Here is a 72,089-nt window from a genome sequence, read left to right on the forward strand (position 1 = left end):
GTGGGGATGCAGGGTTTATATCGGGATATTTGGGGGCACGGAGTCAGGGGAGGAGCCAGTCCTTAAAGCATCACACTAGTAGTGAATTCCCAGTTCACCTCAAGCCTCTATCCTCAAAGACCCCCACCAGCCAGGCCATGTCCTCTTCACTCTGTACCATCCAAAAAAATATACAGGAGGCTAAGGACAAGCACTCAACAGCACAAGGACAGCTTCTTCCCCGCTGCCATCAGATTCCCAGAATAATCAATGAACCAAAGACACGGCCTTACTTTTTGTGCTCTATTATTTTAATTTTTTTAAATGTTGTAAGATGGTTAGAATATGAATGTTTGCTCTATGACGCTGCCACAAAACTGATTTTCATGACTTGTTCATGACAATAAATTCTGATTCTGATTCTGTCTATCTGTTCAAGAACAGTTTCTTTCCAACAGCTTTCAGGTTCTTAAACCTCCTCTTGTTTCACTTACGGACTACTCATAGAAAAGGATTGTCTGGATTGTTGTGACACCTTTTTTTCTTGTATTATGGTATCGATTAATAGTTATTATCTATCTTCTATATTTATTATTTCCTTTCAATTTAACGTAAGGTATTCTATTATAATTGTTTTTTTTTCTATGAAGCACCTGTTTGGCTGCAAGAATTTTGGTGCATATGTACACTGTACAACATATATGATAATGAAATTGTTATTATGTTGAGCAATTCATAAATCCAAAGACTTGTAATGGCCATGTTTCACCACTAGATGCCACATGCAATACATATAAATTCAACTGAAATTTAGTGATGAGTTCAGATTTTTTTGCTTTCCAGTGACAAGCCATATCATTTTGTCTAAGCAGGGGCAGTTGACAATTAAGTTATCTGGACCATTGAATGGGGGCCTATGAACAAATTGTGTTGGAGCTATAAAACATGGAACAGGCCTTTCGTCACAATTTATCCATGCTGACCAAGTTGGTTTTCTGGACTAGTCTCATTTGTCATTTAGAGTTAGGGATAATCAGTTTTACACTGATTATGTAAATTGCAGACTTGAAAGCGAGACAATTGTCATCAACCTGATTGCATTATGAGTGATTGACAACCAGTTCCTCTGTAACCTCCAGCAGATGCTGAGAGGTTTGTGCATGGTCAGTTTCACAGATGCTGATGGACCATGTCCACCAGGTCAAGTAGAAAACAACAACCCACCACTAATTGCTGGTTCTGGATAATAAATATTGTTTAGGTGCTAAGGCTCCTAAAGTCCAAATATGTCCAGGAAACGTATGACCTATAATCTCGACCCATCTCACCACAGCGTAAGAGCTGAAAAGCAGCCTATTGCTGTTGATGTTTCTGTTGCCTCTCCTCTGGGTTCTGAAGTGGGCAACATCAAGCACATACTGTCTCTGGACAGAGGTTGCCACTTGTTGAAAATAAACAGAGATATTTACTGAGCTAGCAAAAATGCTACCAAAGAAAAACTTTACAGAAGGAACTATCACAATTCCTTTGAAAAAATCTTTTCAACAGAATCCAGCTGGGAGAACCTCATATTTATTGCCACATTTAGATTCTACAGATAGAGAGATCCGGGCCCTTGGCACACTGAGTCTGTCCCAACCTTCAACCTCCAGCTTCTAAAGGATTGGCAGGATCTTGAGTTTGATACCTGGAGTAGCTGGGTCACCATGGCTTAAGGTTTCTTATAAAAGTTATTCCCTGGTCCATAGTGGAATAAAAGGCTCTAGGAGGTTAGTCAAATTAATCTTTTTTGAAAAGTTGATCGTCACTACTGTGCCAAAACCTCAAGAGTGATTACTTGAGTTTGCAGACTGGTCTTTTTCATTGCAGCTTGCTGTGATAGTACAGATTCTATCACCAATGTGTCTATGTACAGATTGTAGTGTAGGGTGACTGTGATTGGCTGAGAGCATAGCCACACCTACTGGCAGGTCTTAAAGGATTGCTCCTAGCCAGACCAGGTCATTCTGGTCTGGTCGACCTACTTGTGATATGCTCCAGTCTTTTAGTTAATAAAAGCCTTGGTTTGGATCAACAAGTCTTTGGTTCTTTCGACGCACTCTACACTTGTCATGATCTTATCTCCACCTTTGGCAATGTAACCAAAACATTTCTAGAAATAGTGGATACATAATCAACCAGATCCTTTTGCTGAAATCTCTCCAGTGTAACGTTAGAAATCAGTGGGATCCAAAGGAATGTTGGACCCATTTGCTGCATTTTATTGTGCATAGTAAAAACACAAAGTTAGAGAATCTTGGCAGGTCAAACAGCATACTTTATATTGCAAAATTAAAGATACATATGCAGCAAAACCTCCAATATCCAACACCTATAGGGATCGGCACATGCTGGATTGCTTGAGATTGCATATTGCATGATTGGCGAATTAACTGCTAGAGAACACTAATTTTAAACTTTTGTATTTTTTTTCCTTTTATTCAAATAACATATTCCTCAAATATGTTATTTGTCACTTTTTTTTGCCGGTTGCTTGAGGCTGCCGGTTGCTTGTATTCCAGATAACAGGGATTTTACTGTACACTGTATGTGTATACATATATTATCACCAGGCACACAGATATGTTCTGAGCTGAAACTCCCTACTGGTGAAATTCCTCCTCATTTCTCCGCCATTCAACCTTCAACCTCTTCCTCCAACCTCCTTCTTCTCAGCCGACAAAACTATCTTTCACCCCTAGAAAGCCAGTGTCTATCTGTGTTCGGTGCCAACTTGCTGAGTGTGGATTACCTAAGGAATAAAGCTCCCTTAAAAGTGATATGTTAGGGTGACAGTTTTGTTTTCCCAGTCTCACAGCAGACCTTAGCCATGTGGTATTAATTTATGGTCAATTAGTTATACAGTGTTGACTCTCTCCTTTATTCACTCATACAACAATGCTACATTTAACCTATACAGGGTGTCTCCAGGTTACAAGCATTTGACTTGTGGGCCCCCTTACATCGGAACAAACTCCCATAATAATATTAACTACAAAAGTCCAATGTACAAACGTACATTCATTCCTACAAGTGGCAGAAATAGCTTTCTCTCTCTTTCCACTTTTACTAACTGTTGTTCCTTATCAATCTCATATGCTTTTGATGCTATTCATTCCATTACTGTGGAGGTATGGTAGCCATAACTGGCAAGCTCTATCATTGCATCTTGGTATATGTGGTAATAAACTTGAACCTGAATTTTCTAACTTATAGACAAAACTGATGGTGTTTGTAAAACTCTAACCCATTTGGGTTAAAAGCAATAGCACATTGTATAAAAGAATCAAATCAAAAATTGTGCCTTTATTAAAAGGCAAAAAAACTGATGTGTTCTATTCCGAAACAAAATCAAGTATTTAAATACTTTTCTTAGTAATACGCTGGATAAAAGCTTCCATATTTAAAATGTATAAACAAAAAAACTCTTGAGGATAGTACAGAAGCTAATAGGAAATAACATTCCATTCATTATGCTATGCAGTGTTCTATATTTATTGTCCAAATAGATTAACACCATGAGAAACTTGGCCAGATTTCAGTTCCCCTTCAAACAATTGTGGGCCAAGTCTTGAGTGCAGTGAAGGCTGCTACTGCATGGACAGGTTGCCACAGATGGCACAAGCCACACAAACTTCCATGAAAATTCCAGAACTGTTCAAAGTTCAGATTTATTGTCAGACTACATACATGACATCACATACAACTCTGGGTTTCTTTTTCCTGCTGGACAGACAGAATTTCTACTTAATGGTAGTGCAAATAACTATTAAAGAAAAGAAACATATTCAAACGAGAGAAATGTAAACAAACTTTGCAATACGAGAAAAAATATATTCAGTAATAAATAATGTGCTATGTAAGAGTCCTTAAATGAGTCTCTGAGTCTCTTGTTTAGGAGTCTGATGGTGGAAGATTATCAGCTATTCCTGAACCTGATGCTTTGAGTCTTGTGGCACAATACCTCTTTCCTGATGGCAGAAAAAAGCGAGAACAGAGCATGTCCTGGGCAATGGGGTCTTTGATAATTACTGATGCTCTAAGATGGCAGTGTTCCATCCAGATTTTCTTGATGGTGGTGAGAGTTTTGCTACTGATTTAATGGGCTGTATCAACTACCTTTTATAGGGATTTCCACTCAGAGCTGTTTCCATACCAGGTTCTGATGCAGCAGTCAGCACACTTTCTACTATACGTCTGTAGAAGTTTGCCAAGGTTTCCAATGTCAAACCGAACTTCTGCAAACTCTAGAGGAAGTGGAGACGCTGATGTGCTTTCTTCACAATGACATTAGTATGTTGAGTCCATGAAAGACCCTCTGAGATAGTGACACAGGAATTTAAATTTGGTTACCCTTGCCATCTCTGGTCCCCAATGCTTTTTGCTTCCTAAAGTCTACAATCAGATCCTTGATTTTGGTGGTTTAAAGGTTGTTGTTAGTGCACCATACAACCAAGTTTTTTTTAATCTCCCTCTCTACAGCCCACTGTGGTATCATCAGTAATTTAGTAAATGGTGTTGTTTTACTGAGCCACATAGTCAAAGGTGTAAAGCAAGAAGAGCCGAGAGCTCTTCTGTGGTGCTCCGGTACTGATGGAGATTGTGGAGGAGATGTTCTTGTCAATCCACATTGATTAGAGTCTGAAGGTGAGACTATCCAGAATCCAATTATACAGTGGAGTATTCAGAGCCAGGTCTTGGAGTTTTCTGTGCCATTGTACATGTGCGGTCTCTTCCTTGTCCTAGCACATCAGCCAGAGGGAGGACCCAGCAGAAATATTTTAGACTTTCTGCAACTCATAGTAAGTCCTTATGTTCCATTTTGTTTAAAAATGTAATGTTCAATTTCACATTTATTTGTCATCCTATCGTACCAGGACAACCCAACAAAACAGCGCTCTCCAATCCACAGTGCAGAGTGCAGAATAGTGCAAAACACATATATAGACATAACACACATACAGACAAATGATCTTCTTCTATCTTTGGCTTGGCTTCGTGGATGAAGATTTATGGAGGGGTAAATGTCCACGTCATCTGCAGGCTCGTTTGTGACTGACAAGTCCGATGCGGGACAGGCAGACACGGTTGCAGCGGTTGCAAAATGATACACACTGGACATATACAGGTATACCCACTTTACAATAGTGGAGTGTTCCTTTGAAACCTTCCATAAGGTGAAAGCAAAGAAAAGCATTCTCTACTATTGAAGGCAATTTTCATAAAAGCAAAAACCCATTCAAATTTCTTTTAGATAGCAAACACAGATTTCTTCATAAAAGTGAATTTGCATAAAGCAAGTATTCGTAAAGAGGGGTATACCTGTATTAAAATAAATATTCTTAATAAATATTAAAGTCACGGAGAGTTGTTGCTTGGTAGTTATTCAGCAGTCTCACTGCCCATGGAAGAAGCTGTTCCTCAGCCTGATGGTTCTATGTCCAATATTTCTGTATATTTTTCCCATTGGTAATAGGTGGAAGATGCTGAATGTGAGGGAAGAGGATCTCCCTGATTTTGTGAGGCCTCTTTAAACAACGATGTCAGTAAATCTATTAGTGAGATGGATGGGGGGGGGGGGAGGAGGTGGCAAGAGCATGGTGACACTAGTAATCCTCTCTGCCGCTTTTATGGTCTTGTGGATTGACCTACAATTTAATGCTCTACTGCTCCACGCAGTGGTGCAGCCAGCCAGGGCACTCTCAACAGAGCTCTTGTAGAAAGTTAACAGAATGGTGGCAGGAAGTCTTGCCCGCCTTAGCCTTCTAAGGAAGTGCAGTCACTGTTGCTTCTTCCTGACCAGTGATGGGATGTAATGTGTGTAGGATAGGTCACTTATTAAGTGGAGTCTGAGGAACTTGGTGCTCTCCACTCTCTCCACTATTGAGCTATGAATATGTAGTGGAGGGTGGTCATCCCTCGTCCTCCTGAAGTACAGAATCTTCTTTTAAATTTAAATTTAGCCATGTAGCACAGTAACAGGCCATTTCTTCCCATGATTCCAGCCACCCAATTAACCTAGATCCCTGGTACATCTTTTGAATGGTGGGAGGAAACCAGAGCTCCCAGGAAAAACTCACATAGACATGGGGAAATGTACAAACTCCTTGCAGACTGCATGGGATTTGAACACTGGTGCTGTAAAGGCATTGCACAAACCGCTATGCCAAACATGCCATCTCCCTTGTCTTGATCCACATTGAGACTCAAGTTGTTAATCTCACACAATTTCATGAGATTTTCCACCTCTTCTCTGTAGGGCAACTCATCGTTGTTGCTGATGAGTCCAACTACTGTTGTGTCATCTGCAAACCCGATGATACTGTTGGAGCTGGATCTGAATGCAGTCATGGGTCAATAATATGAACTGGAGTGGGCTGAGATCACAGCTTGAAGTGTGCCAGTGCTCTGTATGATAGCGCTCAATGTTCTGCTGCCAAACCTGACTGACTGCGGTCTTTCTGTTCAGAAGTCCAGAATCCAGTTAAAGGGAGGGGTGTTGAGTCCCAGTGAGGACAGCTTCTCCACCAGCCTCCGTGGAATGATCGTATGAAATGCCAAACTGAAGTCTATGAAAAGCAGCTGGGTGTATGAGCCACCATTCTCCAGGTGGAAGGGCAGGGCAATAGTAATGAGAAATTCCTTTTCTCAGAAGCAGAGTTCTGAGATCCAATTTCTCTGCTAGACTTTCTGCAGTGGTCCTTCGAAAGAATACTAGGTCAAGTGTTTTCTTGAATATGGCCAGCCTGGTACCTGCTGTGTTCAAGGCAAGCCAAGCTTGAAAAGAAGCCTTTAACAATCATTTACTGGTTAAGGGGTAATGTTAATTTCTGAAACAATCTAATTATTAATTTACAATTCTGTTGAAGAGTACTGTGTGTGTGTGTGTGTGTGTGCATTTGATTCAACAGTGAGACAGGGGTTCACGTCCAGTCAGGACAGCAGTGAGGATTGGGTTCATGTCCAATTCCCAGCACCACTCTCAATATCATGTATCTATATAACATTACATTGATCAGCTTTAGAGATGATTCCTCTCCCACTAATCCCTGAAAATGCAGCTAACTCACTATGATGAACCAGTATATTAGAATAATGGGAAAATCAATGGTGATTCTAGTGAATTCCTGATGAAGGATTTCAGACCAAAATATTGCCTTCTATGGTTGATATCTGACCCATAGAGTTCTTCCAGCGTTGCTCAAGTTACCCAGCATCTGAAATCTCTCCAGTTTACCAGTGATTCTAACCTTCCACCCATTGTGTAGGTTTCAAACATAATTCTTTATTTACTGTACAATTGGATCAATGCCATGGAAAACCAAAATACAGTACTTAGTTCAGATGTTACAGCTATTCTTCACAAATAGAATACAAAAACATTTTCTTGGATTTATTAATACATTTAATATGACAAAATTTTCATGGCTGAAAATATGAAATATGTAGAGGCACCTACAATAATTATTTACTATTTATTCATAATCATGCAGTGTAAGTTTTACTTTCAAACATGCTTTGCTGTAAGTGAATGCAGATAGCAGACCAAATCACTTGGTTATAAGTTTCAGCTCAGATGCAGGCCTTGTCAATTCACAGGTCATTGCAAACATTGTACCACTGTTGTACCATCTCAAATGATGAAAGAAAACCCCCTTCAATGTTCTATCACCAAAATGTTCAACCTTTGCTTGGATAACATGCACTATAATGTTATGATAGTTAGATTATAGGGATGTTTCTTTTGGTCAATTACATGGTGTAAGAAAATAGAGGGTTATAGGTGTGATATAGTGAAAAAATTAGATTGTTGTGGAGTCAGTTTACATGGGTCAGCACAACATTATGGGCTGAAGTACCTGTACTGTGCTTTAATGTTCTATGTAAGTGCCTTCCCACTAGATTAAAATACTAGTTTTTCATTCATCCCATTTTACTCATGCAAATTCTCTGTGAATTCACAATGAACTCATAAGCTGCTTTTAATAATTTGTCTGAATTGTCAAGCTCAATCACATTACATCTAAATGTGGGCAATTCACGTCACTGCAGTCGACTGCTTTGTTCGAATGCAGCTGCAGTCAACGATGCTGTAGGATCTGTTCCTGACTTCTTTTCTCTCACAGATTCTTCCCACACTCAGGGCAAAGGATGTCATCTTGCTCTGTGAGGAATCCACAGCCCACCAGTGACACGGCACATTTTTTACAGTTGAAACAATCATTGTGCCACTGACGTTCCTCAAATGAGATGTATTTGGTTCCTCCAAGACCTGAAAAAAAAATCAATTGCAAAGAGGAGGTAATCAGATGTTGAAGTACCTAGAGTGTCCCGCCGAACAATGGACAGAAATGTTGTTGGGAAACTCCCTAAATATCTGGAACAAATGAGAATTAGGTCTATTTTGTTTGGCTTTTATCAGAATCCTGATATGCATAGTCCTATATCCATGATCCTTCTTTCTTACAGTTCAGATAAAATGAACATTGCAACATTGACCAACATTGTTGGTCTGTTCTGAACATCAATCCAAACTCAGTTTGTTAACATGATCATTTATTTTCACTGCCACCATATTTCCTGCCTCAGTCCTGTCATTCTGTCCACATCTTTTTCAAAGCTAGGCTCAATGGTTCCATAAAGAAACATTGCAGATGATGGAATTTTGAGCAAGCAATGAGAAATTGGAGGAACTCAATGGGTCAGGCAGCATCCATGATCTGTCAACATTTTGGATTGGGACCCTTTATTGAGACTAAAGTAGGAAAGAGATAGCAAGCATAAAGATAGCATGCTTCCCACTTTAGTCTCAATATAGAATCCCAATGAAAAACTGACTGACCACTTCTCTCCATGGATGGCTGCCTGACCTGTTGAGTTCCTGTAGCCTCTAATTGCTTGCTCAATGGTTCCATTATTCCTCTGGTCAGCATTCAACTCAGTGAATTCTGTTGTGAACATCCCACTCTAGTCTAAATCCTATGCATTCATTGCCCTGATATACTTGTTCATCGTTCACTGTCCATGGCTGGTTGACAGATAATGAGTGTTTATTATCATACACATAAGTACAACATACAAATACACTGAAATTCTTCTTACTCGTTGCAGCTATACAGATATGTAAATTACACTAAAAGCAATGTATAAAGATAAATATATATAAAAGGATGGATAAATATTCACATTTGCAATTAGTGCAAAGCAAAATGTCATGCAGACAGATTTATGATCCTGGAGTAGGGTTATGGTTAGGGGTAGTACAGGAAGGTTCAAGAGCCTGAGAGCTGACAGTTAAAAAAAAATTCTTGAACCTAGAACAGCCAGATGTCAGGCTTCTGTACCTTCTGCCTGAAGGTAGCAACAAGAAGAGAGCATGACCAAGGTGATGGGATCCTTTATGATCCTTCTTGGTTGCTTTATTGAGGCAACACCTTGTGCAGGTGTCTTCAATGGATAGGATGTTGTTGTCTGTGGTGGAATTGGCCATCGTGGTAGTTGAGCCCCTCATGGAGTTTGTAATTTGCTTCTTGCCCCTCCTGGCCTCGTTAATTCTATAGTTTTCTTTTACATTACAGGTTAGATAATGAGATGTAATGGCTGCAGTTTATATGGCTTTCAATGACAATTCAACAACTTAAGAGATTTATTGTAAGCTTTCAGCTCAATTATTTTTTTCTTTGGGACTGATAAATAACTAAGAAATAACCAATCATTTCTGCCACTGACATTCCTGAAATGAGACGTACTTGGTTTCTCCAAGACCTGAAAAAAATTGCAAAGGGAAGGTACACAGATGCTGAAGTATGTAAAGAGTGCTCTGCCAAGCAACGGAGAGAAATGTTGCTGGGAAACACCCTAAATATCTGATACAAGTGAGAATTTGGGCTACTCTGAAGGAAATAGAAAACTTATGGAAGGAACATGGATAGAGACAAGGCAGGTACAATACAATAATGGTAAGATGTCAAGAAGTGCATTAGGTGCATCAGAATAATGTCTACATTAAATGGTATAATTTCATGTCTAATTCCCTTCTCAATCAATGCTCTAACAATGCTCTCATTCCTTAAGGACTTTAAAATAAAAATTAACCAGGCTTCAATATCTACTTTAAAAAAACTACTTTATTAACACATGGAAGGATTACCATATCATAGAGAAAATACTATATCAATGTGGCGATACGGCCACCAGCCTACTGCAGGGGGCGATCTCTGTACCTTCAGGAAGACCTAGCTGGCTGTCAATCAGCTGACCTGAATAGACCTCCTAGGGGGCTGTCTCCACTTGGCCGGCTATCAATCAGCTGACCTGAGTAGACCCCCTAGGGGGCTGACTCCACCTGGCCAGCTGTCAATGAGCCAGGCCCTCCTGAGCCAGTCACACAGGGAACCACCAAGGCATGAACTGGTGTTCAGACTTTTACTGGAATAAAGCCTATTGTACAGTCTTTCAAATTTTGTGCTTGCTTGCTGCTACCTCCGCGCACCACACAATGAGAGTATATGTACCCTTAAGCCTTGGGTTTGGGTCAATTGGATGGTCAAATGAAGCCACCTTGCCTGGAACAGAGATGGACAGGCAATCAATCCATTGGCAGCAGCTGTGCCACATTTAAATATTTACTTGAGGGTGGATAAGTGTAGGCCTTGTGAAACCTGGCCGCCTGTGCAGTGGACAAGTGTTTTTCCAGTACTGTCAATGGCCATGAGGAATAAAAAGGCTTCCTCCACCTCCTGCTCTGAACCTTCCTCCAGATCCCTGATCATTGAACCTCCTACAATGGACAATGTTCATCATTATTGAACCCCCACTTCCTACCTCCTTTTGCAATCAATCCACAACAGCTCCCACCTATTCTGTACAGGGACCTCCCCAAACCTTATCATGTTCCTTGTAAGCAACAGAGCCTACCTGGGCCTACAGTATCTTCTTAGGGAGCTCTCTCACTTACCAGGTAGCCAAGCCTGTCAGTCTGATTGACCTCTGGGCAGGAAATCTAAAGTAAATCAACATCAGCACTCTTGAATGGAGCAACCCTTACTTTAGTTGAAAAAGCACGTGTGAATGTCATGTATCCGGATGTGATGCTTTCAGAGCCAAACAGCCTATTGTCGTACTTAATCCGTGCTCAAATCACTTAGAGTACTTATGCAATACACAAATGTGCGGGAGATCATGTAGCATCTATAGGAAGTAAAGGGTAACCAATGTTTCGGGCCTGGACTCATATACCTAACGGAGGGCCCAGACCCAAAAAGTTCATTCCCCTTTACTTCCTATGGATGCTGTGTTTCTCTAGTATGTTTGAGTATTGCACTCTTGTTAGATACTCTTGTTTAACTTATGACACTTGGTTTTCTGCTTGAGTATCAACTTCAATATCGCTGGCAAGGAATCTCACGCCATCTGAGAAAGAGCATAAACATAAAGTAGGTCAAAGTGCAGAATGGAAACTGAAGAATGAGGGTAATTAATGCTTTCAACAATCGGACAGTAACCTAGAAAGCAGATCGCCAATGAACAGATTTCAATGGAAAGGAAACTGAATGACCGGCAACCAACCTATTATGTTGAATTACTACCTCAGCAAGAAGGTGACATTTTCATCCCATACACTACAAGATTCTAATTTGGTTTAAACATTTTCCAGCACCAGCAGGGACTCAATGGGCTGAAAGGCCTTCTTCAGCATTGTTTGACTCAATGACCTGATGTAAAATGGATCTGCTCTGTTGCGTGGCCATTACAAAAGATCCGCTGGTAATAGTTTGATCCTTTCACAACCCCATCTTACTGAAGAACTTACCGATGATTGGGTTGGTACAGCCAGCACATTTTTTAGCATAGAGATGACTGAAGCAATCCAGGCAGTAGGCAAATTCATCTCGGGAGGTGAATTGTTGTCCCGTCAATGGCTTTTTACACCCTGCACACAGAAAACACTCTTTGTGCCAGGGCTGATCATGGTAAGTGATCCCTCCTGTGGTAATTGCCTGGTTATCAAGATAAAATGTAGATGACTAGTTATTTCATCTTCCACAGGGAAAAGGACAATGAAATAGTTGAGTATCTTCACTTAAAGTATTGAATCTACAGAAGGGAAAGATAAAATCAGATCATTTCTTAAATTTACGTAAGAATTTATTTGTGGAGGGCAAGAAAACAAATTAATGAATCTAAATATTTATTTTCAATTATGGAAACTGAGCATTACTTTAAGAATGCTATTGTATTGTTGGTAAAATTATATGACATGCTGTTTAATTGGATAAGGCAATGAAAATGACTTAAAATTAGGAATATTCTCACAACATTAAAAGAAGTGTCATCAAAATTCTTGCAGCCAATTAGGTACTGACAGTAATCATCCGTCTCCTTTGCTAATCATTACCTGGCTTTGAGGACAAAGCATCTAAAGTCTAAAGTGAATTGTGAGCTTTGGCTGTAAATGGCTACACCAGGTCAAATTTGTTTTTCAAAAGTATACTTTATTTATAAAGTATAAAATATAAATTTGTATATTTCCATTCACAGGACAAGAATTATGACAATTAATAACTTAAGGTTAATATGTCATCCAGGCAGTCAACCTTGCTTAGGGCTGAGATATCAAACTTCAATAAGGTGACAGAGAAAATAAGGTGATGCTCAGGTGGCCATATTTTCTGCTGATTACGTTCCAGTGGACTTACATTTAAATAATTGCCCTCCACAAGAACTCTCTTTGATCATGTTGAGAGCCAATCAGGCTTGGACTCATTTGATGCTATTCTGTGTCTTTTTGTTAACTTAATCTGGCTGGTACCTAACTCCACCTACCCAATCTTCTTTCCTCACCTCACCCTTGCAGTTTTTATTCATTTGCTGAGCTGACAGGAAGGCAATGAGAGTTCGTGCTAATGTTACTGGCAGTGATCTCACGGGAAAGTTCACAAATGTATTGGGGATGGGGTCCATCTCAGAACGTCTATGTTGCAAAATCTTGTGATATCATTCATGAATATAAGTGCAAAAAAAATGTGAATACAAGAAATTTGAAATATAAGCAGGCCATTTAAGTGCTATACATAGAGAAACAGATTTACTCTTTCAGGCTGATGATGCTTTGTTAAAAATGGTTGAAGTGGACACAAAAATATAAATTGCATCTGGGTGGATTAATTGTTGAGCATAAGAAAGAAAATAATAGACATGTCTCAGTACCTAAGCCCCAGATTGGCAGCAAATAAGTCTTTTCTTTGATGGAAATATGGGCAGAATGTCCAGAAGTGAAGGATTTATAAAGATGATTAGTTAAGCAGATGTGTTGTTTTATCATATTTTACCTTGTTGCTTGTTCCTAAAAAGTGAAACAGAATCATTGCCTGTGGGTTTCTCCCATCACATAAACTCCAGTTTACCTTCTCAAACAGTTGTAGAATTCCAAGCAAGGTTTTCTATCTATGAGTAATTAAAAACAAGCAAAAACCGCACATGCTATCAATCTGAAATAAAATTGTAAATGATGGAGATACTCAGCAGGCCAGGCAGCATCAATGAAGTGAGAAACATAATTAATTATTCAATCAACAGTAGATGAAAGGCCATCAAACTACATCATAGATGTAGCTGATTTGCTGAGTGTCTTCAACTTCTTCTAAAATACTTTTTTTTTTACATTTTCTAAGATACCTTCCTATATTCTGAATTACTTCGGGGCAGGACAACTCCAGAAACCTGGTTTCAATCCTGACCTCAGGTGCTGTCTATGTGCATTTTGAATGTTCTCTCCATGAGTATGTGTTTTCTTCAGAGTGACCCAGTTTTCTTACACATCGCAAAGAAGTGTGGGTTATTGTTCCTTATGTGTGGGTGAGTGGTAGAGCCTGTCAGGAGCTGGGGGAATGGGGTGTATAAAATGAGACTTGTATAAAGAATGCTGGATACTTAATGGTGTGTGTAAACTTGATAGAACCATAGAACATATACAGTAGTACAGAAACAAACTTTTTGGATCATATCGTCCATGTGAAATTATTTATTCTGCCTACTCTCCTTGACCTGCACCCAGACAATAGTCCTCCATATCCCTCCAAACCAATACCGATCCAATCTTCTCAGAAATTTCAAAATTTAGTTCATATCTACCATCTCCACTGCAGCTCGTTCCACCCTCCCACCACCCTCTTAGTGAAGAAATTCCTTTACATGCTCCCCTTAAACAACTTTCACCTTTTACCATTTATTGACGTCCTTGAAAAAAGCCTGTTAGCATTTATGCGATCAATGCCCTGATAATCTTGTATACCTCTGTCAAATCTCCCTCATTCTCCTTTGCTCCAGGGAATGAAGTACTAATTTACACAACCTTTCCCTATAATTCAGCTCTTCAAGTCCCAGCCCACAACCTTGTACATTTTCTGATGAGCGAGCTCACCTTCTTGCACTGCACACAGTGCATGGCAAACTGCTTTTCATAGCAAGGTGCACAATAATTCTTATCATCTTTAGGAATGAAGCTCTTGGTGCCCATTGGCTGTTGGCAGTGGTGACAGATGAAACAAGTCTCATGCCAGCTGTTACCCTTATGTTCTATCTTGCGAGTGCCTATATTTTGTTAAGAGATGATGCAAAGGGAAATTAAAATTCAGATGGTTCTAATTGCTTTCATACTAACTAATTTTTTAAAAGTTAATAATTTAAATAGACTACATTGGTTGAAATCATCAAACCATGAAAACACCATTCTTCCTCTACCATCTGTTTGAACTTATCAAGGTTTACCCAACAAAGAGTAACTTTATTCACACATGTTAAGTCATAACTAGACTGCTCGATGAGCACAAGGCCAGAACTCTGGAGGAAAATATTATCAACGGATATATTCAGACATCAGTATTGGTGCTGGATTTCTTCAGTCATAAACCTGCCCACATATACGTCTGAGTGTGTGTGCGCGAGTGTGTGTAAAACATGTTCTATGTTTTTAAATTAAAAATATCCATTACAGGGTCAAGTAAACTATCTAATATAATTTTTATGATTATTTCACATTAATCACAAAATGATATTCAATTTCAACATCTAGGAGTTAAGCCAAAATGCTCAAAACTTAGAGTTGCAACAAAAGGTCATCGCTCATTGGAAGAGGCTGTAATACAAGTTGAATTAGGTAGCATTGAAATGAAGTGCATGTTACGTAAATTATTCTGTTGTAGCAAGTCACTTATTGCTTGTTGAAGGAGTGATCACTGCATATTGGTTATTAGCCATTAGCAACATTAATTTGGCATTATATTTACATCAACCTGTCATTACAGAGGTTGAGTTAGACATTGCTGACACCGAGAATAACAACAGCTATCTGTTAAGATAGAGAATGAATGAATTTATTACCTGAAGTCTGATGTACTTATGAAATGTTTTTTGTAATATAATGAACCCATTGATGATTCTTTGATGCATTGCCAATGTTATTAAACAAGGAATGCCACAAGTATTGCTACATACTTTCAAATAACCGCAATTCAATACCAAATTATTCTGATTTGAAACTGTAACCGTTTCTTTTTTCCGCTGATGCTGCCTGGAGTGTATTCTGTTTTTTCTGTTTTATTCCAGATTACTTATAGCTATAGTTTGTTTGATATTCAGGGAATAGTTCAACCTAATCAATGCATTTCTTGAGTATTCCTAGCTTAAACTTAGAATTTTATCACATTTCATGCTTTGAAACAATACATTTTTCCTAATAACTTTGGTGCAATCACGGAAACTGTCTTCTCCTCATAACCAATCAGAAAGTGTGTGTGTGTGCGTGTGCGCGGGGCGCTTTTGTTACTGTACGATTTACAGAAATCGAGAAACAGAATCAGTCTTGCTGATTTACTCTGTGGCCTTTTAGGTTTTTTATAAATAAATGGAAAGTCTGGAACCAAACATTCCCAGCAAAGTTGTCAGTTTTAAGATCATCAATAGATCTGAGGATGGAGCAGAGAAGTGGGAATGATATAAAATATCAGTGTGATTTACTAACTTTACTAATTTTTTATATTAAGTTTGAGTTAAATATGTTTCATCTTAACTCCGTTTGTTAAATATATGCATTTAAGTTTGATTTAAATATGTTTTTTAAGTCTGATATCTTAGTATTAATTACTTTTCTTTTTGTTAGTATTTTAATCGGTTATGTTTTTGTTTTTTTTTGTAAGTGGGTTTTTTTTCTCACATATATTATTAACTTTATTAATTCTTCATTCTTTATTTTTGAGTTGGGTTATTAATGTGTAATAATTATTGGGGAGGGTATAGTTTATTTAGATAACTGAAACTGTATTGTAATTTTATTATTTTATTCTTAATTTTTTTTAATGTAATCCTATATGTTATTCATGTTATAAAATCTTAAATAAAGTTTAAAAAAATATCAGTGTGATTTAATTGAATGGTTATGCAGCCATGAGGAACCAAATGCCAACTCCTGCTTCAATTTATTTTCCTACCTTATTAATATATGGGACACCCCATCTACCACACAGTTTCATTCTCCATATAAATTGGAATTAAACTCATTCTTGCTGTTCAACAACTAAATCAGATGGAAACACTGAAATTGCAGGAAACAAAAGGATAGAATATTTTCTGCCTACCGTTACATGATTCTGAAGAACCAATTCCTATTAATAGGGGGTAATGTCAACTACTATATTTTCTTATTTGCCACACCAACCTCCCACACTTTGATAAGTCCTGACTGACCCAGACAACTGTGTAGTACTGTGGTTATAAGAGCTGGTCAAAAGATGGGATTCTGTGGAGAATGCCTCATAAACTAACTCCCCAGAAGCTATAATCCAGAAGATACCTCAGAAGTGTAATGGAATACAACCCACTTGTCTGTCCCCATTAACAAACCTAAGCTTTCTGGTAAACAGTGCACATCACTTATTAGAAAAAGACTGGTCTTCTTCCACAACACCCTCTTAAATAGTCTCTGCTCATATGAGCAGAATGTGCATAGGAAGGTACACGTTCACTTTCAAGTTACACACTGACCTATCTTGGAAATTAATCACAATTCCTCCAGTATCACTGCAGCCAAATCCTGAATTGTGTACCCACCAGCATTGTGAGAGTACCTTCACCCCAGGAACAACAACTGTTCAAGAAAGTAGCTTTCTAAAGGCAAATGTTGATGGGGAATTAATGCTGGTCTTACCAGCTGCACACATCCTAGAAATAAGTAAAAACAAATGCCTGAAAGTTTTGCTCTGACCTGGAATTATTGCTTTCTTGCATTCATGACACACGGAGGAATACATATTTGTAAAACACTCTGTACATAGCAACCGCTCATCCTTGGTAGAGAACGGCTTATCCACCAGCGACTGCTTGCACTGGAAGCAATTGAAACAGGCTTCATGCCAGTGATGGTCTTTATAAGACAAGTCCTGTTGGAATCAAAAGATACAATAAAAACAAACAGCTAAAGCATCTCAAATTGCATATTAAAATGCCTTCCAGCTTTTAAATTAATGTTCTGTACTCTGTCCATAGAAGGAGAATGAATACTTGATATTTTCAATAGATAACGCAGATGTCTCTGGTTTACAGTTTTGTTTGACAAATAAAAACATGAATGGGTCAAAACTGACCTTGTGCACATTTACAGGAAGTGCACAGCACTAATAACAAAAAAATGAGTCCAATAACTCCCATGGAGATTCATTACTGTGGAAAAAGTGCATCAAAACTATTAACTTCTTTAGAAAGCAGAATCAGCCTTCTGATGTTTTGATTGGAAAGTAATTTATCTTTAAAGGTTTTCTCTTTTGTTGTATTACTTGCAGCAATTATAGAATATATTTGCATATTGTTGGGGTGATATATATGGGTCAAAGTACATAATGAAGAGATTGATGGTTAATCCAGACTAGTACTTGATGCCCCTCAGTTTAATGCCACTGCCAAAGTACAAAAGAAAATTAATGTGAAAAGACTCACTCTGCTACCCTAAATTGTGCAACACACACACACACACACACACACACACACACACACACACACACACACACACACACACACACACACACACACACACACACACACACACACACACACTGCCTTCACCATCACCCCTACTTTTGCAATTAATCTTTAGTGAGAGATAGATAGCTGTGGAAGAATGCCGTGGGCCAAAACGTACATACAATTCTAATCTAATAGCCTTTTATAATCATGCAAACTTATTAATACCATGGTTATGAACACTGCTATCACCATTAACTTACCTACCTATAAAGACTTAAGTGAAATCCATTTTGTCTTTGTGTGCTACTGGTAGTGCAGTCATCTCAAAGTCCCAGCAACCCAGGTTGAACTCACACCTCCAGTGTTGTCCTTGTGGAGTTTGCATGTTCCCTCTAGGACAGCATGGGTTTCCCCAGGTGTTGCTGTTTCCTCCCATATCCAAAAGCCAGTCTGTATGATCAGTAAATTGACAATTTTACATTGCCCCTGGTGTTAGCTGTGGAGTAGGATAATTGACGGGGTGTTAATGGGCATGTGTGAGTCTGGTTACAGGGAAATATGTGAAGAATGGGAGAGATGAAATTGTGTTGCAAGCAAGCCAGCATCATTTCAATGGACTGCAAGGCCGTCTTTTGTATTGTAAAAAAATATGAAATACTAAACTGAGGAACTTGTGATGCCCCATTTTGAACTCTTATGCATTTCAGACACAATGTGGCTCACAGTACAAAGAACTTCCTGCCTTCTAACCTAATTCTATGGTTTACAAATATATGGAACAAATAGGACCAGAGTATGTTTTTTGTGGTGAACTTATTAACATAAAAGGAAACCTTACAATGTCACCTTGATGGTTTAAATCAGTAGTGTGGAAAAAAAAATTCAAACAAAATCAGTGGCAATCAATGTCGCCAGCTTCTACCAAATGTGTAATATAATTTGCACTTGTTTGGCTGATAAAGTATTTTCTTGAAATACACAAACTAATCCTTTTTTAAAAAAATATCGATTCAAAGTGACATTTGGCTTTTTCTCCAAGGCAGTTTTAATTGGAAGTGGACAGGATAGTTATTTCAACAATAATTCTCAAACTCTGATTGAAACAATTGGTCAATATTTAGGGAGACAAATATATGCAAGAAACTTTCATAAATGACATTCATTTTGTAATTTAGATGACAACAAATGATCTCTAAAGTCTATCATATACCATCTGCAGCTTGTCTCGCATGATGCACTGTTTATGGCAATATGTCAAAAAAAATTTGTTGAAAAGTTTATGATAAGGAATGGGTTTGATGTCAAAATAATGTTAAGAACAGATGTTCTTAGGATCTCAAATTTTAGAAAATCTAAAATTGTGCCATCAGACTGTCAGTATTTTAATTCTTTAAGCAATGTTACTAAATAAGCAGCCATTAAAAGTAGGAATGAGTCATTGAATTACAATGGTCTGTAACTCTGTTTTTATTGTTTTGACTTTCTCAATTGGTGTAGTCAGCACTTAAAATGGAAAATAATAAACATAAATACGGTGCAATAAAATTACTTGATTGTGAAAATTGGAAGGGAATATTCAGCTGTCACCAAACCACCATTTTAAATTTAATTAAACAAACATACAACACGGTAACAGGCTCTTTAGGCCCCTGAGCCCATGCTGCCCAGTTACACCCAATTGACCCTGTATGTTTTGAACAGTTGGAGGAAACCCATACAGACATGTGGAGAAAGTACAAAGTCCTTACAGACAGTGCAGGATTTGAACCACTTGCATTGTTTAGCTATGTACTGTATATTTATGGTACTTTTATGTTCCAAATCAATGAGAAAGGCATTTTAAAATCTATTTTATCATTTGAAAAACACAAAAGCAAGTGATTACATTTTGTTTTGTTTCATAATAACATTTTTTAAGTTTTGAAGTCTTGCAGTGAAAGCACAGCGTTCTCCATACCAGGTGACATTGCACTTGCCCAGGTTTTGAATGCTTTGGAAGGCAATATTTTAACATCAATTGATGGTAACATTTAAAACATCAAGTTTTAAAAAAATAACTGATTTGCCACAAAGCAGCTTGTTTGACATTTGTCGCCAAGATTCCCCAAGCAAGTGATTCTTGCCACATCAGATTCCAAGATGCCATGTGCCATTTCGCCTGCTACATAAAATGTCCATGCATCATTGCACAACCTTGCATTGATCTCACGCAACAAGCATACGTCATCAATTATTAAGTCACTTCTCAGCCCCCACAGATGTATTCAGTTCATTCTTTAGTAATTCCAATCATACCACAGGCTAAATCTTCTCCAGCATTTCCTTTTGGTGAACTCTTTATCATTTCCTGTTTTGGCCATCTCATCCTTCTTCTCATTCAACATGCACAGATCATTAAGCATTGTTCATAGATAATCATACTACAAAAAATGTAGAGTAAACGCTTCTCCTATTTGAAGGTGAAAACAGGTAAAAATTGTTATTGTTAATCCATTTAATGACCAAAGAAATCCAAGGATCAACTAGAAAAAGAAATTAAATAGTTTATTCTTCATTGGAAAGTGTCAAAGTAAGCCAACGCTCATGTGCTCCTTCCTGACTCATGCAAGCAAAATCTGATCCATGTCGACCTGAGCAAGGCTTCCACCCCACCTTAACTCCATCCCTACCATCTCCTCTCTTCATTCCTTGCATCCAGCTCTTGCAGAGAATTCCAAAGCCCAACTAAGCTCTTGAAGGATTTATCCTAGTAAGAAAATGCCACATTATTATGAAGAATGAGCAAGGTTAAGGTGGAACAGGCTGGAGAGGCAGAATAAAGCACAAGATCACAGTTGATTAAAAAATACACAATTTTAAAATCAATGCTTGTTCTATGGACTGGACAGACAAGTCTGAACTATCACTGCAGCAACAACCTCCAATTATATAGAACTTTTAACTGAGCAAAAATGTCCCGTGAAAGAAAAAAATTATGCAGCCTCAAAAGGAAATGTTAAAATTGATATCCAAAAACACGGTCACAGAGTAATTTGAGGCTGTTAAAGAGAAAAAAGAGCAGGTGGGTTGACGTTTTAATCCTTTATATTCCATCTGTGTACTCCCAACCAAATGACGTTCACAACGACTTCTCCAATTTCTGTTAATCCTCTCATCTGAGTCTTTCTCTTTCCTCCTCTCTCTGTTGCCTTTCCTCTCGCTCCCTGCCCCTTTCCCTTCCTTCTATGGTCAGAGTGCTACCCTCAGCCCTCTCCCCCTACCACTTCTCAGGTTTTGTTTCTTCTACCATTCCATCTGTTGTCTGTTGGCCAGAGCTCCTCCCCCTGCCCTTTCCTCCTTCCCTCTTCTCCTCCTCCCCCTTCCCCTCACCTTTTTATTCAGACATTGCCTGTTTTATGATTATACCTGACAACCCATAGATTTAGTCTTCCCAATAGTCAGTTGGAAGAAATTTATTTTTATACAAGTTCTGGTTCTTGGACAAATGCTAATAATTTAATTCCAGTGGTTAGAGGGCCTTGGTGGAAGATGATCATCAGAAGGTCATCCTGTTGAGCTCAAGTTTACACAAATGAGAAGCTGAGAGCTTGGTAAAGAACATATTACAGGAACTTAATGAGAGAAAAACGGACACAAAAAAATCCATCAATAAATTAGTCATGGAGTAATATCGAATAAGGTTAAATGTCTGCCTTTTCATGTAAAGCAAGCTCCCTCACCATCGTTATAGGAACTTGACAAACAGAAATACAGTTCTTCAAAGGGAAAAAAAAATCAGCGAATGAGGTCCTCAGACCAAAGTTTGTGGATGGTCTTGAGGTCATTTACATCTTTGCCTGAGTGAAAACATGATGCGCTGGCTTTTGCAAAACCTGCAAACCAATCAGATGGATCAGGAGCATCTCTTCTACCTGACAATGATGATAAATCTAGCCTTCCTCATCCCTGAACCCATCTCCTCACTATTCCAACCCAAGCACACTCCACTTCACCACCTGCCCTGCTTGGATTGTAATAATTGTTGCTTTGGGTCAGCGGGCTGACCAGTGTCACCTCCCATCCGTCCAACAATGGCACATTGCCGAAAGAGTATGTCTGGAATGTAAATGAACTGTAAACGTAAGGGCATGGAAAGGACCCAATTGAGGAAAGGAGAACAAAAAAAGATAGAAAAATGTAAAAGAATTATCGCAAAAAGCTTCTCAAAGACTGAAAAGTACAGACCAGATAATTTTGAATTCCATCCTAATCTATAACTAGTTAACTAGTCTCAGATAGAACATTGGTTGAAAGATTAGTTACTTACCCAGAGCCACATGGCTGAGAACACCATCCAGTGTGTTGCTACTCAGGGCTGGAACCATACATGAGTGATGATATAATTGAGGCTGGCAGTTAAGTATTTGAATAAAAGTGGCGGGTCTCACTGTTAGTTCTCACATTTGTGAATCAAACCTGACTGATAGGTATACATTAATACAACATCATGTGGAGTTGGGAGCGCAATAATTGGCTGAGTAAGTTTGTGAGCAAGTCGTTCCTCATAATCGACATTCTCAAATTATATTGTTGAAATTGTGCCACAAATATGATCACTATGACTTTTAATGATGAAACACTAACACATGATATCATGAACTCTATGAATGGTTAGTTATTATCCCCACTCCAAACAAGCTGTGCTCAGGTAGGGAGCATTGATAAAAACAGTGGCAGTAAATCCTGAGAACACAGTTATATATGGCACTGGATAAAGTGGTGACTTACGGTAGACAAAAGTCAAAGAATTTCATGTATGTTACATACTAAATGTAGTATTCTGTGACAATAATGGAACCTTTTTACCTTTACCTTATAACAGGCCAATACCTATGATCTTTACACTATTAATGAGGCCAGGGCTAAGTAAAACAGGCATGTTAAGGTGCTGGAAAGATACCACCAATGCTGCATCTGGAACCTTATGGGGACCAACATCAACACGGTCTCACTGGCTAACAACCCAAGTCTTGGGGCCCTAGTTACATTCATTTGGCTACACTAGGCAGAAGATGTCTGATAACAGATTCCTGAAAGAGAATCTTCTTATTCTGTTATGGGGTGGCATGGTTGATGTAGCGGTTTGCGCAACACATTTACAGCACCAGTGATCAGGGTTCAAATCCCGCGCTGTCTGTAAGGAGTTTGTACGTTCACCCCATGTCTACATGGATTTTCCCCAGGGGCTCTGGTTTCCTCTACCATTCAAAAACGTACTGGGGGTGCAGGCTAATCTGTTGTGATTTGGCGGCATGAGTCAAAATGGCCTGTTACGATGATATGTGTCTAAATTTTTTAAAAATTACATTTAAAATAGAATGAGAGAAAATAAAGATTTTAGGATATTCTCAAAACCTTCTCCAGTTTGGCTCACACATTGGCCAAATCAGTCACCTCAGAATGCACAGGGCCAGGGCGGAATAAAGTCATCTTTGATAATGGCAGACTGCAAAAAAGAATAAAGGAGTCACTGCCTGTGGTTCCCAAACCGGAGTGCTCACTTTCTTTTCAGAGAGTACTAAATGTTACAGGATGTAATTTAGAGGGAAACGCAAAAAAATGAAAATATATTTAAAAATATATCATCATTATCATGGCCCATCACTTCACAAGCGAAGATGAACACGGTGCCTTGTAGCTCTTCTGCCCTCACAGAACTTTTTGACATTGTTGGCACATTGTGATGTGCCACTGCGAATCGTGGAACACCATGCAGTGTGATTTTTTTGCGAGGTCCTCCCAGTCAGTATGGTTGACATGGAATGACTGGAGACCACGTTTGATTAAGTCTTTGTGGCGAAGATGTGGGTGGCCAACAGGGCGGGGACCATCTGGTAGCCCACCATAGAGGACATCTTTGGGAAATCGGCCGTCCTCCATACGGACAATGTGGCCAGCCCACCGCAGGTGGTGAGCGCAGATGATTGAGTAGAGGTCCGTGCTTCCAGTCTTCCCCAGGACTTGGATGTTTGTGACTCTGTTGAACCAAGAGTAGCCTAGGATGGATCTGAGGCAGCGGAAATGGAATACGTTAAGGCGGTGTTCTTGCTTTCTGTATGTGACCCAGGATTCACAGCCATAGTGAAGAGTACTCAGCATGCAGACCTCGCAGATCTTCAACTTGGTAGAGAGGTGGCAGTTATCCCACACATGGACACAGAGGTGTTCAAAAGTAGTGGATGTTTTTCCCAGGCGAGTGTCCAGTTCTGCGTCAAGTGAGTTCATTGTTGTCATGGTGGTGCCCAAGTAGCAGAATTTTTCTACATTGGCGAGCACTGACCCATTGATGGTAATCGACGGAGTGTCATGGGTTTGTTGGCTAAAGACAACCATCTTGCCCAGGCTAATTTTCAGACTAAATTCAGTGCAGGCAGATGGAAATGCTTCACACAATGCTTGCAGCTCTGACTGGGAGAGAGCCACAAAGGCAAGCATCATCTGCATAGAGCAGTTCTCGAATCATAACTCTTCTGATTTTGGTCTTGGCCTGGAGTCGTGACAGATTAAAAAGTTTTCTGGAGCTCCTTGTGTGCAGGGCTATGCCCAAAGCTTCCAGAAAGGCATGGCGCAGAAGAGCAGAGAAGAAAATGCCAAACAGCACTGGAATGAGTATGCAGGCCTGTTTTACGCCACAGCGGATTGAGAACTCTGCTGATCTCGAACCATCAAATTGGACAGTGGCCTGCATGCTGTTGTGAAACTGGACGATGATGGACAGTAGTGTGTCAGGGAAGCCAAGGCGTTTTAAGACATGGAACAGGCCTGAGAAACTAACATAGTCAAAGGCCTTGGTGAGGTCGATGAAGCACACATAGAGGGTTTGTGTTGTTCGATGCATCTCTCTTGCAATTGGCAGAAGGTGAAGACCATATCGATAGTTGATTGAGATCGTTGAAAACCACACTTGGCTTTCAGGCAGCATTCTGTTGCCGATGGTTTGCAGGCGGGGGAGGATTGCACGACAGAGTATCTTCCCTACAAGGCTGAGCAGTGAGATGCCACGGTGGTTGTTGCAGTTTGGCGGTCACCTTTGTTCTTGTAAAGGGTCACAATGTTCACGTCCCACAGATCTTTGGGGATCCAGCGGTGGATCCAGTATGTTTTGAATACTATTATGAGCTCGGAGATGAGCGCTTCGCTACCAAGCTTCAAGATCTCAGATACCATTAATTCTAGGTGATGTGTTATTTTCCATGCAGTGGACTCCTTTTCTGACATCGGTGGTGGTAAATTTAGCATCTAGCCCTGCTAGGACAAGTAGCTGCGGCAGGGTGTTGTTGATGATGTCAGGGTCCACATCAACTGGTGTTGTGTAGAGAGATCTGTAACGTTCAACCCAGTGGTGTAGTTCAGAGTCAAGATCTGTGAGGAGACTCCCGTCGAGAGCGCGGAGAGGAGCGGTTTTCTTAGGTACTTTGATTCCGCTGTACATCCCTTTGATGTTGCCGCATTCGCAGTGTTCTCGATGTGCGCACTGAGATCTCTCCAGAATTCCTGCATCACAGTCCGGGTGGCTCTTTGAACTTTCTGCTTAGCAGATTGGTAAGCTGCCAGCGTTGAGGCAGACGTGTCCTCTGTAGTGCTGGGCGGGCTGCTCTTTTCTCAGACAGTATTGAAACAAACTTGCGCAAAACCAGTCAGACTGGTTTCATCTCTGGATTCCGAAAGCGGTTTTTGCACGAGCAGAAACAGAGCTTTCAGTTTCGTCCAGTTGTCGGGGTGTTCATCAACTGTGCACAGTGCAGGGTGGCTGCAGAAGAGCTCCCTGAACTGCTCCGAGCAAGTAGAGTCTTTAAAGGCAGTGGGGTGAAGTCAGGGCTATGGTTTTGCAGTGCCCCTGTGGAATCTTTTGGGTTGCAGCTTAATTCTGCATCGTACGAGAGCGTGGTCAGTGTTATAGTCAGCTGACTGCATGGTGTGACAGTGGGTGACAGCACTTAGTTGCCTCCTTCTGATGATAATGTGGTCAAGCTGGACGGGGGTGGGGGAAAGGGCGGCCATGGATGGGCAGGGGGGCAATGGACGGCAACGGACGGCTGCGGGCAACGGATGGCCAGGGCGGGCGTGGGGCGATGGGCCGTTGAGCTGGGTTGGGGGAAAGGCAGACCATTGAGCTGGGTTGGGGGGGGGGAGGCGAATCGTTGAGCTGAGTTGGAGGGGGGGGAAGCAGGCCGCTGAGCTGGGTTGAAAAAATATATATGACACATGAATTATCTCAACTAGAAAACTGGCTGCTGGTAACATTGGACAATGAAGATTTTGCTTTCTTGCTTTTCGGTGTATTTTATGGATTTTGGGCTGCTGATCACAAAATCTCCTTAAAAATTTCCTATCACAAACCGCTTTTCAGATACGTTTAACTTATTTTTGTGATTTCCTGTCATTTTTTGTCTACTCTAATGTTGCCCACAAAGTAAACTCTTTTGGTCAGTCCAAGCAGGCCTGGGCTTGTACTCAGTTCAGGTGCTATGCAAATATTGCCTTAGGCCTGGGCATGCTTGGAAGCAATTTAAAGATGGTGTTGAGAATTTTCTTGGCAACTACAGAGCACCAAACTACATCCAGCTGATTGACAACCTGCTTCAACCATGAAGTGCAGCATCTCATTGAGAATTTATTTTCTGCGTTCGCACTTGATATCTTCCCTGCTGATCTTGGACATCACTAGGACATTGCAACCATGGAAAAGCGGTATCAGGGAAACTGGAATCCATCAATGCTGGTGGAGTATTGTTGGTCATTGACACAAGAGGCATGAGATGCTCGATGAGTACAAATGGAAATCAGCCACAAACCCCTTTTAGGTCAGTTGAACTAATACAACGTGTCATCATCATTAAGTGATTAAACATGCTAAATTCAATAAATGTTTCTCCAACATCCTACATTATACAGCAAATCTGGAATTCTCTTTGAGTTCAGCTTGAAGTTGTCTATCATAATCCCCAATTTCTTTTCAGGAAGCAAACCTTTTGAAAAAAAATGTTGTCCAATATATTCCTTAGGACAACCGGAGCTCCCTTAAGAGGGAGGGTAAGCATTTATGGTGGATGGAATGTATTTTTAATCAACTCTGAACAAGTGAGGTTTTCATTCTAAGAGGTAGGGAAGCGCAGCATCTCCTGGCACAGGAACATTGAAGCCATCAAATAATTGAAAGCCAAGGTCAACCTAGTTTACCTTCTACCACACTAGTGGTTGCTTAATTAAATAGCAGCGATGTTACCCAATCAATCTCTATCAACAAAAAACTGAAGGCAGACATCTCACCAGTAGAGAATGTGGAAGCCCTAAATCCAAAGTCTGTTTCTACCAAATATGCTACACTTACCACATGTCTTGTCTCAAATTACACATACACTTACAGCTACAAAGAAGTGTTCAGTAGCTGTGGTGCTTGAAGCAGCTCATGCATCTAACACTAACAACAGCAACATTATAGAAACCAAATGAATTTAAAGACAGGCTAATTTACAAAATAAAACAATGCAACCAAGGAAAGTTTGTTCAAAACACCCAGAATGTCAAAGCAACAAGCCAAATCTTGATTTTTTGACATAGTTATTTGTGCTAAACATACAGTAATCTGAATTAAATCATTAAAATTAACATAACAAATTGAGAGTTTAGTATGGAAAACATTTGGTTTGTCACACAATTTGAATGAAACAATGTTAAATTATAATTTAACACTGTTTCATTAAGATCCATACCAACACTTCATTAATTGGGAATGTGATTTCCAGACCTTGTCTGCAATGTGCACCTGTCAATTTCTCTTCTCTGCTTGAAATGCCTTAAGAAAAATGAACAGTTATTTCTGTGTATTTAGACATACATACAGCACAGTAACAGCCCATGAGTCCATGCCGCCCAATTTACACCCCATTAATCTACACCCCTGGTACATTCTGAACAGAGGGAGGAAACCGGAGCCCCCGTAGAAAACTCACACAGACATGGGGAGAACATACAAGCTCTTTACAGATAGCGTTGGATTTGAACCCAGGCCCAGTCCCAATTGCTGGTGCTCTAAAGGTGTTGCGCTAACCATTACGTCAACCACGCTGCCTTTATCTTAATTACATTTAGAAAGATTTCCCTGAACCACATGGCTGTAATAAAGCAGCCAGCTACCAATGAATTACTATTATTGGTATTTTCATTATGGCATTGTTCAGTTATTTAACCCAGTGCTTTGAAATCCAGATAATATTTTAAAATTTCCAGTGTTAAATTTTGCATTTTACACCCATCACTCATCAATGAACAAAAATGAAAGATGATAGAGACCTTATTGTCGCAAGCAATTGGTTTCTTGCATTCTTCACAGGTATTAGAATAAAGACTTTCGTAGCATTTCACACAATAGGGTTTCTCCTCTTGAAGGATGTATTTCTTCCCAAAGAGGGTCTCCTTGCAATAGTGGCAGTTGAACTGTTCTGTCATTGTACTTTGTGGAGAGCTTTAAGCACCTAAAATTCAAAACAAGAGCAGGAATATGAAACATTTCTGATCATTTCAATGCTTTTCAGCACAGCTACATCTGATTGCGTTTATTCGTGAAAGGAATAGAATTATTTAAAGATTAGCACATCTAAATATATCAACCTGACATCAGACACGTAAATTGTGGCAGACAGGCACAGTCACTCACTGTTCCGATGGTCAGACATGAGGTAAAATGTTCAATCCTCGACCCCTAAGATCCATACATTTTGAACTGCTGCATGTCTTGTATCGAGTGTGTGTTGTGTTGAAGCAATGAGAGGCTGGCAACCTAATAAAACTGTGGTGTCATTTTACCATATAAGGGTATAAAAGCTTGGAAATCATCCTCTCTCAGAGCCTAGTTACAGCTGGCGTTTTGAACATTCTTTTTCTTTGGTTTATCATTTTCTACATGATTTCTCTCTAATTTGTCCTAACGATCAAGTTCTTTTCAACCTGCACAGAAATCTACAGCTTGTGAACATATCCTTGGATGACTTATCAATATAGATAATATTAAAATAATATCATCAAACCATTGTGACTTGAAATGTGTATAAGGTATAAGACTGGGATTAAATCAATGCAAGATTTTCTGTCTTTTTAGATTTTTGTATAAAATGATAAATCTGCATAGTAAGTAAGGTTATTATTATTATCACCCTTCTCCAGAGCTGAACATTTGCCTGCTTACTATAGCCTACAAAAATACTCTCAATATTTTCTGAAGTCTGAATTGCTTGTTTATGATAATAAACTCAATTTATTTAGGAGGGTGAATGCAAGAATGAGCGTGCTCCACTGAAAATGACGTTCATACAGTGTATGGATGTACATTTGTTTATTTCTCCTCATTATTCTAGTTCAAACTGGTTTTAATTATATTAACTGAAGGATTTGATTTTTAGGACTGCGTCCCAGATACAGTAAACACTCTCATTTCTTGTGTTTTCACTCTTGTATGAATTAACCCATTCTGTGATAACTTTGTGACTGACCCTATTTGTAGAAGGGCCAATCAAAGATCTGAATAGCAATCCAAAATTTCTCTGGCAACTAGAAAAAAGACTGTCATTAGCATTATAGGATCCCTGAATAACTATCCCTCATTATTTCTTCAGTTGCTTAACCAAGATTATATAACAAGAATATTTATTCATAGCGTGAGGACTTCTGTGTTCAAGCATCAAGAAGGGTTAATATTCTTTTCAAATTAAGTATTGGATCACGCTATCCTCCCAGTTCAAATTCTGGTGCCCTCAAACTATTCAATGAGTAGAACTTCCCTCATGAAAATGTTTGTTCTTATGTCAGATCTAAAATGTTTATTAATATTTGCTGTCAATCATCATCGAAGTCCCCTTAATATTTGTAAAATAAACTTCAGACCTCTGGAATGCAGACATCATCAATTGAATGGGTTTATTAAATATAGGTGCCAAGACCCAGCTGATGTCTCTTCAGAATGACCTTAGGAAGCCTAATCTAAAATTAATTAAGATTAGTTTCATAGCCATAGTCTGATGAACGTTTGTGATCTGTTAATCTTTGTTCTGATTCTATTTTGTAATGCTTTAGCTTTTATTGTGGAGGATTTTCTTTTGAGTTGGTCTTTAGACAAGTCTGCTTTCCCCTGACAATCGTGCCCTTCTTCAACCACAATCCACAATGGTGCACACAGCACAACATTAACAAGCGGTGATCAGAATAGTAAATGATAAAAGTGGATTACAAATTGCAATATGTATTCCTTATTTTAATATTTAGACCAAAACAACAATATTCTGGACACTCCATATAATTTCCAAGAGGAGTGAGGCTGCAGTTGAACTGCAAAGTTATTGAATTTGGATTGCTTGAACTGTTTTATTTATATCACATGTACCAAGATGAAGTGAAAAGCTTTATTTGTATGTGTACTGTCCAGTTGACCCATACTTAAGTATAACAGGTAGTGCAATAAAATGGAAGTGCAGGGCATGGGGTTACAAGGACAAAGTGTAGGGTTTAGAGAAAAGTTCATTTAAACGGTGCAGGGTCACTATTTTTTTACCAGCGAGATGATCACTCAAGAGACTTGTAGCAGCAGAAAAGAAACTGTCTCTGAATTTCGAGGTGCATGTGTTCAACCTCATGTATCTTCTCCCATGGAAAGAGGGTGAAGGGGGGGTGGATTAGCAGCTTTCCCGAGGCAGCAGGAGATATAGTCGGAGCTGACGGAAAGAGGTTGGTTTGGGTGATAGCTTGTGCTGCATTCACTCTCTCTGCAGGTTCTTGCATGGTGTTCTGGGCAGGTTGGTCCCATTGGGACAGGGAAAAGACGGTAGGAAAAGGGAACTGTGCTAGACAAAACAGGTGAGGCAGCTAGCGAAGAGGAAGAAGGAAGCATGAATCAAGAAGGGCTCATAAAAATTATATGACAGGCAGGAAGGAAATGAAAAAAAATGAGTATGAAGGGACATGAGAAGGATTTGGCAAACAAGATGAAAGAGAACCCAAAAAACAGAAGATCAATGAGGGTGAAGGTGGGGACTCTTAAGGATAAAGGGGGCAACATGTGCCTGAAGGCAGAGGGGGTTAGGGAGTTCCTAAATTAATATTTTGCTTCAGAATTCACCAGAGAAATGGACCTTGGTCAAGGTGAGGTCAGAATAGAACAAAGTTATGTGCTAGATCATGTTGAGATTAGGAAAGAGGAAGTGTGTCTTCTTCAAATTATTAGGCTTAATAAGTCCCTTGGACCGAATGAGATGTACCCCAAGTTGCTGTGGGAATGGAGTTAAGAGATTGCTGGGGCATTAGCAATGAACTTTGCATCCTCATTCTCCACAGGGGAGGTGCTGGGGATTTGGAGAATGGAAAGTATGGTCCTGTAGTGGCGGTATAGATAGACTACAACTCCCAGAAGTTTAGCGAATCGGCAAGGGACATCATAACATCGTGACGTGGCGCCTGTGCTTCAGTGCAATAAAAGAATAAACACATGACTCAAATAAATGAGTTCTGATTTACCTGCAACTGTGTATGTCGTTATTTCACGTTCATCAGCCACCACTGTGTTTTCAGCGGCTACAATTGGTGACTCCAGCAGGTCCAAAATGAGCTTTTAGACCATATGGATACTAAAGCTGTTAAGTTACCGCCCTTCTGGACAGCAAAACCAGAGCTGTGGTTTTGATAGGCTGAGGCACAATTTCACTTCAGGAAGATTGAGGTGGACACGACTCACTATTATCACCTCGTCAATGCCTTGGACCAACCCAATGCCAAGTGAGTCGGTGACATCCGTGCGATCCACCAGAACCTGGAAAGCGTAAGTATGACATTCTAAAAGCATTCCTGCTGCGAATTTACAGTATGTTCCACAGGGAGAGGGCATCAGACATGGAGGAGTTGGGTGACCGTCCCCCAACCGAACTAATGGATGACATTCTGTACTTGGCATCTGGCCAATGGCTAGATATGTTATTCGAACAGCTCTTCCTGGAGAGGATGCCAGAAGACATTAGACTCTTATTATCGGAAAGTTTTATCGAAGACCCCAGGGTAGTAGCTGCAGAGGCAGACGTCCTATGAATGACAAAAAAAAACACACCAAAATGTTTTCAAACAATGTCACTGCATCACAGCTGTCCACTCCCAGCACCTCCCTGGTTGATATCACTTCCCAAGCCAACGCTCTCAACACACCAGCTCCTATAACGAGGCAATGTCTCAAGTCAGACAGACAGCCTGTCGACACTTCCACCTAGTGTTTTTACCACGTAGGTGGCTGCTACCCTGTGTGTTCTTGGAATAACACCCCGCCGACCATCGTTAATGGCTGCGACAGTTGGCTGAAAAGCTACGTGCCTTCTATTTGTTTGGGATCAGCTAACCCAACATAAATTTTTGGTGGACACTGAATCAGAGGCTAATATTTTTCCACCAACCAGTTTTGATACATGTTATCCTACCCCTACCCTCCAACTCACTGCAGTCAGTAGTTCCAACATATCCACATATGGCACCAAAAAAATGAATGTTCAGTTCATTCATGGTGGATTTAAAAGGCCGTCAGCTGGTGGATAGTACCACCATTCAAACTATTCACCTGGCAGAATTGCATATTCCTGTCCTATGCCATAAACCCCTGCGTAAGACTGTTGATAAGTTCTCCAGACTTGTAAAAGAGTTTCCTGAAATTACAACTCTGCAGTTTTCGACCCCCACCGCAAAACATGGAGTAACTCACCATATTTCTACCAAGAGTCCTCCCATTCATGCTAAGGCACATCGCCTGCCTCCGGAGAAACAACAATTGGCTAAATAAGAATTCCGCAAAATGGAAGAACTGGGGATGATTCGCAGGTCTGACAGCCCGTGGGCCTCTCCATTACATTTAGTCCAAAAATGCATCAGAGGGTGAAGACCTCATGGAGATTATAGACCTCTCAATGACGCCACTATACCAGATCACTACCCTATTCCCCATATTCCAGATTTTCAGTGAATCTGCATGGGGGGGAAAATACTTTCAAAAGTGGATTGTGCGTGGATATCACCAGGTGCCTGTGGAACCAGACGAAATCCTGAAAACGGTAATAATTACCCTTTTTGGATTTTTCAAATTTTTACGTATGCCTTTTGGCTTAAAAAATACAGTTCAGACCTTTCAGTGAGTTATGGATGCAGTAGGGCGTGGCATGGCCAAGGTCTTCATTTATCTAGATGACATATTAGTCACATTCAAAACTAAAGAAGAGTACATGGAACATCTGCGTACACTCTTTAGACGTCTGCGGGAATTTGGAGTGACCATCATTCCAGATAAATGCGTTTTTGGAAAACAATCCATAGAATTTCTGGGGCACACAATCACCGACAAGGGCATGGTTCTGCTGCCTTCCAAGCTCGATGCCATTACTGAATAAACCACCATCAAAGGTCTGCAAGAATTCTTGGGGATGGTTAATTTTTATCGTCGATTCCTTCCAGGAGCAGCGCGCATTATGAAGCCTCTGTTCAATCTGCTGTCTGGTGATGTCAAATCTATTCAGTGGACAGATGAACTGCTTTCATAAAGGCAAAGGAACTATTAGCTCAAGTAACCATGCTCAGTTATCCAGTCCTACATGCAGCCTCCTCCCTTTCAACAGACGTGTCTGATGTGGCCATAGGGGGCACTCTGCAGCAGTATGTCGATGGGCAATGGAAGCCATTGGCATTCTTCAGCCGCCACCTCCATGAGGCCAAGACAAAATGCAGCACCTTTGATAAAGAGCTCATAGCCATACATTTGTTCTTACATCACTTCTGTTACTTTTTGGAAGGCAGACACTTCACCACATTCACAGACCATAAACCCTTGACCTTTGCATTTTTGAAGGTGACGGAGCCTTGGTCAGATCAACAACAGTGGCAGTTATCCTTCATATTGGAATTCTCTATAGTGGCTGATTTGCTTTCCCACTCAGTTTTGTTTGAGGTATCGGCTATGGACCAAGGTATTGAATAAATGGCTCTTGCCACTGCCCAAGCACAAGACAGTGAGATGAGGTCGTATCGGTTGTGGACGTTGTGGGACCAGTTTCATGAGGCTACCACTATCTCTTCACGGTGATCGATAGGTTTACGAGATGGCCTGAGGCAGTCTCCATAGCAGATGCCTCTACGGACTCTTGTGCATAAGCATTCCTTAATTCCTGGCTGGTTTGCTTCGGCCTACCAGCATGCATCGTTTCTGACAGAGGACCTCAATTTACATCTTCGTTATGGACAGCTTTATCTCAGCTGCTCGGCTCTAGGCTTCAAGATACAAGCGCCTATCACCTGCAGTCCAACGGGATGGTTGAATGATTCCATCGTCACCTTAAATCAGCCTAATGGCCCGCTTGGATGGTCCCAACTTGGCAGACAAATTATCATGGGTGTTGTCTGACATTAGGACAACTCCTAAAGAGGAACTTCCCACTTCGTCTGCAGAGGTTGTATACTGCGCCCCTTTGGTGGTCACAGGGGAAATTGTTCCACACAGATCCAATAAAGATGAAGATCCCAAAGAGCTGCTGAGCAGATTAAAGGATACCATAGGCAAATTATCCCCTGTATCACCATCATCTCGTGGAAAACATGTTTCTTTTGTACCACATGAACTGAAGGACTGTGAATGCGTGTTCATACATAGAGGAACACATGGACATCCCTTGCAGGCACCGTACATGGGACCATACAGGGTGATGAGACAAACGAGGTCAACCTGCATCTTGGACATTGCTGGGTAGCTTCCGTCATTCATAATTGACAGCTCAAACCTGGCCATGTTGTCAAAACTTCCCCTATTCAATAGCCAGCAGTCCGATGCCAGTTCTGGGGTGGGGCCATGTAGCGGTGTTATAGATAGACTACAACTCCCAGAGGTCTAGTGAACCAGCACGGGACATCATAACGTCATGACGTGGCGCACGTGGTTCATTGTTTTAAAAGAATACACTCTAGAAAACGAGTTCTGATTTACCAGCAACTGTGTGTGTCGTTATTTTGCGTTCATCAGCCACCATTACGTTTTCAGTGGCTCGAGTTCGTTTGTTTAAAAAAGATAATAGGGAGAATCCTGGAAATTGTAGACAGTGAGTTTTGCATCAGTAGTGGGCAAACTATTGGAGAGGATTCTTAAGGATAGGATTTACAAGTATTTAGAGAAGTACAGTCTTCTCAGGAATAGTCAGCATGGCTTTGTGAAAGGAAAGTTGTGCCTCGTGATTTTTTTTGAGGAGGTAGCAAAATAAATTAATGAAGGCAGGGTGGTAGATGTGGTGCATATAGATTTTAGAAAATCATATGATAAGGTTCACCATGGATGGCTCACTCAGAAAGTCATGAGGCATGGATCCATGGAACCTTGGATGTATGGATTCATAATTGGCTTGCATATAGAAAGCAGAGGGAATTGTGGATGGAAGCTGTCCTGCCTGGGGGTCAGTGACTAGTAGAGGCCGCAGGGATCTGTTCTAGGACCCCTGCTCTTTGTGATTTTTTTTTATAAATGACCTGGACAAAGAAGTAGAGGAATGAGTCAGTAAGTTTGTGTATGATACGAAGGTTGGAGGTCTTGTGGATAATGCTGAAGTTTGCCATAGGCTACAACAGGATATGGACAAGATGCAAAGTTGGGTGGAAAAGTGGCAGATGGAGTTCAATTTGTATAAGTGTGAGGTGATGCATTTTGGAAGGACAAACTTGAAGGCAGTATACAGGGTAGGATATTTAACAGTGTGGATGAACAGAGGGACCTTGGGGTCCAAATCCATAGATAGGATAGTTAAGAAACCCTATAGTATGCTGGGCTTCATTAGTTGGAGATTGAGTTCAGAAATTGTGAGGTAATGTTTCAGCTCTATAAATCTCTGGTGAAACCACACTTAGAATATTGTGTTCAGTTCTGATCACCTCCTTAGAGTAAGGATGTGGAAGATATGGAGGTGGTGCAGAGGAGATTTACCAGGATGATGCCTAAATTGGAACATAGTAGAGTTAGGGCTTTGCTCTTTCAAGTTATGAAGGATGAGAGGTGACATAACAGAGGTCTTCAAGATTATGAGAGGCATATATAATGCAGCAACATTTTCCCAGGATGGGAGGTCCAAACACCAGAAGACATCTGTTCAAAGGGAGAAAAATTTAGGGGAGACAGCCAGGATATGTTTTTGTACACAGAGAGTTGTGGGTGCCTGTGGTGACACCCACAACTCTACCAACCTACTGCAGGGGGAAATCGCTGTACCTGCAGGTAGGCAACTTGGGAGGCTGGCCCCACCTGTCAACTGTCAATCACTGGCCTGTATAAAGTCCCGAGCCAGCCCCTTTGAGGTCAGTCAGACACGTGGATCCAGGAGTATACTGAGACCTGGTGTATACAAGTTTAAGCTAATTAAAGCCTGTTATACAATCTGTGGACTTTGCTTCAGAATTATTCTCGCAGCAGCCCTCACAGGGCCAGGAACGCATTGCTTGGGATGGTGGTGGAGGCTGGAACATTAGGGAGATTTATGGGAGTCTTAGACAGGCACACGGATGAGGTAGGAAGGGTTTTGTATTTTTAGGTATATATAGGGTGGGACAACATGTTGGGCTGAAGGGCCTATACTGGGCTATAATGTTCTATGTTCTAAACTGGCAGGTAATTGATTTGAATAGTCAATAAGATATCAATGCACAAGTAACAAAATTTTATTCCAAAGACCTCCTAATAATGATAAGTACAGTGCCAGAACTATTAGAGCTGCTGCCTCACAGCACCTAAGGCCCTGGTTTAATTGGGATGCTGTCTGAGTGGAGTTCATGTGCTCTCCCTGTATCCATGGGGGCTTCTTCCAAATGCTCTAATTTTCTCCCAGTGCCAAAAAGAGTTGATAGGTTCAATGACTTCTGTAAATTTCCCTGTGCTTGTTGGAGAGTAGTAGAATTTGCATTGTGTGGTGGGTGAGGGGTGAGGGAGGGGAGAGGGCTGATGAGAATATGGAGGGAATAAAGGAAAGGGGATTCATGTAGGATTAGAGTACTGTAGTTGAAAGTTCAGATTTATTGACAGAGTACATCACATGCAATCCTGGGATTCTCTTTCCTGTGGGCCAGGCAGAATATTTACTCATTGGTCTTGTAAAAAAACTACTTTAGAATGGAGATCCGTACACAAAAGAGAGAAAAGTAAATAAAGTAATAAATGTAAATATACTGTGCAATATGGGAAATAAATATTCAATAATAAATAATGTGCAATATAAGAATCCTTAAATGAGTCTTTGATTGAGTTTGCTGTTTAGGGGTAGCAAATGTTCCTGAACCTGTTGGGATGAGTCTTATGGCGCCTATTCCTCTTTCCTGATGGTAGGAGTGAGAACAGAACATGTCCTGGATGATGTGGATCCTTGATAATGGCCACTATGGGCTCCATGGGCTGAAGGTCCTATTCTTATGTTTTATCTCTTTGGGTCACTGGGCTCCAGTTAAGAATATGCATGGTTCTGGACCACATAAAATACATATTTCCTTGTCAGACCTCTGAAATTAAACTTGGCAATTGTTCACAAATAAAGATGTATTTGTAAAATTTATTGCATGCAATACTAGAATGAAACGCAGAAGAGCATTTGGTCATCAAAATCTATTGTGGGCAATGACTGTTGATTTTAAGGAGCTAACCTTTTCAAAGACTGTGATGTGTTATTGCTTTCTAGATTGCAGCGGCATTTGGAGAATGCTTCAGTGACAGTCACTGAAGGGTTTTGAATAAATTAGACACAATTTGTTTGAGCATTTACTGTCTCATGTATTTTGTAATGGACTTTTTTGGAGATTAAATAATAATGAGAGAGAGTTTCTTGTCATATACATTGTTCAAAGTACATATGCAGGAAAATTCTTACTTGCTGCAGCCAAAGAGGTACTGTAGCAAGGCGCTACTGCAGAGCAAGAGAAGAAAGACACACACATGGGTGTAAGTTAAGTCAAGACTGATTTATTAATCTCTCCAACCCTGCTTTTATAGACCCAGGACCTGGTATTCCTGCCACTGCAGGCAGATGACATCACCCTTGAGCTGGCTTTGATTGGCCGTGGTTTCTGCTGTGCAGGCTCCTGGCCAGTGAAAGCCATTAGTGTGTGCAGGCTTTCCATGCTCACTGTGTTAGTCCAACATTTTGAGTATCGGTTCACCTGCCAGGTAGCAAATTACTACACAAGCCCCACCCCAGAACTGGCGATGGGTCTTTGGTTGTGGTCCGCCTTTGCTTGGGTGGCCTGCCCCTGTGATGTGGTGGCTGGGTGTTGACTGGTTGGTTTGCGTCAAGGTATGCTGATTTGAGGTGGTCTTTTCTTTCCCACCTATGTCCAGCACGCATGTTGACTCATTATGCCTGATCACCTTGTACAGACCTTCATACGGCCTTGTAACGATACCCGTTGTGCTCCCCTGTGAACAAAAACATACTTGTAGGTCCTCAAGTCCTTGGGGATGAAAGCTTTTGTTTGCCCCTGCAGTGTGGGTGGCACTGGGGACAAGGTATCCAGTCTTTCCCTGAGCTTCTCCAGGTTTGCTGTGGGTGGCTCATCCAGGTCTCTGGCAGAGGGCACAAATTTCCCAGGAATGACCAAAAGTGCACCATACTCTAGCTTTGCTGCCAAAGTGTTTAGGCCTTCTTTGGGGGGCTGTGCGGATCCCCAGCAGGACCCACGGAATCTCATCTGTCCAGATGGGTCCCTTGAGCCAAGCCATCAGTGCCCACTTTTAGGTGTCTGTGGAACCGCTCCACCAGCTTTTTATCTGGGGGTGGTATGGTGGAGCTGCATGCCCAGGGTTTGCCAGCACTGTCCTTGGGCTTGAGTTGAAATGTATGCCTCTGTCTGAAGTCATGTGTTGTGGGACTCCAAACCTTGCCACCCAAGTGTTTTATCAGGGTTCTGATGCAGGGCTCCATCATTGTCTCCATCAATGGGACTGTTTCCAACCATCTTGTGAAGTGGACAACCATTGTCAGAAGATATCGTGTCCCCGGGACCCTGGCAGTGGTCTCACAATGTCTATGTGTATGTGATTGAATCTGCTTCATGCCAGCTCGAACGACTGGGGATGGTGCCTTGGTGTGCTGTTGGACCTTTGATGTCTGGCGCAGTTTGCAGGTTATGGCCCACTGGCTGACTTGCTTCCGGAGGCCCTGCCTGCTGGCTACTATGTGAACGGTTGTCTCAATAGCCGGGTGTGCCAAATTGTGTACTGCATCAAAGACTTGTTGCCTCCAGGCCGCGGGCACTATGGGGCAGGGGTGGCCAGTGGATACATCGCAGAGGAGCACTGTGTTACCTGGACCTACCAGGATATTTTCCAGGTGAAGTCCCTACATTGCGGTCCTGTATGCTGGTATCTCTGAGCCAGCCTGCTGTGCTTCTGCCAGGGCCGTTTAGTCTATCCCCGGGACAGGGTCTGTCTGCTTTGCACTATTGGTCGTGATAAAGCATCTACCATCACGTTGGTTTTCCCAACTATGCGCTCGATGTTGGAGGTGAATTCTGACACACCTGACAGGTGCTTCTGTTGGACCACAGGTCCAACACTTTATTAAATGTGAAAGTCAGTGGTTTATGTCCATAAAGACTTTGAATTGTCTTCCTTCCAGAAATAGCAGAAGTGTCGGACTGCGAGGTACAACATCAAGAGCTCTCGGTCAAAGGCGTTGTATTTCAGCTCGGGTGGACAAAGGTGCCCGCTGAAGAAAGCCAGAGACTGCCATTGCCCCTCGACCAATTGTTTTAGTATTTCTCCGACTGCCCTGCTGGATGCATCCACCATGAGGGCTGTCGGGGCGTCTGTCCAGGGGTGCACCAGCAATGTGGCGTTGGCCAGAGCTTCCTTCAGCTTCTCAAAGGTCACTTATGATTCTGTGTCCCAGGTGATTTCTTTCTTCTTCCCCGTCATTAACGTAAACAGGGGGTACATGATGCTGGTGACTGCTAGTATGAAACGGTGGTAGAAATTGATCATACCAGCAAATTCTTGGAGGGCTTTCACCTTATGAAGTTTGGTGAAGTGCCTCATGGCCTCTATCTTCTCCAGCAGTGGTGTTGCTCCATGCCTGTTAATCCTGTGGCCTAGGAAGTCGATGGTTTCGAGCCCGAATTGGCATTCAGCCGGGTTGATTGTTCGGCCAAAGTCACTCAGGCAGGTGCATAACTGTTGTATGTGGGCTATGTGCTCCTTGTGGTCATGGCTAGTGACTAGGATGTTGTCCAGGTTGATGAATGCAGCATCTGGAATGTCTGGGCTGCCTTTTTGCGTCTGAAGGGCATCCTCAGGAACTCGAACCAGCCAAGCAGGTAGGTTGTTTCCAATGCTGGGAAAAACCAGAACCAGGGGTCACAGTTTAAGGATAAGGGAAAAGTTTTTTAGGACTGAGATGAGGAAAAATTTCTTCCTTCAGAGGGTGGTGGATCTGTGGAATTCCTTGCCAAAGGAAGTAGTTGAGGCCAGTTTCTTGTCAATATTTAAGAGTAGATTAGATTTGGCCCGTGTGGCTAAGGGGATCAAGGAGTATAGGGAGAAGGCAGGAACCGGGTACTGATTTGATCACAGATCATATTGAATGGCAGTGGAGGCTTGAAGCCTACTCCTGCCCTATTTTTCTATGTTTCTGTTTCTATGAAGGTGGACTTTGGTATGTTGTCTGAGTGGACCTGGATCTGGTGATAGCCCTGGACGAGGTCGATCTTGGAGAATATGTGGGACTCCTGTAGATTTGGTGTGAAATCTGTATGTGTGGTACAGGATACCTGTCCGGCATGGTGGCCTAGTTGAGGTTGGGTTTTTCTGGAGGGAGGCGGCATGCCCTGGTGTGAATCAAAGGCTCCTCTGTGAGAATGTGGTGCCTCACTCTGTGCTGGGTCTCGGTTGAGGTGAACTGTGGCGCCATTATGGAAAGGAATTTTGCTAGGATGCAGGTGAACTCATTGCCTGAGAGGGTGATTGAGTCAACGTGGAGGGCTGGAAAAAGTTTGGGATGTCTTGGTGTGTACCATCCGCTGTCCTTTCAGGTTTACCAGTAGGTAGTGTATGTGATGAAAGTCTGTACCCAGGAGAGGTTGTGCCACTACCACCAGCGTGAAGGACCACGTAAAGTGGCTATTGCCAAAACGGAGCAGGTTGATTCGGATGCTGAAAGTCAGGATGCTGCTGCTGTTTGCTGCCCTCAGGGCCGGTCCCACCTTCCCATTCTGGGTGTCATAGGCTGAGGGGGGATGCATACTGACCTCCACACCCATGTCCACCAGGAAGCACTCACCTGAGGGTTTGTCCCAGATGTACAAGAGGCTACCTCTTTTGCCAGCCATCATGGCCATCATCGACGGCTGGCCATGCGTTTTTCCTGAAATGTGTGGGGGGGGGGTCGGGATCGGCGAGCCTCCGTACCCCATCGTTGGTGGTAGAAACAGTTCTGTGCATCAGGAGAGTCCACTTGCCTTTCTGTCATCAGATGCAGCCTTGTTGGTCACTGCCTGCAGGGGCACCCTTGTCCCGCTTTGTTCTCCAGAGCATGTCCGCCCTGGCTGCAACTTTCTGGGGGTCAAGAAGTCTTCGTCAGCCAGCACCAGTTGGACGTCCTCAGGCAGTTGCTCCATAAAAATCTGAACAAAGAGCAGTCAAGGCTGTGCCCCTCGACCAAAGCCAGCATATTGCTCGTGAGAATGGATGGGGCCTTGTCCCCCAGCAAACATGTGCAGCAAACAGGAGGTACGCTTGCACCTTGAGAGCCCAAAAGTGCATGTTAATAACTCAGTTAGGGCCTCATATTTTCCCTGTTCTGGAGGCTGTTGTAGGAAATCAGTAACCTTTGCTGCAGTGTCCTGGGCTAGCAAGCTCACCACGTAGTAGTACTTCATGGAACTGGTGGAAATCTGTCGCAGTTGAAATTGAGCTTCTGCCTATTCAAACCACACCAGTGGTTGCAATGTCCAGAACACTGGCAGTTTTAGCTCGGTGCATAGAAGGATTGGTCATCTTCGGGTCCAAATTCCGTTTGGGCCAGTCAGGGCCACCAATGTAGTGAGGCATTACTGCAGAGCAAGAGAAGTACGACACACACACACGGGTGTAAGTCAAGTCAAGACTGATTTATTGATCTCCCCAGCCCTACTTTTATAGACCCAACTTCGCACCACTGGGTCCAGTATTCCCGCTGCTGCGGAAGGATGTGACATCACCAGCAAGCTGGCCTTTGATTGGCCGTGGTTCCTGCGGTGCAGGCTCCCAGCCAGTGAAGGCCATTAGTGTGTGTGGGCTTTCCGTTATTCTGCCATTTTAAGTGCCGGTTCGCTTGCCAGGTAGCGGGCCACTATAGTACTGTACATTGTTAGAAAAAAAAACAACTACACCATTATTCTTCATAAAAACAAATGCTGGAGAAACTCAGCAGGTCAAACAGTGTAGTTAATATTGCAAAGATAAAGATAAATAACCAATGTTTCAGGGTTAAGCCCTTCATCAAGTTACGAGCAAAATGTAGACAGGCATGCACCTATATTTTGCTCATACCTTGATGAAGGGCTCAAACCCAAAATGTTAGTTATGTATCTTTATCTTTGCAATATAAAGTACACTATTTGATCTGCTGAAATTCTCCTGCACTGTGTTTTTTTATATATATATATATATATCACAGTCTCTGCAGACTTTCATGTTTTATTGCAACTATATAATTAATTGAATTAAAAAGAGACAAAGACAAAATATATTTTGGTAGATAGCGAATAAATATTCACAGTTATCCTTGAGCAAAAAAGTGAATTTGCACAAGATCAGAGAGTCCTTCTATGGTGCTAGAGGATACTAATTGACAAGACAACTCTGTTGGAATGACAGTCTGAGACACTCATAACTAATCATAGCAAATTTGATAGGCAAATGTAAGCATAGAAAAAACATGTTGGAGCCTTCAAAGATTGTTGTTTAATAAAAATTAGGGAAACCTAGTAACTGTTAAAATGGAGGGCACCATGAAGTATCCATACTGTAACAATTTCAGATATAGTGCAAATGGAGCTGCACTTTAAGTGGTGTAAACGTGGAAATATTTCATAAAAGCTGTACAGGAAAACAAAGACCCATTACTCTCAGTCAAAAGTGGACAAGTTATTTATGTGACATCAGGTAAAATATTTGTTGATCCATGCAAAACCATTTCTATTGCAGTATTGTTGGAGTTGAATGTTCAGGGCCCACAAATGAATGTCAGGAGGAACCATTTGCGATTATTTTGCTGTTCCAAAAGATCTGTAACAGCTTTGCAATTTTGATAGGTTTATAGATATAGTTTGCAAGCAGGAGCGTAGCCAGGTTCTAAAGTTAGGGGGAGTGAGCACATAAAAATAGGTGCCATGACACACACCAGATGGTGAGTCAGTGGTTGAATGGTGGACCGCACTGATTTTTTGGTGGCGTCGGTTTTGCTGGGGTGGGGAGAACAGGGAGGGAGGAGAGTGGTGGTTACTGAGTCGGACTGGGGGAGGAGGCCGTGGCGTCGGACCCGGCAGGGGGAGGAAGACGCCCCTTGCATCCCCACCCCCCCAGCTATGCCACTGATTGCACGATAAGTTTGTGTATGGATTAATTGAAGAGCATATCCAATACAAATTATTAAACACTTGAGAAAAAATAATTAAAAGTGCACTCAAAAATATCTACATCTATGGAAATAGCCGCTAAACAAAAGACAACACTAAACATCGCTCTCAGTGGATTATATGCTTCAACAGCAGGAGTTCTGATATCAGATCGAGGTCATGTGAGCGAAAGCTCATTGACTGAAGAAGGTAAAATGACTGTAAAGGAACTATTTGTACAGGTTCCAGTACAGAACAACCAGATGTTTTAATTTTCAGTAATTAGGGTATTTAGCTTTAGTAAGTAAAGGTAAACAGAAACCAGAAAAGTAGCAGCCAAGCAGCCTTTCAAAGTAAGAAAAATAATTACCTCATCTAAATGACTAAGAGGCAGGTCATTTCAAAATTACAGTTTAATAAGCAGTATTCTGGCACAAGTATTGAAAATGCCAGTCAACCCTCTGAGCTGTGCGATCCAGCAGAGTGTTCAATTTCTACCCAATCTTACCTTACTGTTGATTTTAGTTTTGCAGCAACTATAGAAAAGTAAGACACGGATGTGGGGAAAGTTCAGCAAAAGGCAATGCAAGAAGATGCTCCACAGTGAGTCATATTTGGGATATTATAACACCATTCCTGTGCTAAAACCTGCTTGTGAAGTTTCCAACTACAAAGTTGGGGCAGTGATTATCCATGTCAGCACTGGTGGAAAAATCATGTCAGGGAGAGAAGGGTGTGCTGGTGATGATCTTGGAATTAAAAGATTTCATCAGTTATAATTGAAAAGACCAGATCCCTTACTGACTATATGGCATCACCTACGGCTCCTAGAACGCTTCCATCAGCGCTGTCTCCACACCATCCTCAACATTCATTGGAATGACTTCATCACCAACATCGAAGTACTCGAGCTGGCAGAGTCCGCAAGCATCGAATCCATGCTGCTGAAGACCCAACTGCGCTGGGTGGGTCACGTCTCCAGAATGGAGGACCATCGCCTTCCCAAGATCGTGTTCTATGGCGAGCTCTCCACTGGCCACCGAGACAGAGGTGCACCAAAGAAGAGGTACAAGGACTGCTTAAAGAAATCTCTTGGTGCCTGCCACATTGACCACCGCCAGTGGGCTGATCTCGCCTCCAACCGTGCATCTTGGCGCCTCACAGTTCGGCAGGCAGCAACCTCCTTTGAAGAAGACCGCAGAGCCCACCTCACTGACAAAAGAGAAAGGAGGAAAAACCCAACACCCCACCCCAACCCACCAATTTTCCCTTGCAACCACTGCAACCGTGTCTGCCTGTCCCGCATCAGACTTGTCATTCACCAACGAGCCTGCAGCAGACGTGGACATACCCCTCCATAAATCTTCGTCCGCGAAGCCAAGCCAAAGAAGAATTCATATGGACTACTTGATCCCAGCAAATCATAAGGAAGAAATAACAAAGACTGCACACAATGGTGCAGATGATTCTGCATTACTGAAATAGTAGTTCTCCATCTGATATCTTGACATAAAGGTCAACACTGTATGGGCTTCGTGATTATTTTTGGAACTCTGCAGAAGCCTTAAGTGATGGAAGTATTCGGATCCCGAAAATTTCTTTGCCTCCTCATTAATCAATTCTCAAGAAGTTAATTTTCCAGTTATTCTTTATTGATTCAAAGACAGTATCAGCAAACTTCTGTTAAATAAAAAAAAACATGCATTTTTTTTAAACCTATCACAGTCTGTGCATATTCTTATATAATTTCCTGCACAATTCCATATAATTTGTCTTTTACAACCAATTAGCATCAGTCAAATTAAATTTGCATTCCTTTAGATTTATGCCTAATTTCCAAAGCACCAGTAAAGATCCATCAAACCATCACTTGTCACATCTCATCCTTAGAATCATTCCATTTATTTATTCTCCCAGACTCCTACTTCCTACCTCACTAAAAGATGCAATATTATCTTTAATTTTATGAGATTTCATGTTTCCTTGTAAATTTTACTCTAGATCTTTGTCAATCAAGCATTATTTATCACTCATTAATCTATGATCACCTTATTTATTAGTTGTACAGATCCACTATTGTCAACTATTTTACCTGTTAAGATTAAAGACTTACCACATTCACCAAAGCTTATTGCCCCTGACTAATTTCCAGATTAATTAGCCTGGTTTTGTTCTCTGAGTTTGAATTCATATCTTAAGTAATTTGCATATAGCTCAAGTTATGCATACATCCCCAAGATGAAATCCAAGTAAATGAGACTTCCGAAGTTAAAAGTTCATGGGTATCTCCAAGGAGGTAGCTATGGCTTATGCAAAACACTTAGATGGAGCTAATTAACTTAACCTGGTAAATTAGATGGATAACCAGAGAAATATTTTAGGAGAAATAGACCTGAAAATTAATTACTTGTCATGATAATATATACATTGAGTTATATATACATGAATATTCAACATTACCTCAGTAACTTATGAACAAACAAACAGCATGGCAAATGGAAGGTCAGAGCGTGCAAGTTCCTTTCTTTGTTGTACATTATTGTGTCGTGGAAGTATGACACTGTCAGTTCATCATTGTTGAGTCTAAATACTGACATTCCCTACCCAAAAGGGATGGAATTCTTATGTTTGGATTCAACAATGATGAAGCAACAGAGGGGAGGGATATACCTTTATTATTTAGCCTATTATATAGCCAAAGCTGTTTAGAAAGTAACTAAGAGAATTCATTTATGGACTGGAAATATTGGCCCACATCCCATACATAAAGAAAGGCATTTCATAGTGTTGCCTTAAATGTGAACGTGATTCTCTTTGTCCATATATGTGCGTGTATTTATGCTGTGATCCTGATTGGACAGATGAGTAATTTGATGTGCCAACTTCTCTATAACACAATGGCATCACAAACATTCAGTCTGCCAGCTTAGTCTCAATATGTAAATATTTTACAGTTCCTGTCTTGCAAAATATATCCCTATTGCTTTGGAGGATTTCACATTTTACCTCTGGCCTCTGAGACACAACATGTTTACTGCAAAATGGATGAAAATCATTCCACAATGGGAAAGTTGAGCATCTCTCTGCCTTTAGAACAACTACAAAAAAAAATAAAACTGATGAGGTACCAAATTAATTTAAAAAAACATGCATTTATAATTAATACTTCCTTAAGTCAATCTGCAATAATTACAAAGCTGATAAAATGATCAACAGTAAAACAGCAACTTAAAATTAGGCAACATTTTGAATTTGTTATTAAGTTCAGATAACATATAAAACTCATTATTATCAAGCACACCAAGATGGAAAGTCAGGTACTGTGCAGGTAAAAGTTACGTCATTAACCATTGAGGTTAAAACCAATTCTGACAAAATTTACATTTACAGATATTCACTAATATGAAATGTACTAAAAAATGTTCTGTTTTCTAATCCTTCAAAATTGCATTAGCAAATTATAAATTGAAACAGAGCTGGTGTTTACCTTTTGTAACTTTTTATACAGAATGGCTGAAAGTCCTTCTATGATGACCTCATTAAATCAGTAATTGAAACCAATTTACTACTTATGCATCCTTCAGAGAAATTAGGCGATTCCCGAGGAGATCCAACATTTCAAGTCGATATCATCAGCTTCTGGCCAGCAATGTGCATGCTGTGAAGTGTATTGGTATATACTGAGACAGGACACAACCTAATTCTGGCTTGAATTTTCCATTTCCCCAAAGGATGTCTTGCCCCATATTTAAAAGGACAGCTTGCCAATAATAGTCTAACAGGTGATGATGCCCTGTTTTAAGTGCACCTGCTGCCTCCTAGTGGCCTACTGTTACACCACTATCATCACTGATCATCCTTGTGGACTGAGTTTGGGTAAACTTATTAACATAAGCTTTAAAAAAATGTCTTAACTATTCTTTGGAAAGTTTTTTTTTAAGTCATTTCCTTGTTGTACTTCTTATTTTACATGCTATTTTCTTTCAGCAGCCTGGGATCAATCTGATTTCTCATGGTGTTTTTGCACATTCTTCATGGATTTGGTCTGGGCATTCAGTTCCTGCCAGATCCCAAAATGTGCAGATTGTAACACAGGAAGTTTCCTCTAGAATGCAGATGAGCAGCAATATATGGAGAAGAATAAAATAGAATGTGTGTTGGATTAGTTTAAATCTATGCTTGCTTGTTAGGATTAACTCATTGGGCTGAATGGTCTATTCAGTGCTGTATCGCACTATGATCTATAATTATGACTTTAGATTGGCACTCTGATACTAAGATAGCTCTTTCTTGTCAAGAGCTTCCATGTTTGGAGGTGCACAAATATATCAATTAGCCCCTCATTCAGGAATATGGTTGATCTGAATGAATTTTAACTTCAGTTCCTACCTATTTACTATAACTGTTATCAAGAATACATCTATCTGTGCCTTAAAAATATTCAAGGATCAAGTGTTCACCATCCTTTGTGGAAAACACTCCTAAAGACTCGTGACTTCCTGAAATAATAATTTTCACTTCATCTTTCATTTAAATGGGAAACCCCTTATTTTTAAACAATGATCCCCCCCCCCCCCTCAGTTCTAGATTCTCTAACAGGAGGAAATATCTGCCCTGTCAAGATCTGTCAGGATCAGAATGAGGTGTTAACCTCAAACTCCATCAACCCTCTCATTTGAGTGCAAAATAATCCACTGTGCTACTCTGAGGCAGAACAATCGCTGAGGCTTGTTGTGAATTGCTGTGTAGACAATTGCTGCTGCCTTTAATATATCACAATGGTGACTATGTTTCAGAAATAATTGGCTGCCTGTAAAGAATCCTGAAAGAGATGAAAAATGCTAGCCTTCCTTATTCTTTTTCAACTCCTTGGTTGGTCCTATCTTCAATGTATAATGTTAAATAGAAAAAACAGTATCCATAGAAATAAAGATGTAAAAGATGTGTCTGTCATAATGAATAAAATATAAATATTTATAATGTTTCCCTTTGAATTAAAATATCTTGGACTATTCTTTGCTTTATGACTTTAGATTGGCACTCTGAGACTGGCTCTAGCACTAGAAATTCAGAGGTGTTTGAAAGTTCAAAAAAAATTCAGAAGTTCAAATTTATTGTCAGAGTATACATGTACAACCCCGAAATTATTGCTCTGCGGGCCAGGCTTTATACTGGTAGCTGTAAACTGTACTTAAAGAAAGACGTAAACAAAATAACTGTGCAAATGCAGATATAAGTATAAATATACAGTAATAAATATGAACAATAATGAGTCCTTAAATGTATCTCTGAGTGAGTCTATTGTTCAAGAATCGGATAGTTGAGGGGTAGCAATTATTCCTGAACCTGGTGGTACGAGCCCTGTGGCACTTTTACTTCCTTCCTGATGACAACTCCAGTGAAAACAGACCATATCCTGGGCGGTGCGGATTGAGATGGCCTTCCAGTGGCAGCAGAGTCAGGAGATTTGATCTTATTTTGGTTTGGAAGTCAATAGTCAAAGTGTGTGATCAGGTATTGAGGCTGGGGTCCTAAAGCCTGGGTAGGATTAAATTTAATAGATGTGGATACATTTGGGTGTGCAATGAAAAATAAATCATTCCTAATCCTTTGTGACTAAACAAATAGAATTAAAAATTAATCAGGTACTTATAATTGAAAAGAAAAGGTAATATCAAATCACTGATTTTGAAACAAAACAAAAACAAATTGTGAGACATTATATTTTAATGGGAAGTAATTAAATTAAATATCAGGTCACCAACATTTGCAGGAAAATTGACATCTCCCTGCTCTTGTACACTATGTGGCTGTAAACATTATGATACAAAAACAAACAACATTAAAATAGTAGTGAAGCTATTAATCAAATGGCAACCAAAAGACAAATAATACATTTACAGGGCTGTCCAAGTGACAGAAGACCTGACTTAAGGAAATCCTATGACATGCAAATTTTCTCAGCCAACATTTGGAAGAGAATGCTTTTATAGCTTTGTAAAAAAACATTCAAATATGTTGTGGCGTTCATTCACTATATATTCCACTCATTTATGGAATGTGGTATTTTGGTAAACAGAGAAGATACTCATTGAGAGTACAATGGGGATGCACAATGACTTGGGGCAGTGGATTCTTATCTTGGTTTTGGAGGAAATTGTTAATTTCTGATTTATGGGAACATCAATTTGTGAACGGTTGTCACGAACAGAACCCTTACGTAATGGCTATAGTCATATGGTTCAACAATGTGAACTGTCTTGGCATTATTGTTCTGTGGGTAATTGAAACAATTACCAGAAGCAACGTCACACAAACTTTAGTAAAATTAATTAAGATGATTTCTCAGCACAAACAATTCCAATAATTATAGCTGATGCAAAACTGTGCCAAACAGGCTTGTAAAATCAAAAGCAAAAAAACGGCAGATCCTGGAAATCTGAAATAAAAGCAAAATCTGCTGGGATTCTCAGCAATGTTTGTAGAGAGACAAACAAATTTGGCATTTCAGGTCAATGACCACTGATCAAAACCTGATGCTGCCTGACCTTCTGGGTACATCCAGCATGTTGTGCTTTTATCAGAAAATTTTAGTTTCAACCCCTAATCTGTGTTGTGCTAATCAGACATTCAGAAAGGCAATAATTATGTCTAGGTTCCTTCTACTGACTAAATTTGATTGAGCAGTCTGTGAATACAGTGAGAACAAGGCATGGGAAAGCTGCTGGCACCATAGAACTTAATTTCAACAAGGCACAGAGGCTCCAAGGGAGATGCTGAGCAAATAGAGGAAAGAAAATAAAGTGCAACATGACTGAAGAGGGGATGTTTTAAAATAACAGAATGGAATAATGATCTTATAATTAATAGAAATTGGCCCATAATAAGTGAAACATTGCAAGTATTTCAATAATTTCTCCAAATCTATTTTTATTTCATTATGCAATGTAGCCAAATGTGATAAGTACAATGGTCACCAAGCATTATAACTATGTCCTATATTCCAGCAGGCAATTTATCTAGTTTCGAGGAACTATGTTGGAATTAAAGGAAGACTGAATCAATTTTATGGATAAAAATAGGAGTTGGCAAGAAAAAATTAGGACAATATTCCAAATCTATTTTCAGTCCTTGTTCTTGAAACTATTGAATTCATTAACCTTTCAGATGAATGATTCCAAAGACCCATTATGAAATGGCGGAAAAAAATAATAATTTATGAAATTATTATGCCCAGAAAATAATGGTATGCATGGAGTTAGAGAGAAACACCAATTCTTACCTCAAAATTGTCTGCAACTTCCTTCAGTTCCAAGGCAAAAGTACGATGCCGGAAGACAAGGGGAGAGACTTACCCCTTTATTTGACTGTCAATGTTTCGTGTTCAGTAGATGACACCAGCAATTAAGCAGATTGACATTCTTTTGCCAAAGAGTCTATAAATACAATATCTCTAGAGCAACTGCTGTTCACTATAGATAAGAACCATTATTGCTGTGCACAATTTCCTACCTTTTAAGGTATCAGACATTTAACAACACATGTCCTGCAACGGAAAGTTTGTATGAGAAAAAAATGTAACCACATATCCTGTTACCTCAAGGACATCTGAAGCCTGGATTAGTCTATGGTCCATTGTAACTTAACCCATTTCTATGATTTTCCCATATGCATAAGATAAGTAACTGAATAAATATCATACAAAATAAGTGCATTGCCCTGGAATTCGATTCATATATGCAAACTAGTTTCAGATTATGTATTTCACTTAATAGGTTCTTCTGGTTATCTTTAGGTTAAGTGCCCTTATCTATAAACAGCAAACTAGCACAGCCATGGCCAAGGGCAGATGAAGCTATTATTCTTACAGCACAGCCACGGTAACAAAATAAAAATCACCTTCAGCACCATAATGAGTAAAATATAATCACGGAAAATGCAATGGGAGAAAATGAGGTTTAGTAATGCCAGCCTGGAAGGTCACAGTGTTAAACTTAATCAACCCATTTACAGCTGGATGTTATCCAGGTATGATACTTTAGAACTTTCACTGATGGGAAAGTCAGTATTCATAGAGTGGTAAAGAATACAAAAGGAAATAGGGTGCCCTTGAGCACTGAAATTCTTCAAAGCATGAAGTACACATCTTAAAATAAGACTGTGAACCATTCCTTACTGTGTGAGTTACAAATCTAGAGGACATTTATTATTTTGAGCACCTGCAATGCACATTTAGATATGTAAACAAATGCATAACCTTAAGATTCCTCAATGCAATGTTGGAAAAACATGCATTTCTCAGAGGAAAAACTGTTAGCATGACAAGAGCCAATTTTATGTATTGTTCTGAAAGAGTTAATACCAGATATCAATCTCAAATGGGCTTTTAGAACCAACCTTTTCTCTTAAATGTAGCTAATGTCAGAAAGAGTTCATTGTTCGACATTGATCTCCAGTGGGATCATCAATCGCTTTTGGTGCTCATAACTCACAGAGGAAATGGCTTTTATGTATGCTAAAGGCGAAATGCTCTTCCCCTGCATTCATTTGCAGAACACTGCACAACAAACGACAAGTAAACAGGCCCAAACTGGGATTCCCACCTACCACATTCCCCCTCAATTGTTGTGGCCAAAAATGCCAGAGAAATACTACAAATAAAGGAGAGATTCCAATTCCATGTATACAGAATAGAAATAAATAAACGAGAAAGTCATCTGGCATGAAAAGCAGTAACCAACAGCAGTTTTCACACTTATCAACAATTCCAGCAGGAATAATGTCCTGCTATCTTTCCACAGCTTATGACTTTAGAAATGACGTGCAAATCATCCACGTGCTTGCACTCCTCTGAAAGTCAAGGTCAGAATTACCCCTGTTCTGGAACCCTAGCCCAAAACTACCAGACAGCTTCCACTGTTACATGACTCTCTGCTGCATTACAAGAAGTGCCAAAATTGTATTTCTATCATTTGGGGCTCATTGTCGATTGGGCACCTTGTGTACAAAGTTGTTAGTAAGCAAGGCTATAAGCTCCATTGTATAAGAATTGCACAGTTTCATTGAGGTAAAGTTATCCTGTAGCCGTGAATATATTATGACATAACATTAAATAAGTGTCAAAGAGAAAAGAAATATAGTATATGAACTTCCTGTAACCAGATCCAAAAATCTGGCCATCAAACTCAGCAGCAAACTCTCCAAACATTCAGACAAAAATACATAAAGGGAAATGTTGTTCTCTAGGATAAAATAGCCTGGTGTTGAAGAATATCAGTTCCTATCTCAGCAGTGACATGGATCCATTCCCATTTCCCTATTGCAGCAACAACACTATGGCAGATGATATCTCACGTGCCAAAGCCCTGGAACACCTGGACAGCAAAGATGCAAAATGTTCTTTATTGATTACAGTTTGGAATTCAACACCATCATCCCCTGAAAACTGATCAGCAAACTCCAAGACCTTGGACTCAACACCTCACTGTGTAATTGGATCCTGGATTTCCTCACCTCAAAACCTCAATCAGTGAGGATTGGTAAGAACATCTCGTCTACAATCTCTATCAGCACTGGAGCATCAGAGGGCTAAATTCTTATCCTCCTACTCTACTCACTTTACCTTTATGTGGCTCAATAAGACAATAACACCATCTACAAATTTGCTGAACATACCATGGCATCAGGTTATGAAAGGGGCGATGAGTTAGCATACAGGAGGAAGATTGAAAACTTGGTTGAATGGTTCACCAACAACCACCTCACACTCAATTTCACTAAAACCAAGGAGCTGATTGTTGACTTCAGGAAGGGAAAACCAGAGATATACGATCCAATGATTATTGGGGAAAATTCAGAGGTGGAAAGACTGAGCAAATTTAAATTCTCGGGAATCACTATTTTGAAGGACCTTTCCTGGACCCAATACATGAATGTCTTAGTGAAGAAAGCAAGTCAGCACCTCCACTTCCCCAGGAGTTTGTGGGGGTTTGGTATGACATTGGAAACCATGGCAAATTTCTACAGATGTGTGGTGGAAAGCGTGCTGACCAGCTGCATCACTGCTTGGTATGGGGGCATCAATACCTCTGACAGAAAGCCCTGCAGAAGGTAGTGGACACAGCCTAGAATATCACAGGCAAAACTCACATCACCACAAGAAAATCTACATAAAATGTTGCCATTGGAGAACAGCAGCAATCATCAAAGATCTACACCATATGCTCTATTCTCACTCCTGCCATCAGGAAAGAGATATATGTGCCATAAAACTCATACAAACAGGTTCAGAAACAGTTGCTACCCCTCCACCATCAGACTCCTCAATATCAAACTCAATCTGAAATTTATTTAAGGACTCTTCCTTTGCACATTATTTATTATTGAATATTTATTTTTTTGCAATGCACAGTTTGTTTGCACTTTCTTCCTGTTTACATTTCTCTCTTTTATATAAATATATTTTTTGAGTACAGTTTTTTGCACTACCTATAAGTAGACATTCTGCCTGACCCACAGTGAAATTAATCAGTGTTGTATGGGATGTCATGTATGTATTCTGACAATAAATCTGAACTTTTGAACTTTCATAATTTAATTGCAGACAACCAGAACTTCCTAATTGACTAAGTCAGAAAACAGGCTTATTTCCATCCTGCCCACACCAAAATCACAGTAGCTTGGAGCATAAACTTTATCTGGAAATCTCTTGAGTTTGTGTACATGTACCGCTCTCATGAGAGAGAGAGCCTGGACCAGCAATGTCCATAGCAGGTTTTGCAAGTTGGCACCACAAAAGAGCTGTCCTGGCACTGACTAGTCCTGTTGACCAGGCCAGTGTCCTGTCTCATTCCTGACTAGATCTTTTATCTATGATACCCAGGCTCAACATGGGCATTAGTGGCGGTGCCCTTATGAACCAACAGACAATAAGTGGAACACTCTCCACTTTGGTCCATCAGTCATCAGTGTAAATTGGATAATGATGTCACCTTTTAACGAGTTGTTGAACTCCTGGAGAGACCCTGCCTCATCCCATAATATGGTTATAGACCACAGTTTAATTTTCCTTTCAGCCAATAAAAGTTCCTCACACATGTGAAGGAAACAAATTTACACAGAACATTCCTGGTTTCTTCACTCTAACACTGAGAGGACTGGCAGCACAGCAGGATCGTCCAATGTGGAGGCATTTAAAGAGGGCATTCATACCCTCACTGACATTTCCCTGGCAACTTTCTGCCTGAAGTGATCTTCACACAGAAGGCTGTCTCCTGTGGACACTGCAAGGGCCAATGCAGGGACCTCTGTCTCTTTGAAAAGATTGACACTCCCTCTCACCTCTGGAGCATTCCTTCATTCATGCAGTGTTACATGCCATGTTGTGGCTGGAGTATCGCAGACAATTTTGGTTTCCTTATCCTAAAAAATAATCCTTATTTTAATCCATTTTAATCCATTTGTCATAGAGCCAGTGTAACAATAATTCAAGAATGGCTCGTATGCTGTTGAGGGGAGTTTGAATAGACTGTGACTATATTGCTTAGACGCAGTGGTTCTCAACCTTTTTCTTTCCATTTACATACCAGTTTAAGTAATCTTGATGCCATAGGTGGTCTCTGATTTAGTAAGGGATTGCTTAAGGTGGTATTTGGGTGAAAAGAAAAAAATTGAAAACCACTGTTTTAATCGTACCTAATTGATTTCATAGCTCCAAAGGAAATGGGCCAATGACAATTTTTCTCAAGCAACATACTTCAATAACAATTGGGTCTGGAGCATGGTGTAGGGATTGCTTAAAGTGGTATATGAATGGAAAGAAAAAGGTTGAGAACCACTGAACTAGACCAAACATTTTTAAAAGATCATTGCAATCATCAAATTTGTTTGTAACATTCAAAAGCAACTGTACAAAATGCATCATTTATTTACCATCACAAGTTTATCTTCCATTTTAGATAATCAGCTTTTTTCTCTTTATGTACTTAACATAAGACAACCAGTTTTATTATGTCGGTACTGCACTCAGAAACCACAGAGCTACATTTGAATTGAAGACTTCATGTTCTGAATGCCTCTTACAGCTTTTAATTGTGGCACGATGAAATACACAATATATTGGAACAGAGAGCAATTCCACACAAGAAGGGCCCTCGGCCCACAATGTTGTGCCAACCCATATTATTTCCAGCTAATTGTGGGAAAAAAAGTCTGTTTCACTGTAACTGAATCATGAGTGGAAGCTTACCTCTTAATGCCATTTTTTTTGGAAGATATAATAGATGGAATTACCCACAGAGAGGTCTGATCCCAAACAGTTGGATAGTTGCCAGTTATTCAATCATGGAGGCCATGGTGGATGATCCCGATTCTTCTCCCAGAATGTTCCTGTACTACCTATTGGATAACAATCAGGAATTGAATATCTCCTTATTTTCTTTCCCTGTTAGTCAGTCCAGTCCCACTGAGGAAAATTGTGGAACCTCCTTGAAATAAGGATTAGAACAGTCCAAATCTTTACCTTAAATATCTGAGTAAAATTTGTGGTGGAAGAGAGGCCTCTGGCAAGATATCTGAGGATATCAGCACTAACAAGAGCCTCTAAGAGGACAGACTTTGAGACACAAGATATTGCCGATGCTGGAATCTTGAGCAAACAAGGAGAAGCTGGAGGGACTCAACAGCTCAGGAAGCATGCATGGGGAGAAATTAACATTTCATGTCAGGACCCAAAGGTGGGAAGGGAAGAGAGCAAGCACATAAAGATGGGGGGAGGGCTTGGGAGGTAAATAGGATGCTGGACAGATGAAGGTGGGAGAGATGGAGTGGGGAGATAGGCAGGGGAGTAGGGGTAAAGAGGGAATACTGGAATGGGCTAGGAGAATGAGAATAGGTAAAAGACAAATGAAAACATTGGAACTAAATATAAGTGAGGGATACTGGAAATTAGAAAATTCAATGTTCATACAGTTGCCAAATTAAATGTTTGCTGATTATAGTTAAAATTATAATGATAGTGAAGAAAACTATTTTTTTAGATCAGATACTATTTATTGTCATGTAATAATACAGAAATGTAATATTACATGAAATTGCCATTAGTCTGCCATAAGCAGACAAAGATTCGCCATAAGCATGAGCATCATCCAACGGCCTTACTTTCAGAGAAAGAGATGCAAAAGAGAGTCCACCGGAGACGTTGTATCAGTTAATTCGCCCCCAGAGCTCCCGCAGGCTCGACAGCTGCCCAAGACCAGTTCAGTTAAAGCCATCAGGAACCTAAGCCCAGATCCAAACCTCCAATGATGAGGAAGCCATCAGCGCCCAGGGCCCTTGCCCTCAACATCATCTCAAATCCTGATTCCAAAACGTGGTTCTTATGAGCCAGTCTCCAGCAGCCCACAGCCTGGTGTTCGTGCTTTGACCTCAAGACCCCAGAGCCTGCAGCCTGCATGGATTCGTTGCCCACAAGCCACCAACAGCTCACTACCTGTGTGTGCCCTTCAGCTGCAGAAACCCTTTAAGAGGGTAATCACATCAAATATTTTACATCTTTATATTATCTTGTATTCTGATTTTATTTCCATAATACTAATGCTATTCCCAAAATAGCTACTTGAAAATAGTGATGTAAGGGAAGGCAATGAGAATTAAATATAAACTTGCAGTCTTGTTTGAATGGTGGACAGATTTTTTTAAATTTGTGATTTGTTCAATACTTTGAGTTCATTTGGCCAAAGAGGTTTTTGTAGGTCAATAGTAGGTCACTCAAAAAAATGTATGTTGCAGCGAATGATAAGCCTTCAGGCAAAACAACAAGGAGTTAAATCACAAAAAGAAAGCTCAAAAACATACATGCATTGAGCTGCTATTTAAAATGTTTCTCTACAGAATAAACATGGAAGCTTTATTACATTTCATCGCCCCAAGTTGTGAAAAACATCTGCAGCACATTTCATTCTTATGCTCCAGTTTAAATATTCACAAGAAATTTAAACTGGATGCTATAGGAACTGACCACACACAGAAATGCAATATTTTTTTCATTATTTTGAAAAAGAAAATACCATTAATGCTTAATAATCAGAAGGAAAAGGGTCAAATTTAATTCATAAATTTAACAGTTCTGACCACTGTTATGAACTAACAACCCTTTTAATTATTTTTAGGACTAAAGGGACATTGTTAGCACTAACACAGGAACAGCAATGGAAAATTCACCAGACAATGGCAAATTCAAAATAATAGTTTTATTAAACTATTAATAACATAACATTTCTTACTTAACTCTCAATTTGAGCTGGGGAGGGAGAAATTTGCTCTATGTTCTACTAGTCATCAGCCACTGGCGGGTGATCCACACCCAAGTTTTGTTTAGGGATTACTACCTTTTGGTAGTTTTTTTTTGGGGGGGGTTTTTTTTTCCTTTTATCTTTTTTTTTATTTTCATTTTATTTAGACTTTAATTTGTGGTTTATTTTTCTCCTATTGGAGTGCCTATTTACGTTGATCTGAGTCTTGATATATTGATATTGTTAGTTTTTAGTAATATTAGTAGATATGTCAAAGTTGAAGTTTGCTACTTTTAATGTTCGGGGTTTAAACAGTCCGATTAAGCATAAGCGTATTTTTATCAAGTTCGATCTTTGGTAAAACATGATATGATTTTACTTGAAATTATTAAATTTGAGACTTTTCTTATGAGGGTACCAGAGAAGGGTTATATTTTAGTTATGTATCAAATATTACAGGATGGTATGGATAAAAAGGGTTGGGATAAATCTAAAGGTAAATGGGAAGTCGATATTGGTTTTATTTTTTCTGAGGATGATCGATCAGATATTCGTTATGATAGTGTAACTAGACTGATAAATGCATGTTATGTGATGATTAATTATAATTTTTTACATTAATTATATTTAACACCTGAAAATTTGAAAAAATATGGTCTTTAGGAATTCGATTTGTGTTTTAGACGTGGTAACACTGTTGGAATTTTTTTTCATGCGGTTTGGGACTAGATAAACTTCAATTTGCTTTTGTGTATTTAACGCTATCTGTAGCGAAAAAATGTATTGCTAGTATGTGGAAAGATATGAATATGATTGATAGTAATAGATGGCATAATGAGATGAAATATTGTTTAATAATGGAAAAAATTACATATGTTTTGCAGATAACTATAGTTTTTTTTATTAATAGGTGGTTGTTATATTCAGAATATTTACATTTTGATTTATATTGACTAGATTTTAATGTGTATGCTTTACTTTTCTTTTTTTTTCCTCTTTTCTTTATGGCTCTCCTTAGGAGAGTTGGCTGAAAGGGGGGGGATTTCTTTCCTTTTTTTCTTTTTTTTATATATATAAAATATAATGCTCATGCTTTATTTATTGTTATATATGTTACTTATTATCTGTATTTTGAACGAATAAATAAAGTTTTAAAAAAACTCTCAATTTGACCCCACTATGCGGAAATGTAAATGTAAATGTGTGTGTGTAATTAAAGTCCCACTCTGAAAAGTCAATCTTTAAATGTTCAGCATCATTTTAGTCTTGCTTGAAGGTCTTAAATTTTCTGTTCACAAATAATTATAAAGTGCTTTTAAACGTTATATCTTCAGGCCTCTTTTACTCACAATGTGGTTTTCCAAACAAAGAATCTGCCCTCAGTGAATGTTGTTAATTTCTTTCACAATGAATTCACAAACCCAGGCAAGGATTCAATGAAATGGCCAAACACAAAAATAGACCCAGTAGAATTCCCTCCTCTTTTTAAAGAGGCAGCAAAGTGGTCTTCGTTAATTCAAAAGCCACTGATTCTGTGTTCCCCTTCTTCTAGGAGGAACACCCAACAAACCGTGCCAATTCTGGTTACTCTAACTCAATCCTGTCTTTCACAAGGTTTCAACCCCTGTATGTCACAAGGTTTAGACTTCAGTGAATTCCAAGCTGAACTGTTCAAAAACTGAACTTAAAATATCTGAATTCAGTAATATATTTCTCCAATCTCCAAGTCATATGACAGTTATATCATGGATGAGGTGAGTTCGAATTCTTGGAAACCACATGACCATCAGTTTTATTTCCACCAAAGTTCTGTTCCTTTATCAAAACCATATAATATCCATAACAACCTCTGACCCCATCTCTTTTCAAGAGGCTTAAGTGGCTTTGATTAAAAACAGTTCTTGAATAATTTCGACCCATTTATGTCTATCCAAGACATTCAACTCCAAGAATTAACACTTCAAGAAACAATAGTTCTCTATAAATGTGCTGTAACCTGTGTGTGTCCCTGTACCAATCCACAGCTAACTTACTAAGAATATTTTAACTCTATAATTTACTTTAAGACATTTTTATGAAAGGAATATATAAAATTAAATTAAATATTAACATAAATCCATTATACCACCATTAAAATTCACGATTCTACATTTTAGTTTGTATCCTGAATGCACACTTGCACTGTTCAAGACCAAAACAACTTGGAAATGCATTTAGCATTGCAGTAAAACAAATTTAGAAGAACACATTCTAGTATGCAAGGTGAGAAATATTTACAGTGATAGCCCCCTAGTAAATATTGAATTTCTGTGCAGTTGCTGTTGATATCATTTATCGGATAAATAGTAATTCAATCAGTGGTTGTTTACAATTTCATCAAAGCTGGATGCTGCAATGTAAATACCAGTCCTCTGAATGGTGCATAAGGTTTCAGCCTACAAATGATCCCCACAAAGATAGAAAGTGATGACAGATAAATTTCATAAGATTTTTTTTACCCTTTATCAGGCATACATGGATGAGTGTATTCACATTATTCTTAAATTTGCAGAAATGATATTATTTTATGAAATAATCTCTTCAAAATGTATGTGCATCATTCGTTCCAATTATTTCTGCTTGTTTCAGCATAGCGACCTCTGTGTGAGTTGTTGGAAGGCCAATAATATGTGGCGACAATAATGGGCATAGCAACCTCTGTGTGAGTTGTTGGAAGGCCAATAATATGTGGTGACAATAATGGGCATAGCAACCTCTGTGTGAGTTGTTGGAAGGCCAATAATATGTGGCGACAATAATGGGTATAGCAACCTCTGTGTGAGTTGTTGGAAGGCCAATAATATGTGGCGACAATAATGGGATATTCAGGATATTATTTCAGTTTAACTTATTAGAGGTAAGAATTCAAAAATTGGAATGAAGTAGTACAGAAAAGGATGAAATAGAGTCAAGCCAGCTACGATTAGAGAAATAAGCATTAAAAAAGATTTAATTGAAATAGTGATAACATAATTCCATTTTGTTGAAATGGCCTTTCCAGTGAACTATATTTTCATGACATTATGCAAATTGCTCAGCAGTTGGGTTATTTATGCGCACTGTTACATGATCAGCGACAGCAAACCGAAAGTAATCTGTATCAATTACATCTTTGCACTATTTAAATGTTGAAGTTAGTGTGAGGAAATAATCCCCTCTCCAAACAGAAGAGTGCCTGTAGAGTTTTCTTTAGAAAATTCCCCTTTAACCTTGCAACACCTGGAATAAGTTTTCTCATCTCAACATAATTCCACATCAAAACCTTCAAAGAGTTCCTCACTTGGAGTACCTCTTTTACATTCAATGTGATTTTAAACATTAAAGGTTAGCCTGGACAACCTAAATTTGCATCTAAATTTGTACACCTTTACATGCTTAACTTCTACACTAGCCCATGAAAAAAATTGTTATAACCAAGTGTTTCTATGCAATGAAAATTAATGAGAAATGTTTTTCCCAGTTGCATTAAAAAATACAAAACTCTCCTAATCAAATTATGTCATAATATGTTCTATTTAAACAAGCAAAAGCATATGTCCCATTTTCATAAAAGCATTTCTTGCAAGTTACTCCCATTTCCTGAGCATATGGTACCAGCCAGGAATTTGATGAAACAAAGCCAGTGTAAGTTTTACTTGACCTGACCTGCTGAGTATTTCCAGCAATCTTTTACATTTCAAATTAGAAGCAACGGCTTGCTTTTCACTTTTCTTGTTCCTTCTATTTACAGCTCTTCCAGACAGACCATCTATGCCTAACAAGTATTCACCGCCCTCTCCATAGACTGGAGCTGTCGCCAGTTGGCTGTCACCTGTTTGCTATTGGACTCTCCCCATCACAGATATTCCCTTTACTCACCCTCCCCTTTGTCTCTGTTTCTTTTCACTTTCCCAGTTCTGACGATTTGATGAATGATGATCAACCTGAAATATTAATCAATTTCATTTTCCACAGATGCTGGCTGGCCTCCTACAATTTTCATCTCTAATATCATACAGCATAGAAGCAGGCCTTCCAGTCCTTGAGCCATGTGGACAAGCACCATCCACACAACCCATTTTATTCTCTCCACCATGAGATCAACACCTCTAGATTTGAATGCTCACCTACACATTGGTGTTCTTCTAATTTATACTGGCCAATTATCCATCCATGAAAAGCAATGGGTAGTCAATGTTTCAGGCCTCATCCTTTCATCAGGAATGCTAAAAAAAACTAAGAAGGTGGGAGCGACAAACTTACTCAATAAAATTCGACAGGCATTTTCTTCTGTTTGCAGAAGGCATAATTTCTTCACACTAAATTCAAGATTCAAATAGTGCCAAGATGTAACTGATAGGGATTACTCTAGGTTTCCCTTTGCTGATCAAATGTCAGTGCACATAAATGACCCAGTAACTTAGCAATTTGCAAAGTGTCATTAAAATATACAATAAACCCCAGGTATCCAGCACCTGTGGGGATTGGTAGACATTAAATAAGTGAATTTTCCGGTTGCTTGAGATTCTGTGCTGCATTATTGGAAAACTAATGGCAAGGTACGCTAATTTTAAACTTATGTACGTTTTACCTATTTATTTTCTGTGATTTTATTTCCGGTTCCTTGAGGCTGCTGGTTTCTGGAATTCCAGAAAACAGGGGTTTTACTGTAGTTCACTGGCAAGTTCATATTTCAATGTGATAATTTTCTCACTAATATTTTCCTATTCTTCCTATCTGCTCATTTTCCTGAAAAGTCCCCAGGCCTGAAACATCTATTGCTTTCCATGGAGGCTGAATACCTCCAGCGCTTTGGTGTATTCTCCAGCATCAGCAGATTTCTTGTTTCCCACCAATTGTCCCACTGACCTGGACATCTTGTGATTAGGGAAGAAACCTGAGCACTTGAAAAATACTTGCAGAACAGTTTCTGAAGTTAGGATTGAACCTGGGGTGGCCGTGAGGCAAGTCTGCTAGATCTGCCACTCTGCCATCTTACTCTGCTCTGCTAATTATGGGTAATCAGCTTCAGACAAATCTAGGTTGTTATTTTACCAATTTAGCTTCGTAATAACAATGGTGGATTGTCAGGAAGCAAATAACTTTAATCATGAAAGAATGCTTGCGCTGTTAAGATGGCTTTGAATGGTATGACAAAGACTGCTCAAGGTGGTACCTTGGTTTTGCAATTGTGGGCATTATAATTTACAATCTGCACAGATGTATTGCTGAAAATTTCTGCATGTTTTCCAAATAATATCCACATGCACGATTTTAAAGTCTACATGGAACATGCATCTTTTCAGTCTTCAATTTTACAGGTAATGCTTTGTCCATCAACATGATCAATTAATATAAACCCTAAATTTGATGGATGCAAATACTTGGGATGGAATCATCATATTTAAACAGAGTTTAAATTCAGAGTTCCAAAACTTTTTTTTGGTGTACTCTTGAAGCTTTTATTATACAATACCCTAAGTTCAGTGAAATGACATTTTGTTCCAACAGTCATTCTTTTTTCCAAAAAGAATTATGTTGAAGGAAAATGAAACATATGCAAGAAAGAATTATTTCTCCTGTTAACAAAGGTAAATTCTGAAGATAATTGTTGGAGATGAGGATAACCTCAGAGAAACCAAAAACTCCACATTTAGCCAAATGATCTTGTTAAGGGGATGAATTTCAAAATGCTTGAACTATGTTATTGTCCTTGGCTTCAGGGTAAAGGAGATACGAAATAGTAAAAGTATAAGTAAAACACCACAGGTCTGATCAAAATAAAACCCACCATTTACCATATTCCTTAGTCATGTCACACAGAATATACCTTGGAACAGCTGAGTTCACGGATCCCAAACTCAAACTAAAAATGAATTTAAAGTTTTGGAATGTACGGACAGCTACCACTTCATATTAGAACTTGTATTCAATCTAAAAACCACCAGGTTAACAGAGAATGGCATTGCTGTATTTAGATCTGGTGTTATAATGAGATTCTGTCTGCAATTTTAAACCAGACACATTTATGGCTTCATGCTGAAGTCTAGTTTCAGTGCCGAGCCTTACATGGGCCTCTCTCTGTTTGACATTTTAGTATGCGATGTGAACTTTCCTCCCCTATGTAAGAGGCCCGAAAACACATGGAGACTTGGTAGCAATAGAATATTCCCTTTGAAACTTGAGAGCCTCACAACAATTTAAAACAGTAGCAATTTTATTCCTACATAGCAGTATCTACATCCAATGTCTTTTGCTATCCAACTTAAACAGTGTTTTGACTCTTTATGCTGCACAGGTTCATACACAATAAGGCATTCACCAGCACTTGCTTTAGATATAGTCTCTAGAGATTTTTTGTTGGCCCCAACTATGGACTAATATTCAATTTGAGGGACAAAAATTTTTTCAGCGATTCTCCTTTTTTGCATTGACTCTACTCATCATTTCAATTTTCCAACAAAATCATGGTGGAGAAATTCGATAACACTAGAAAATATTTTCTGGGGTCATGTCCATTCAATAACCAAATCCAGAGCATGTACACAAGTTGAGCTCCTGTCTCATGGTTTTCAATATCTGAAAGAGCTTACCTTACTGTTTACTGTCAAAGCATGGGTTTCCTAAGTACCTAGCAAGCTGAAACTACTGATTGGATCATCTCTTAAAGGGGTGGGACATATTTCATTTAATCTGTAATAGAAGTCATCACCATCTTCAAAGCATGTGGAAGTGAGGCACCCTCAGTTTTCTGACATAGTTCCAGAGATATTGGTCAATAAGGTGGAAAGTCCAGGAAACTCTCCAGGCTGATAGTCACGGTAGAACAAGAGGGTGACATTAATTCGGCAAAACCTTAACATTTGGATTACTGGTCTGATGCTAGATCAAGGTCTGTAAAGTCATCATCAAATCCCATTTCTTAAAATGTCTCCAACCAGTTTCATTCAGTCCAAAGAAAGCACCTATCAACAATTACTGTCAATTAGGATTCCTATACTCCATTCAAATGGCCCATCAATCGCTCACACACTTATTCATATCTCAGACCTGAGGCTTGCAGTTTCCATATCATCTGGATAATGTATTTGCATCAGCCAGACACTTACTGCCATATTTCCCACTCTCTTGCAGAAGAAAACCGTGGACTACCAACACCAACAAAACATGCAAAGAGATAACATATACAGGTGCAGGACTTAGCCTACACCACTCTGTTTGGAATTGTGAAGGGCCAACCAGTAAGTCCATAGCTCATGCCAGCAGAGGTCATGGAAGATGTTCCTTTTTCTCAGATCCTATTTATCCTGCTCACCATAGTCTCTTCAGCTTTGAAAGTTGCACGAGTTGTTTTGTCCTCACCCTTCCTCTGATACCCATGCTCCCTTTACCTTTCACATGGACATTCAGAAGCAAAAGAGTGAAAACAGTCTGCCACTTAATGTAAAGCAGAACCACCAACTCAGATATTGCAATGTAGAGTAACTGAGGGGTATATCAGGATGGAAACACTCAGCATCAGCTGCCACCTGTTGAAAGAATAAGTTGAGCATGAACACTTTACCTTCCACCTACATATGACGCAGCCTCTTCCAAAGTTGGATTCAAATTTTCTGTCAGTATTCGTACTGGCCATTTCTGCTCATCATGCCTTTACGATCTTGGATCAGATTTTCTCTCATTTATAACTTGACCTGCTAAACATATCACACAGCCTTAGTGTTGGTAACTTCCAACCCATCTCTCAGAGAGATTAATTTTTGTTCTACCCATTGTTCCTCCATCCCAAACCACCATTTCCATGGATTAGTATTTTTAAATCATTTGTTGTTCTGACAAAAGTCCTTAGACCCAACAGATAAACTCTGTTTCTCATTCCACAGATACTCCATGATCTGCCACATACATCCAGTTTTTCTCTGTTTTTATTATAGATCCAATAGTTGCAGAAGCACCTAATCAGCCAATGGTTAAAAAGCCACTTCCATTTTTGGAATTCTTCACAAACCAGTGGATATTTCCCTGAATATAAGAGTCTAAGAATATAAGAATCTAAAGAACATAAATTTTTACCGTACCATTACAGCTTGAGAAGTTTAACAAGATGTAACTGTGACATTCAGCACATAACTATCAAACTGGATACTTTTTTTTTTCAATTTTATTTAAAAGATAATAAAAACATAACATACAGTATAGAAATAATCAAGAAAAAAAAAGATTTTACATTAACACCCATCCCACCCCTACAGCCAACTCCTTTAAGGGGAGCAAAAAAAATAGATTATATATATATAAAAAGAAAATATTATAAATGTTAATAACATTTCAAAGTATATCTAAATGCATATATTTCAAATACAGAGACCACTTACTAACAAAAAAAGAATAATTATCATGTAAATTATAAGTAATTTTTTCCATGACAATACATAATTTCAATTCATTGTGCCAACATGATATATTAATTTCAGTATCATCTTTCCAAGTACTAGCAACACATTTACGCGCTACTGATAACACCAAACGTACAAAAGCAATTTGAATTTTGTCCAATCCCATTCCCCTTAACGAATACAAATTCGTCCACAAATAAGTTAATTTAATATTCTTCATTCTTAACCCTCATCCTTCTAATTTCTTCATTTTGTCTAATAGCCTGAGCTAACAGTTCAATAACCAACGCAATTAAGGCTGGTGACAATGGGCAGCCCTGTTGAGTTGAATGAGTCAATTTAAATGGTAAAGAAATCTGTCCATTTGTCACCACCCTAGCAATCGGGTTCGTATATAAAGCCTTAACCCAACCAATAAAAAAGGGCCAAATTTAAATTTATCTAACACTTTAAATTAAAAAAATCCCACTCAACCCTATCAAAAGCTTTTTCTGCATCTAATGCAACCACCATAGGATGGTTAGATTGATTTTGATATGCGTTTACCAAAGTAATTAATCAAAATATATTGTCTGATGAATTTCTATTCTTGATAAAACCTGTTTCATCAATATGTACCAATTTGGGTAAATATTTAGCAAGTCTATTAGCTAATACTTTCGCTATAATTTTATAATCCACATTTAATAAAGAAATAGGTCTATATGAAGACATTTTTAATGGTTTTCTATCTTTTTTTGGAATGACAGTTATTAAAGCACTTGAACATCATTCTGGTAACTTCTGATCTTCAGTAACTTGATTCAACACTTCTCCAAATACATTAGAGAAATCATCATTAAAAAGTTTATAAAATTCCACAGGAAATCCATCATCCCCTGGGGACTTTCCATTAGGCATTTCCTGAATAGCTTCCTTAATTTCAAAATCCGTAAATGGAGATTCCAATTTCTGAACATCATTTCCATCTAATACTGGTAACTTTAATTTAGATAAGTAAGAGTCCATAGAACCATTATCCTGTTTCCCCTCAGAAGTATATAATTTTAGATAAAATGAATAAAACTTGTCATTAATTTCCTGAGATTTATAAGTAACTTTTGAATTCTTCTTAACAGCATTAATAGTCTGAGATGTCTGTTCAGCTTTCAATGGCCAAGCAAGTACCTTATGAGCTCTTTCCCCCAACTCATAATAACGTTGTTTAGATCGATTAATTAAGTGCTCAAACTAAGTTTGTAAAGTATTATAATGTAATTTCAACTTTGCTAATGCAACTTTTTTTATCTTCTGTTACACCTTTTTGAAAATCTTTCTCTAACTCAGCAATCTTACTTTCTAACTCTAAACTTTCTGCCATTTATTATTTCTTAACTTTCGTAGAATAATCTGCCCCCTCAAATAGGCTTTTAAAGCATCCCATATTACAAAATGACTATCCACAGAATTAACATTCTTGGTCAAAAATAAAGAGATATGCTCTTTAACAAAAGTAACAAACTCTGTTTTTTTTCAATAACATTGAATTAAACCTCCATCTAAACAACAGATGTACTACCTCCAAACATTCACAAGAAAAAAGTAATAATGAATGATCTGATATAACTCTACTTTTATATTCAGCTCTTAATACTCTACACACTGGATACTTTATAAAGGTTGTACAACTGAACACCCACTATATTTGCTTAAGCAGTGGAATTCTTGCTTCAATTTGCATACTGTATATTCTAATTGTCTGCTCATTGCCCTGCATGAAACTGTCAGATATGGTTCACTGGCTTTGGGAAACATTATGTGGGAGACAATAATTCTACATTCCTCTCTGTTCTTGAAGTTCTGTTAAGTAACAGTGATAAGATCAAATGAGATAAAATTAATACATCTTTGCTGTTCCCAATTGTTCAGTCTAACCTGTATAGAACCATAGAACATTACAGTACAGAAAACAAACCTTCTGGCCCTTCTAGGCAGTGTTGTACTTACCTGCACGCAGTCACCCACCTCCCCCCATGCTCAACCCATCTGTGTACCTGTCCAAATTTTTATTCAATGTTTTAATTGAGCCCGCATTCATGACTTCAGCTGGCAGCTAGTCCCATATTCCCACCTCTCTCTGTGTGAACAAATTACCCTTAATGTTCTCCCCTTTTACTCTTAACCCATGTCCTTTGGTTTGTTTCTCACCTCACCTCACCTCAGTGGAAAAAAGTCTAATTTTATTTACTCTATCTATACTCATCAGTTTTGTATACTTCTGTCAAATCTCCCTTATTCTTCTATGCTGCAGGGAATAAAGTCCAAATCTGTTTAAGCGTTCCCTGTAACTCAGTTTCTCATGTCCTAAGCATGTATTTAGGTGATCAAAACTATGCACAATACTCCAAATTTGGCCTCACCAATATCTTATACAACTTTAACATCCCAACTCCAAAATTCACTATTTCTTTTACTTATGAAGGCCACTGTGCCAAAAGCTCTCTTTATGACCCTGTTCACCAGTGATGCCACTTTCAGGGAATTATGCATCTCAATTCCCAGATCTTTTTGTTCTACCATTTAATGTGTATGTCCTACCTTGGTATGTCCTTCACAAATGCAACACTTAATGCATTAAATTCCATCTACCAATTTGCAGCCCATTTTTCCAGGTGGTCCAGATCCCTGTGCAGCTTTGAAAGCCTTTCCTGTTGTCCATTACATCCCCATTATTTTGTCATCTGCAAGCTTGATGATCCAATTTACCACATTATAATTTTGATCTTTAATATAGATGCAAACAACAATGGATCAAGCACTGATCCATGAGACACAAGCCTCCAGTCAGAGAGCCAATCATCCACAACCACTCTCTTGCTTCTTCCAATGTTTACTACCTCACCATGAATACCGAGTGACTGAACCTTCCTGACTAACCTCCTATGTGGGACCTTGTGAAAGACCTTACCAAAATCTGTGTAGAGAACACCCACAGCCATTCCTTCATCAACATTCCTGCTACATCCTCGAAAAACACTACAAGATTGGTTAAATGTGACCTACCAGGCATAAATCCATGATGATCATCCCTAATAAGTCCTTGACTATCTAAATGCTTATATATCTAATCGCTAAGAATACCTTCCAATAACTTATCTACTACTGATGTCAGGTTCTCTGGCCTATAATTTCCTGGGTTATTTTTGGAGCCTTTTTTTAAACAATGGGATAATATGAGCTAGCCTCTAATCATCCTACACCTCACCTGTGGGTAAGGGCATTTTAAAAATATTTGTCAGGGGCCATGAAATTTCTGCACTAGCCTACCTCATGGTCTGAATTGCAAGTTGTCAGGCCCTGGGGATTCTGCTTATCCCTTGAAGAAAGGCTCAAACCCGAAACATCAGCAATATACCTTTGACTTTTATGGACGCTGAAAAACCGGCTGAGTTCCTCCAGCATTTTGGTATGTATTTACTACAATCACAGAATCTGCAAACTTTCATGTTTCACCCTGGGGTTTATCCCCCTTTATTTGTTTTATGTCAGCAAGCACCTCCTTCTCTTCAATTTGCAGAGGTTCCATGACCTCACTGCTTGTTTGCTTCACTTCCCTAGACTCTGTGGCAGTTTCCTGAATAAATACAGAAACAAAAAAAAACATTTGAGACCTCCCCCATCTCTTCTGGCTCTATGCACAGCTGACCACTCTGATCTGCAAGAGGACCAATTTTGTCCCTTACTATGCTTTTGCTCGTAATATACCTGTCGAAACTCTTAGGACTGTGGTTTTCAACCTTTTTCTTTCCACTCACATCTTCTTTCTTTGGCTTGGCTTCGCGGATGAAGATTTATGGAGGGGGTAAAAAGTCCACGTCAGCTGCAGGCTCGTTTGTGGCTGACAAGTCCGATGCGGGACAGGCAGACACGATTGCAGCGGTTGCAGGGGAAAATTGGTTGGTTGGGGTTGGGTGTTGGGTTTTTCCTCCTTTGCCTTTTGTCAGTGAGGTGGGCTCTGCGGTCTTCTTCAAAGGATGTTGCTGCCCGCCAAACTGTGAGGCGCCAAGATGCACGGTTTGAGGCGTTATCAGCCCACTGGCGGTGGTCAATGTGGCAGGCACCAAGAGATTTCTTTAGGCAGTCCTTGTACCTTTTCTTTGGTGCACCTCTGTCACGGTGGCCAGTGGAGAGCTCGCCATATAACACGATCTTGGGAAGGCGATGGTCCTCCATTCTGGAGACGTGACCCATCCAGCGCAGCTGGATCTTCAGCAGCGTGGACTCGATGCTGTCGACCTCTGCCATCTCGAGTACTTCGACGTTAGGGATGTAAGCGCTCCAATGGATGTTGAGGATGGAGCGGAGACAACGCTGGTGGAAGCGTTCTAGGAGCCGTAGGTGGTGCCGGTAGAGGACCCATGATTCGGAGCCGAACAGGAGTGTGGGTATGACAACGGCTCTGTATACGCTTATCTTTGTGAGGTTTTTCAGTTGGTTGTTTTTCCAGACTCTTTTGTGTAGTCTTCCAAAGACGCTATTTGCCTTGGCGAGTCTGTTGTCTATCTCATTGTCGATCCTTGCATCTGATGAAATGGTGCAGCCGAGATAGGTAAACTGGTTGACCGTTTTGAGTTTTGTGTGCCCGATGGAGATGTGGGGGGGCTGGTAATCATGGTGGGGAGCTGGCTGATGGAGGACCTCAGTTTTCTTCAGGCTGACTTCCAGGCCAAACATTTTGGCAGTTTCCGCAAAGCAGGACGTCAAGCGCTGAAGAGCTGGCTCTGAATGGGCAACTAAAGCGGCATCGTCTGCAAAGAGTAGTTCACGGACAAGTTTCTCTTGTGTCTTGGTGTGAGCTTGCAGGTGCCTCAGATTGAAGAGACTGCCATCCGTGCGGTACCGGATGTAAACAGCGTCTTCATTGTTGGGGTCTTTCATGGCTTGGTTCAGCATCATGCTGAAGAAGATTGAAAAGAGGGTTGGTGCGAGAACACAGCCTTGCTTCACGCCATTGTTAATGGAGAAGGGTTCAGAGAGCTCATTGCTGTATCTGACCCGACCTTGTTGGTTTTCGTGCAGTTGGATAATCATGTTGAGGAACTTTGGGGGACATCCGATGCGCTCTAGTATTTGCCAAAGCCCTTTCCTGCTCACGGTGTCGAAGGCTTTGGTGAGGTCAACAAAGGTGATGTAGAGTCCTTTGTTTTGTTCTCTGCACTTTTCTTGGAGCTGTCTGAGGGCAAAGACCATGTCAGTAGTTTAAAGTACCACTTTAAGTAATCCCTATGCCATCGGTGCTCTGTGATTAGTAAAGGATTGCTTAAGGTGGTATGTGAGTGGGAAGGGAAGGTTGAGAACCACTGCTCTAGACCCAATTGTTACTGAAATTTTTTGCTTGAGAAAAATTGGCCCATTTCCTTTGGAGTTATGAAACCGTGCACATAACGCATCAATTAGGTACAATTAAAACAGTGGTTTTCAAGCTTTTTCTTTCCACCCACATCCCTTAAGCAATCCCTTACTAATCACAGAGCACTGATGGCACAGAGATTACTTAAAGTGGGATGTCAGTGGAAAGAATATAGTTGACAACCACTGTCTTAGGGTTTTCCTTGATCTTGTCTGCTAAAGCAACCTCGTGTCTCTTTTACCCATCCTGCTTTACCTCTTAAGTTTTTTCCTGCATTTTTTTATACCCCTCAAGTACCTCATTTGC

General features: G+C 39.8%; 1 protein-coding gene across 5 annotated transcripts; it reads right to left on the minus strand.

The window, feature by feature from the left end:
* Positions 1-7,298: 7,298 nt before the first annotated feature.
* LOC138739323 (four and a half LIM domains protein 2-like) lies at positions 7,299-51,076 on the minus strand. 5 transcript variants are annotated; one of them, XM_069891123.1, is made up of 6 exons: positions 50,972-51,076; positions 28,366-28,547; positions 17,279-17,453; positions 14,441-14,610; positions 11,831-12,017; positions 7,299-8,290 (listed from the first exon to the last, which is right to left on the minus strand). In XM_069891123.1, exons 2-6 carry the CDS (start codon positions 28,519-28,521, stop codon positions 8,139-8,141), a joined length of 840 nt encoding a protein of 279 aa, XP_069747224.1. In that variant the 5' UTR covers positions 28,522-28,547; positions 50,972-51,076; the 3' UTR covers positions 7,299-8,138. The 5 variants fall into 5 exon arrangements, with proteins under 5 accessions (XP_069747224.1, XP_069747223.1, XP_069747225.1 ...); XM_069891122.1 differs by lacking the exon at positions 50,972-51,076 and adding an exon at positions 47,177-47,379; XM_069891124.1 differs by lacking the exon at positions 50,972-51,076 and adding an exon at positions 31,576-31,867.
* Positions 51,077-72,089: the final 21,013 nt, after the last annotated feature.

Source organism: Narcine bancroftii, chromosome 7, assembly GCF_036971445.1.
Source record: "Narcine bancroftii isolate sNarBan1 chromosome 7, sNarBan1.hap1, whole genome shotgun sequence".
NCBI lineage: Eukaryota > Metazoa > Chordata > Chondrichthyes > Torpediniformes > Narcinidae > Narcine > Narcine bancroftii.

Coding starts and splice junctions, on each gene's coding strand:
- LOC138739323 (XM_069891123.1), bottom strand. CDS start 28,521: ATGACAGAACAGTTCAACTGCCACTATTGCAAGGAGACCCTCTTTGGG. Junction 14,611..17,278: donor CAAGAAAGCAATAATTCCAG/GTCAGAGCAAAA, acceptor AACAAAATATAG/GCACTCGCAAGATAGAACAT. Junction 8,291..11,830: donor CTGTACCAACCCAATCATCG/GTAAGTTCTTCA, acceptor TTTTTTTTTCAG/GTCTTGGAGGAACCAAATAC.